Below are 72,089 nucleotides of genomic sequence, written 5' to 3'. Positions count from 1 at the left end.
TCTCCATGATACGACTCAACAACATTTACTAGAAGGCCATTCAAGTCTAAGATTACAACTCTTTGTGCTTTGAGGGAGAGGCATCAATACCACTTTTGGTGGGGGTGGAGGTAGGCACAAGAGTCGAGGATATCCATTAAAGTGATGGTTGCCACTCTGGATGGCTTTGTCTCCAGTCTTTCTAATATATCCAAACACCTTCTATAAATTCGATCTCATTTTGCTACTTCCCTCCTTTGTTGCATCTTCGCCACCACCGAGCAATTGATTTTGGGCATGCATTCTTTTCAAGCTTGCTATTGATGTGTATGGCTAGCTGCAATCTTGCTTCCATCTCTTCGATGTGTACTAAATCGGGGACTAGATTTTTTGGTTTAATTATATATGCACTAATTTAAAATATAGGTTTAAATATATATTTAAACATTTTTAAACAAATGTAAATTCAAGGTTAAAATATATTTAAACAAATATGAATAGATTTAAGTAGATCATAATCAGATTTGAAATAAACATATGAGCATATCTAAATAGATCTAAACATATTTCAAAATAGAATTAAAACACACTTAAACAAATCTAAACAGATTAACATGCTTCATATCTTTGGAGACAAGCCAAGATACAAGTTTTATATTGAAGTAGTTGACACTCAACAACCAAGCTACTTGCGTGATCTAGGAAGGTATATTTTCTTGGATTTTTTATAGATTGAAGCAATCACATCCCTCATGTGCTATTATAATAAGACCATGTATCCAGCAAAATGCAATGTTCACACTCACACAAGGGACACATTCACACCCACACATGAAAAGACACCAAATCATTGAGTCCCCAAAGGAGCCACCATAAAAATTCATTAGAGAGAAGACCACTTCAAAGGAGATACCAAGGGCAAAGTAGTCCACTGATTCTCACTCACTCAAAAAACATAATTAAGCCAAGTAGATCTAGATGGATTTAAACAGATTTTATGTGCAACCTCTCGTATCATTTGTGCTCCTATGCAAACAAATCCATAAACTCAATTGCAACACAAAAGAAATATATCTCAAATTGATATTCACTTGAAAATGTACACAATACAATAGTTTTAGTAGTCTTTGATATAGCACAAAAGAGCGTGCCCGCGAAGGGCTCTGAGCACTCTAGCTTACTACAACTTTTTACAAGGCCACTATAACTTCTTATAGGCTCTAGGCTTGAAGTGGGGACTGGATGGGGGAGTTGTGTGGCTTTTGGACTAGTAGCACTACCTCATGTAGGCATCGGTGTGCTCTGCTTTTCTGTTAAGTCATCCACAGGGTTCACACTAAAGCTTGTAGCAACTACAGGACTTCTTTCCTTTTGCTCCCTACTGGTACCTCCACCGCTCCTGGTCTCCAAGGTGCTTCTGCACCCTTCACATGTGAAGTCAGAGTATGTAAAGTTTGGTGCACATGTTCATCTTTCGACTCTAAAATTACTAAAAAACTAAAATTGTCATACCTTTTTCAAATCTTTCCATCTTTTGCTTTTTTACTTTTTAACCACGGATTTCCTACAATAATAGGTCATCCTGATCTGGAGGTTCATCTTGCCTTGTAGGTTCATCAATCAAGGTATATCCCTTGCACTTTGAGTTCAATTGGAGGGGATATCCCTTTCCACTACTTTGCATTTCACTTGCATCCTCCTTCCCCATCTCTGCTTTGTCATCAAAATTGGAAACAGGAGACAAAGCTCACACTCTGACCGCTTGTGTGATGAAGCCACATGAGACATTTGATACGCTGCAAGTAATAACAGACTTAAATCTAAGAAATATGCTGCAAGTAGTGCTACTACTAGTTATTGATAATGAGAGTTAAAGGTAATAGTATTTGGTTCTAGTGCTTGTTAGTGCTAGTAGTAAGGCTAGTGATGCTATTTAATTCTAGTACTAGTAGTAAGGCTAGTGATGGTTATCACAAGTGCAACTTAGAGAATGTTAGTGCTAGTCCTATGTGGTGTTAGCGCTAGTGCAAGGTAGTGCTAGTTAGTGTTGTACTTATGATAATTAGTACTCTAATAGTGCTGGTTAGAGTTTTGCTAGTACTTGCTAGAGTACTACTGCTTGTTAGTGCTCTAATAGTGCTATTGCTTGTTACTAGTGCTTGTTAGGTGCTAGTAGTAAAGCTAGTGCATGTTAATGCTAGTGCTAGGTATTGTGTGCTAGTGCAAGGTAGTGCTACTTAGTGATGTACTTATGCTTGTTAGTGTAAATCTAATAGAGCTAGACAGAGCTATGCTCGTACTTGTTAGAGTACTACTGCTTGTTAGTGCTAGTATAGTGCTACTACTTGTTAGTGCTAGTAGTAAAGCTAGTGCATGTTAGTGCTAGTGCTAGGAGTGTGTGCTAGTGCAAGGTAGTGCTACTTAGTGCTGTACTTATGCTTGTTAGTGTAGCTCTGATAGTGCTAGTCAGAGCTGTGCTAGTACATGTTAGAGTACTACTACTTGGTTAGTGCTCTAATAGTGCTACTGATTTATTGTTACTAGTGCTTGCTCTAATAGTGTTTGGTGCTTGTTGGTGCTCTATTAGTGCTCCAATAGTCCTAGTTAGTGTTGTGCTTATGCTTGTTAGTGCTCTAATAGTCCTAGTTAGTGTTGTGCTTATGCTTGTTAGTGCTCTAGTAGTGTTGGTCAGAGATGTGCTAGGACTTGTGCTAGGACTTGTTAGCATTCTAGTGCTTGTTAGTCCTCTAATAGGGCCAATACTTATTAGTACTATAATAGTGCTAGTGCTTATTAGCTATGGTAGTGAATGTTGGTGTTCTAATAGTGTCTATTAGTGTGGTCAGTATTGTGCTTCTTGTTATGATCCAGAATATGATTCAATGAAAAGATCTGGAAATGGCCTTATAGGCTCCCTCATCGTGGAGGCCAAGGCCACATCCAACACAAGAACCATCTACCACCAAAAGGATGGATTCCCTATTGCCTTGCAACTTTGGCATAGGGGGCAACAATGTTGTTGAGGCTCTACTCCATACATGTTGGAGCATATGCCAAGCAAAGTCTACATGCACCTCAGCTTTCCTCAATTCCACATCCCTTTGGTGCAATTCTTTCTAAAACATGTTTTGTTGGAAATCGTCTCCCATTTGTTTGTAAAATTCAAAGTCTTGTAAGCACCAATGTTTGGGCATATGAGAGAAACATACCTCTGCAACATCCATGACAACCTAAACATTGTTGGTGCTATCATCCTCCATGTAGGAAAGCATGGATCTCAAAGTTTCTATTTTGACATGCAACTTCAACTTTTCTAATTCATGAACTGTAGTCTCATATGCCTCCATGGCCCTAGCCATTTCCATCTTCACCTTCTATGCTACTATGCTTATGCCTTGAGTTTCATGCAACTGGCATTTTGCCTTTTCAAGCAACACTATTGCCTTGTCAAATTTGTCCCTCACTGCCATAGCTAGCTTCTCTTGTCTATCTTGCAATAGTGACTCTGCAGATTTTAAATTTTTGGACCTGCTGTCATATTTATTGAGTTTCATGCAACTGGCATTTTTCCTTTTCAAGCGACACTATTGCCTTATCGTATTTAACCCTCACCACCATAGCTAGCTTCTCTTATCTATCTTGCAATAGTGATCCTGCAGATTTTAAATTCTTGGACCTGCCATCTTTAGTGCTCGGGGTTGGCAACCTCCACCAAGAAAATAAGCACTTGCTTGGGAAGCTATAGGGTTTGCAGATTTTTTGTCGCTATCTTCCTTCATATTCCTACTCACCCACTTTCCATCTTTTGTTGGAGCTTGTTTTGATGTTGAAATAGGGAAATTATGCTCTCATCAAATTTTTCCCATGTAATCAAGCCTTGGTTTGTACAACCACCCTATCCATACTCAAAAGCAAATTCTCTTACAAATGAGAGGGACAACTCCATGTTGATTGGAGGTCCTTGATAAACCTTAAAATGGACTTCTAGTAGCTAGGGGTAAACCTGGGATCTAACATGCCGACACTTTATTTTATCTTTCCCCTACCTGAGTTGGACAAAGACAGTCAGCCAATACCTATCTGGAACATCAGTTTTCATCAATTGGTATGGGTTTAGGCCCACCAAGCTTAGGCCATACTCCAAGTGGAAGTCCTCCTTGGTCTTGCAAAGCACCTTCAGGCAAGAAGTCTCAATGTGGGTTGCTTGCCACCTTGACGACATTGCACAAAAAAATGAAATGAATCCTATTACTGAAAAAATAACAAATATAGTTCAAAAACACACACAGTTACAGACACAGTTAGAGAGACATATAATACAAATATAGATACTCTAAAAATAGACATAATAGGTAGAAATGTTCATGCTTTTAATATGAGATATGGGGCTGAACTAAATTTTCATAGACTCTCGGTCACGTTTTTTACTTATGCTTTCCTTCTTTTATTTATAGCAACCTTGTTGGAAGAGTGTTCCATTCTTCTGGTCTTTACTTCATGCTTAGCAATCCAAAAGCTAGATTTGTCTTCTCACCAATGTGGTTTTAACAATGCAAAAACTTAGAATGCAACAAAGCAATGCATGATCAAATGGAAGACGAAGAGTTGTAGGTACAGGTAGCCTTTGAGTAGACCCAAACAAAATCCATGGGCAAAAACCTATTACTAGCTCTCACTTGACATAATTTATAGGCAATGATGTCTCAGGAAGTTGAAGGCATCTTGTACCAGCTCACGATTTCCAAGGACTGAGGAAAGAGATCACACACAGAGAAAGTTGACAACAGGTTGCACTAGCTCATGATTGATAGTGAGGGAGATGAAGCTTATTTAGTAGCCATAGCTCGCACCAGCTCATGACTTGTAGGGAGGACTAATAAGGAAAGATCTTATGCACAGATCGGGTCACACCACCTCACAATTCGAAGGGAGTGGTCTTGGAAGAAAAAGGTTATGCATAGTATTCATTTGGTGTGTGTGTGTGTGTGTGAGTGAAAATTGACAGTGAGGGAGACAATGTTCATCGAGTAGCCAGTCATCTGGATCATACACAGGCCATTACATTGAGTTGGTTGTTGGTACACTAGTCACTTATAAATGATTTCAATTACACACTTTAAAAAAATTGTTCACCCCTCTAAAAATTGCTAAGGTTGTACTAGTGGGGCACTATTTAGCATATGCCTACCACCCTGGAGTACTTTGTTTAGAGATGTACATGCTCATTGTATAAAATGTGATACTTGTTAGTGAATAGGTGAATTACTTCCATAACATCATATGCCATTTCAACCAAGCCTACCATGGCAAGCATTCTAGAAATGGGGCCAATATAGTGGCAGGCATTCTAGAAATGGGGCTTGGACTATATTGGCCCATTCAAGAATGCCACTTAGTATATATAGAATAAGTGCATTCATATTAACATAGATTATGCTACAAAGTGGGCAGAGGCTAAGCACTCTAGGATAACTCATATCATAGCATAGCCAAATTCCTTTTTTAGATCATCATTTGTAGGTATAGATGCCCCATTGAATTTATCAGTGAGATCAAGGAACACACTTTATGAATGATGTTTTCCAATCTTTGACAAAGGAATTCATGGTGATGCAGTGGGTTGCCATGACTTATTACCCTTAGTGCAATGGCCAAGCCAAGTATACTAATAAATACTCTTAAGGCTATTCTCACCAAAATAGTCAGTACACATTGCCAAGATTAGGACACCAAGCTCCATGTTGTTTTATGGGTTCTTCAAAATGATACAAGATAACCACAAACTTGACTCTTTTTGGCCATTCGATTCTACGTAGTGGTTCCTTTCAAATTTTAGGTTTTGAGTCTTCGAGTAACAACCGAGCATCACATTGGGAAGCATCGAGGCAATCAAGGGACGATTGCATTGCCCGCCTAGATGAGCTACGTATTTGAGCAGCATGGTCACAACAAGTAATATTGAGGAGATGAAAGGTGTGGCATATGACAGGCGCATCATCTCAAAGAACTTGAAGAAAGGCATGCTCATTCTATTGTATAATACCAATCTAGGACCTCTCAAGCCTAATCTAAATCGTGATGTGGTACTTTGACCCTTGATGATGTGGCCATGAAAGTCCTATTGAGCTAAAAACATGGATAAATGACCATCTTTTATGGTGCCATATGACAATCCATCACATTGATGACGATGTAGATTGATAGTCAAGCTTTGACTTCTTAGAGTATGTGAGGTTTTTGATAGGATCGATGCTACTATTGATGTTGAATCCAAAGTCAAAGATTTGTAAAGGGATGGAGCTGAGGACAAGATGTCTTTGTTGCACGATCATGCATCTTTATGTTTGATCCACAAGCTCCCTACTCTAGGATAGCTCTATAGAAGCATAAAATGCTGACAATAGGGTGGATCCATGCCACTTGAAACCTAGGATTGCTCCATGTTCCAAGCACAAGTGGGGAGGGGCTCTATGAGACTTTTGAATCTTATGTCACTCCAAATTTAGGACTCAAGCTTGAAGAACATCTATAAGGGTGCTCCACGAGAAATCAGAAGGTGATGCAAGTGACATTAGGACCATGGCCAGTTGAGGGTTTTTCTAGGTGTTAATCATTGTAGAGATGTGGATGAAGGTAGAGCTACTAAGGCTCCATCAATGAAGACTTGATAATCACATGGCATGCAAAGTGTTGCTCACCAAAGTTGGTCACTGAAATTGAATGTCAAGCTAGTCATCAATTTTAGCCATTAATTTTCTGACATTGAATTCGACTATCAAAATTTGTCATCAATTTGGTAGTCAATTTGATCATGAATTTAGTTGTCTAGAATGCTATTGAAGCTAGTCCATCAATTGAGTGGTTGATATGCCATCAAATCTAGTAATCAATCTGGCTATCATAATTGTCACTCAAGTCTAGGACATCAATTGAACATATAATGATGAAATCAACCCTAGGAAAAACTAATGCCAAAACCCAACTCTTGATGGTGACTTGCATCTTCAATCAAATCATCCTTACCATAGAACAAAACCTTGGAAAAGAGATGACTGAAGGTCTCCAAGCTACCTATACATAGGAGATAATCTAGATTTACATGAAGGAACTTTGCTTCCAAACGTGACCTTTTAGAAATACCATTCATGTGCATATGAAGTTGCTACATTGGATCCGCATTTAAGACTAGTACAAGAACCAATTGATCCACTTTCAGCAGAGCCAAAGCCAAATCTAGTTATCAAGTTAGAGGCATGAATTCGCGCAAGTTTACAATCCAATGCTAGATGTAACATGCATCCAAAAATAGACCAAATAAACTTTGAGAGACACATCATCTTGCCTCCTTTGCTTGATCCCATAGAATCCTAGCTCTCTTAATTGATAGTAACAGAGTGCAAAATCATAAGACCTATCCCAAAGATCACATTGGTATTGTGCCTCCTTTGCTTGATCCCATAGAATCCTAGCTCTCTTAATTGATAGTAACAGAGTGCAAAATCATAAGACCTGTCCCAAAGATCACATGGCAAAGGAACCAAAGTGGAAAATACAAAAATGCCAAGGAGAATGAGGGAGTTCAAGAGTAGCACCATAGAGTCCTTGAAGGCCATTAGCTTATGACATACCCCGTCAAGGAAAGGTGGAGTTCAACAAACTATCTCTCAATGTGTCCAAAAGAGGGCAATTGACTAGAAAAGAGCAAATAAACCATGTAAAAAGAAATTATAATAGATTGTATTTTACTAACTCTAGAGGAATATCGATAATTATTAAATGTTTTTTAAAGGTTACTCCTGTGCTTAACTCATAGAGCTTCCCTTGCCAAAAATCAAGCACCAAAAGTTTGAGCAACTCCTCCTAATGTCTTTGAGTGTAAGATGCTACTCTTCATGATGTGTAACAATAATAACACCTCACACACAAAAGGAATGAAAGGAAGGGCCACAATCTCTAAAGGACTAGCTACATCCTATAGAATCATTCTTGAATCTTCCATATGAGTTCAAGAAGGATAGGCCTAGTCCTTCTTCTACACTACACATACTCCTACTACCCCATCTCTCCAATCGGTGCCCTCTCCACTTGCCCCCCCTTGTGCTGTTTCAAATTTTATCCTCCTTTTTGTAGCACTATGGATCTAATGTTTGAGACAACAAAGTCTTTCCCAAAGAGAAAAATCACCTTTACAAGTTTCCAAAACTACCATTGATGGAGGTTTGGGATGCAATAGTGCCAATGACATGAAGGAGAGCTATTACATAGTGGATCATAGCTTATATTTTGATGATCAATATGCTCCCTTGACATGGGGTTGTATCAAGATGTGTATCATCTTCCCCAAGGTCTTAAATTCTATGCTTCCTAGCAATGAGTGTTGCAATTAATTCTTTAGCTAGGAAGGGTATTTGATAAGTAAGATAGTAGAGGTGAAGCTACATCCATTTTTTAAATTTCTTCTAAATTTATAGGGTTAAAGAAAAGCCTTGGCAATATTCCTTGATCCTAGATTGCCTTGGCTATAGCTACAACATGCCGCCAAAGATCAAGCCCATTGCAATCTTGGACCTCAATTGTGCATGATGTGCTATTGACTCACCTCTAAATAGCTCTCATGGCCTATTCTTCCAACCCAAGTATTTGCTTTCCCCCTTCCAACTGGTCCCTTGCCAACTATGTCAATTCTCCAAGTAGCATGACTTTGAAACTGCTTCTACTTCTCATCCTCAAATAATTCCCCAATCTACTTTTATTTTTGGCTCTTAGCCTCCTCTTCTTGACCCATTCATGATGGAAACACTGATCTACAAAGGACCAAGTACCAGCCAGCCAACCCCAAGATGTCACCTAAGCCCTTTGCCATTCCATACTCCTTCCCACAGTAGAGTCCTTGCATGAGGGAGACCAAGAAGACAAAGGTGAGAAGGAAGTTAAATCCATGTGCTAGTGTAAAGATCCCACTGCCACCTTCGGATAGTAAGATAAAAACAAAAGGCATGCTACCTTGGAGCAACATGGAGAGAAGGCACCCAATTCTGGAGCACAACTTGAAAGAGCAAGCTGTGTCTAAGTAGCTAGCTCAAGATGATGGAGTTGTTTCAAAAAATCCTTTGGTCAAAGATAAGGACAAGGCCATCTTTGAGGCCCTTGGTAGATAGCATGCAAGCAAAGAGTCCTCATGGCCTGAGTCTCAACCCCCAGCAATCCCCAAAATTTGATCTATTCTTGCCACCTAGTGGTCTAGAATGGGTGGGAGTCCTAGATCACTAAGTCTAAATCACTATATCAAATCTTTTTTTGACAGAATTTTAGCTATCCTTACCCCCCAACAAACTATCTTTCAAGCTCAAGATATTACAGCAAAACTTTATCTTGCTAATCTCCACACACAATGATCTTATCTTTGTTGCTCTAGACTATGCTTTTGGCCCTTGATGCCATAGGGTTAACAACTCGCCTAGACCAATTTAATTACCCATTCTTGGGTTCTTCTTGATTTTGCAGTTGCTGTTACCCAATCGTTTTGGTAAAGTTGTTGTCAATGGTAGATTGGTTGTGCTTGCTATCAATCTTTTCCTTGTAATTCTCAAACTCCATAGTGTGTTTACTCTGTATCTAAGAAGATGGTATCAATGTTTTCCTTGTAATCCTCAAACTCCATAGTGTTGTTGATGGTGGATTGGTCGTGCTTGCTATCAATATTTTCCTTGTAATTCTCAAACTCCATAGTGTGTTTGCTCTGTATCTAAGAAGCTAGAGTCAATATTTGAATAGACAAACATATCATCCATCAATTGGTATGGCTTGTTGAAAGAGATGACTGGTAGTTTGAGCATATATTTGTTCATTCAGATTGAAGCTATGCATGGGAAGATGTTGATCAATGGTGAGGGACACTTCTAGGATTATTGCTAGGGCTACAATATATTTGGCACTATCCTTGAGTGTTTTGTCATGCCTACCTCGCATTCATGATGCATGTTTGTCTCAAATTTTATGCGTATATCTTCGAATGCCCATTTCACCTTGGAGTATTTAATTATTAGAAGCCAATAAGGAGGAGCATTTCCCTTGTCTGGGATCATGTTTACTGGCATCCCTGTGTGCAATCACCATGGCCCACCTTACCATCGTAGAGGAAGATGGTGCTTTTAGATATTCAAGGAGGTATTTCTATGAGTAGAATTGGTCTCCTCCATGGAGGTTGTAGATCCAATAATGTCTTGAGTGACTTTCCCTCGGCAAAAGTGCATGGAAATCCCTAAGAGGTCCCATCCTCCTCTTGACTACTTGTCTGAATATTTTCTCCAAAAGTCTCCTATGAGATTAGTAGGCATTGGAATTTTAACTGTGTACTATGTATACTAATCCAACTCTCATGTGGGTGTTCATTTTGGATTATCCTTATTGTGAAGCTCATGGCTGGAATCATTGATTGCACCTTCCATTGGAAATTCAATGGGTGTCTCAAAAAATTAGTGACATTGTTAACTTATGTTTTTTGTCTAGATGCACTATTTGATGTTAAATTACACGGCACAGCGGAGCAAAAACTGAATAAAGAATAGAGAGTACACAGCAAACTAGAGATGGAGATGATCCATTTTGTTGCTGTGAGAATTTGTGGAATGAGTAATTTAAGTTGTGATTGAAAGAGACTTTTCACTCGTGTGCAATAAAAATCATGAATTTTACATGAAACATGTTTCCCTTCATTAGTAAACAACAATTTGGCTCAAGGATTGCGGGTGGTTAGATCGCCTCTTAAGTGCTAGCCTTCACGTGACCGAGTCTATTGTATTTGTCTTGCAAGATTGGTGATAAAGGACTTCAGTGGAAAAAATATACTATTAAGGATGGCTACCTAATCTACAAGGGAAGAGTATGTGTCCCGGATAATAATGACATAGATGAACAAAATTTTCCTTCAATACTGATGTAGTACAGATGATGGCCCCATCCACCCGTATGCTCCCACAGTGGAGCATAGATGGCGATCTAGACAGATACTAGGTGAAGAGCTACTAGCTAGAAGATCTCTACTGGAAGATCTAATCTAATCTGATTTGATACAATGGACTGGGAAGGTCGCCTCTTTAGCTATGAGGGCGGTGGTTGAATCAATGTAGTCGGTGGAGCCGACCAGTCAACCTAGTTGGTGGAACTGACTAGTCGTCCATGGAATATTCAAGGAATATTTCCTATACCTTTGCCTTGGGGGTTTTCACCCTGGAACCCCCACCAAGGGGGCCACTGGCCCCTTGGGACCCCCTAGACCTAGCAAGAGCAAGGGGCCCCCACACAATCAAGACACTGTGCCTCATTGTGCTACCAACTTACCTACCCTACCTAGCCCATAGGCTAGACTCACATAGATCACCTTTCTACCATCAACGGTCTCATTGATAGACCTCATCTGACATGTACTTGTCAAGATCCATCCAGTGTCTTGGGCTTACACATGGCTTCTCCTCATATGGGGGCCTTACAACTTGAGCATCTTGGACCACTTGTGGTTACCAGGAGGGCGGGGCATTGAGCATATCTAACATTGATACACTAGTGAAGTCTATGTGAGACAACATGGATGCCTCCTATATTTGTTCCCTTGAGTCAATCTGCAATGGCTATTCTAGTAGCAATTCTAAAGTGAGTTGCAACATTTTTTTACAGAGCTCCTCATTGTCAACTTCATTAGTTTGTATCTGCTTTGATTGACTACCTTCCATGTCATTCTCATTGAGGGTGGGTGGGGCCTCTATTTCCCATATAGGAGATAATAATAAGGCTTCAAAGTCCTCTATTTCTTGTGGGTGAGATTGGTGTTGAGGCTTCCTCTTAATACAACTCAAATTTAATGATGGTAACCAATAGATGAGGAATGTAGCTCTTACCATTGTGGGTGACTACTGATTCTAGTTGGCTTAGCAACAACGTGGATATGTGAGTAGCCCAATATTGTACCTTTTGCTTACTGAGGAGTATCAAGGTTTTTACATGTATGAATTGTTTTTGTACTCCCTTGTTGTTTAATACTTCTGTTATGAACCTAGCTACCTTTTTGCGTATATAATCTAAAAGCATATCATATCGCATTTCGAGGCATTTTTGACTTTGTGCCAAATGGAAAACAATTTGAGATATTAGAGTTTTTACATTTAGTTATTTTAAAGAATAAGAGTTGAAACGCTAAGGCTTCATGCATTTTTTAAGTACTAAGGTAGATATGAATAGGATTCCCATCGTGAGTGAGTGTACCATATTTATCCTACTATGATTCTCTTCTTTGATGTGACATGATGAATTTAGTGACATAGTCAATCATTTTTTGTGTAGGTGTAATGCCCTAAGTAGAAGACACTACAGGATACACTGAACACATACTCACACACATGCAAAAATACACAAAGACACAAGAATGTGGAAAGAGACACATCTCTATGATATCCAAATACGTGAATAGATGCATAGAATAATTAAAAGCATTGGTCTAAAGGATATGCAATGTGTGGTTACAACCACTAACCAAAAGCTTGCGGGTACTTGCATCTCTAGGAATCTACGTTAACTCTGTAATATTCACGCACTATTAAGGGTGGTGTATGCATGTTTGGCTAGACTAAAAAGTAGTGTCCATGGACAATGCTTTTTGAGTGCCTATAAAAGCACGTTGCAAGTGTAGATTTGCAAGTGGTAAGTGATAAAAAACTAACTTCCCATGTCCCACGTCTTAGCTCATAATGACCTTGTAATGGCCTCTTCTCCCTCAACCATGATCTTTGTCTACTCTGCTCTCCCTTGATTGTGTCTCTTTGCTTTGTCTTATGCCTTTTGGCCTGCAAGCTAACTCTTGTCTCTCCTGGCCTGGCTGTCTCTTCCACTACTGCAAGCTCTCTCTCTCTCTCTCTCTCTCTCTCTCTCTCTCTATCTATCTATCTATCTATCTATCTATCTCTGCATTGTCTTTTCTTACAAGCTCTGCATTTCTTGTACTTCTTTCTTTGTCAACAAAATGGTAGGTGCTTGTGCTACAAGAAATACATTGGCTTTTCTATTCTTGATTGATCTTTCAAAATGAAACTAATGATCTAGGTAGTGATCTTTTATGTTTCTTTTTTGCAAGTGCATCTAGCGTATTTGCCTTCTGCAGGAAATGCATATTTTCTCATTTTCGAGCATACATTTTGTACAATTGTCAAAAAATCATGAATGGGCATGTTATACCATACATGTACATATGGTATGGTTAGAAAATTTGTAGAGATCTTAAAATTAGTATGGATTATATTCTTGAAAAGTCTTATAATTTTAACACATCATTTGTATGGTGGGACATGCACATTTTTCCATTTTTAGCCATAGAAGATGCATTACAATTAAGCTTATAGCATGCCGCTATGTATGTGATGGTCACAAAACTTTACAAGGACCTTTGAATGAGTAAGGCTCTTAGATTGAAAAATATTCATAATGATCATACATCATTTGTATGGTTGTGCATGCACATTTCTTAATTTTCAACCATCGGATGATGCATTAGAAATTTGAATAAAAATACATCAAATTTATGGTGGGACACCCACATTTTCTCAATTTTGACCACTCATTCTATGCAATTGTCAAAAAATCGTGAATCGGCATGCTTATACCATACATGTATCTATGGTATTGTCAAGAAACTTGCGAAGACATTTGAAATAAATATGCAACTTATACTTGCAAAGATTCATAAGGTCCATACATCATTATTATAGTAGAACAAGCACATATAGTCAGTTTTAAACATTCATGGTATGTTATTGCAAAAAATTATGCATTGTACGCATATACCATAGGAGTATTTTTTTGATGGTCACAAAACTTTATAGAGACCTTTCAGTAAGTGCCTTATACTTGCAAGGTTTCATAAGGATCATACATTATTTGTGTGATGTTTTATGCACATTTTCTCATTTTTGACCATGGATGATGCCTTACTATGAAAAAATTATGCATCGTTATGCTTATACTATTTCTAGAAACTTTAAAAAGACCTTTCAATGAGTATTAACTATTTAAACATTATTTTTATAGTGCAACTTGCGCATATAAGTGTATAATTGCCAAAGCATTATTACGCTTAATATACCATAGGTGTATGTTGCCAATGGTCACTAGTAGACTTTTCAAAGACCTTTCAATGATTAATTCCCTTATACTGACAAATATTCATGATGATCACACATAATTTCTTTGGTGGGACTTGCACATCTTCTCATTTTCAACCATGCCTAGTGTGCGCAAGTGCCCACAAATTATTTATCCATATGCATATATCATAGGTGTATATTTTTTTTATCATGAAACTTTTCAAAGGCCTTTGAACATGAGTAAGTCCATTATACTCACAAATATTCATAATGGTCGAACATCATTTACATGGTAGGACATGTACATTTTCTCATCTTTGAGCACACCTTGTATATAATTGTCAAGAAATTGTGAATCATCATCCTTATACCATACATGTATGTATGTTATTATATACAATTGTTAAGAAATTGTGAATCGACATGCATATACCATACACATATGTATGGTATGGTCATGAAATTTGCAAAGACATTTAAAGGAGTAATTACCTTATAATCTCAAAGTTTCATAAGCTGATCACATCATATTTATAGTGGGACATGCACATGTTCTCATTTCAAAAATGGAATTACTTTTTAAGAACTGTCATCAGTATGCTTATACCATACCTCTATGTATCCACTAGTCACAAAACTTTGCAAAGACCTTTTAATGAAAATGTCTCTTATACTCACAAATATTTGTAAAGATAATATGTCATTTTTATGATGGGAAATTCACATTTTCTCATTTGCAAGGATGCATTTTGTGCAATTATAAAAAAATCATGAATTGGCATGCTTGTGCCATTTTATATATGTATCGTTATGAAACTTTGCAAAGACCTTTCATTGAATCTACAATTTTTAGTTTCAAAGTTTCATAAGTACCAAAAATAATTTATATATGTATGTAACATCATTTATATATGTATGCAACATCTTTCATATATGTATGGTTATGAAACTTTCCAAATACCTTTCAATGAGTATACCATTTTTAGTTTCAAAGTTTCATAAGTTCCAAACATCATTTATATGGTAGAACATGCATGCTTTCTCATTTTTAGACATGCACGATGTGGAATTGTAAAAAAATGTTCATCAATATAGTTATTGTCGATGGTCATGAAACTTTGTAGAAACCATTCTATAAGTAATGCCTTTGTACTTGAAGAGTTTCATAAGTATCTCACATCATTTGTATGGTACCTAATGGTCTTGGAACTTTTGAAATACCTTTCAATGATTTAGGAACTTATATTTAAAGTACTCATAATGATTTGTATGGTGGAACATGTACATTTCCTCATTTTTAACTAGGGATGATGCATTACTATCAAATAGTTGTGCATTAGTATGCTTATACCATATCTAGACATATCAAATAGCCTTGAAAATTTGCAAAGATATTTAAATGAGCATTTAGTAAGCTCTCAATGTATTCAATGATTCATAATGATCTAACATCACTTTTTTTGTGGGACATGCACATTTTTTCCATTTTGATCATGCATTATGTGCAATTGTCAAGAAATCATGAATCGGCATGCTTATACCATTATGGAATCATCCATGAAAATTTGCAAAGACCTTTCAATGAGTATGAAATTTATACTTGCAAGGTTTCATAAGGTCTTAAAATAATTTTTATGGTGGGACATGCACATTTTCTCATTTTCAAACATGCCTAGTGTGTAATTGCCAAAAGTTGTGCATCCATACACTTATAAATAGGTGTATGTTGTTTGATGGTCACAAAGCTTTATTTTGAAAAATTAATAATTACTACCCTTATACTTGAAAATTTCCACAAGGATTGCAACATAATTTGTGTGGTGACCTGATTCTTTACCATGGATGATGCATTACAGTAAACAATGGTGCATTGGTCATGAAACTTTGCAAATAACATTTCAATGATTAATTCTCCTTATACTTTTAAAAATTAATAATGATCAAACATTATTTGTATGGTGGTACATTCACATTTTCTTTTTCTAAACCATGGATGATGGATGGATTACTCTCAAAAATTTGTGCGTTTGTATGCTTATACAATACCTATATATATTTGATGGCCATGAAAATTTACAAATACCTTTCAATGAGTAATTTATTTATACCCTCAAATATTGATAATTATTTGACATAAATTGTGCTGGGACATGCACATTCTTTTATTTTCAACCACGTATTTGTGGGGGTTAAAGGTCACTGTGCCTTTACCCTGGTTATGTACGGTACTCAAACACATATATAAATGAATGAAAAAGAAGATTAGGGTGGTTCTGCACCCACCAAAACTTGTGTGGCTCTTTGTTTCTCTCTCTCCCTCTTCCGTTCTTGCTTCTATTGAGAGCACTCTCAACTGGTATCAGAGCCCGGGTGATCTAGCTGAGCGTGTGTGAATGCTTGAAGCTCAGAAGCTCTGTGGGAGGAAGGAGAAGCTCTGTGGGAAGCTTTGTGGGTGACTTTACTTGCATCCGAGCATGCATAGACATTGGAGGACCTTTGGAAAAGTCACTTTGGCTTTGCGAAGTGGTTTTGAGAGCCTGTTAAGTGGTTTCAAAGAAAAAGTCGTTTTTTGAGCTTTTCCCTGTTCCATTCGATGACAGAGACTCCATATTGACTTGTAGAGGCAACTATTGCTTGCTTTTAGTATCCACTTCACTTCAGGAGCTTGGAAACACCTTCATTCTTGAATCTGGGGTCATTTCATTGGATTTTTGACTCACTGTGTCAGTTCCTACGTTTTTCTACCTGGGTGTTGGAACTCAAGTTTGAAGCAACTATTTGCAGATCTGTCAGTTCCGGTGGACTCAGGAAGTCCTAAAACTTCTATGTTGCTCATCATTCACACTCCGGTGGAGTTTACAAATAGCTATGTTTCCAAAAACGTTTTTGAGTCCGTGTGTTGGACCCAGTGATTGAGACCGCGGTTTTCAAAACCGTTTGTCCCATTGCATTCCAGACGCCCAAAAACCCCTACCTGTCAGTTCTTACGTGATTCGGTGAAGGATTTTCAGAGTTATAGATCTCTATGTATTCGATTTCGTCTCTCTGTTATGCATTTTTCATTCTAAGGTTTTGAAACCTTAGATTTATGCCACATGGCAGTGGATAAGTGTTGACTCCCATTTCTCACTCATCGGTTGGGATTTTCGAGTTTCGGCAAAAGAGAGATATTTGCAGATTTTCTTGCTAAGTCCGATTATGCAATGGCGCCCATGTTTTTAGGCAACTCAGGTTCTATTTTCAATAGCAGTCTTTTCCGTGGGACCATGATTTCTTGAGCATACCTTATGCAGATCACTGTGGTTGCAGTTTGAGCCGTGTGTGCTCATTCGTGGTGTGCATTGGGTTGCAGTGGATGATTTATAGGCCATTTGGATGTATTGTGGTCCTTATTGGATGCGTTGATAGGCCCGAATTGCCTTGTGGGATGCTATTTTTATGGACACTTTGCACATGGATGCTATTTTATGCTGAGGGACAGCTTTAACACGTTGCAGGTGATGCACTGATAGTGCTATGCTCTCTTGGATGAGATATTATTAATGCATATGCTAGTGGACGGTGTTTATGCTTGAGTCATTTGGCACTTATTGGCATTTTGGATTGCCATTGCAGTTGGCATTTTCTTTTGGGCCAGATTTGCTCATATGGATGCATAGTATATGCACATGAGTCAGATGCTTTGAGACATAAGTTTTGGTGATATTTTAGTCTATTGTGGCATACTTTTTTTAGGTGCACTTGGTATTTGGTGTGATTCTCTCTAGCAGGCACTAGCATTTGGGATTTTGCTTTATTTGCATTATGGCATCCTCTTCCATGTCTGAAAATGATTTTTTCAACATTAAAAAGTTTGATGGGACAAACTTTTCTTTGTGGAAAGAACAGATAAGGTATGTGCTTATTGAAGAGAAGCAGATTAAACCCTTGGCACGGATTGAAGCTAAGCCTGCAAATATGTCTGAGGATGATTGGAATGAGTTAGATGCATTAGCAAAGTCTACTATTAGACTTCATCTTTCAAAGTCAGTTTATTTCACAATAGTAAATGAGCAGATTACGGAAGATTTGTGGAAGAAACTTTGTGCTGCTTATGAAAAGGAAACTGCCTCTAATAAAGTTTACCTCATGAAGAGGTTGTTTGAGCTGCAGATGAAGGAAGCGGTCTCCATTGCTTCTCACTTGAATGAATTCAATATTATTTTCAGCCAGCTTCAGGCTTAGAAGATGAATTTTGATGCGGAGACTAAGGCAATATTTCTCTTATGTTCATTGCCATCCTCATGGGATACCTTCCGTACAGCTGTCAGTAACTCTGCACCTAGTGGAGTACTGAAATTCGATGATGTTGTGGGTAGCTTGTTGGCCGAGGAGATTAGACGGAAGTCTATGGACGGCAACAAGTAGGATGCAGCCTTAAATGTGCAAAGGGACAGATTACAGTTCAGGGGGAAGTCCCAAGAAAGAGGGAAGTCTCGTAGCAAATCCAGGGCACGGAACATTGAGTGTTACCACTGTGGCAAGAAGGGCCATATGAAAAAGGATTGCTACAAGCTAAAAAGAGAGCAAAAGGATAAGAAAAATAATGCAAATTGGGGTGCAAATCAAAAGGAAGAGAGTCCAAGGGAGGACAAAGGAAAAGTGAAGATCGAGGAGATCAATGCAGTCACACATGATAGTGACAATGACGTTCTCTTCATGTCTAGTTTATCTACAGAGTTGCTTACCACTTCAGATGATGCATATTCCCAGGATTGGATTTTGGATTCTGGTACTTCATTCCATGTTACTCCCCATAGGGAATGGTTCTCCACTTATGACAGTGGAAAGACAGGTTGTGTGCATCTTGGAAATGACTATGCATGTGACATAGTGGGAGTAGGTGACATAAAGTTTTCGTTTGCAAATGGGTCTGCATTTATTTTGAAACATGTGAGACATGTGCCTAAGTTGACCAAGAGTCTTATTTGAGTGGGTCAGCTAGATGATGCTGGTTTTCACACCACTTTTGGCTTTCAGAGTTGGAAAATTCAAAAGGGCTCTATGCTTTTGGCTAGGGGTGCTAAGTGTGGGACTTTGTATCCCTTACATGTATCAAGGGTATTTGATCATGTTGTTGCGATAACCGAGCAGCCAAGCACTTCTTTGTGGCATTGCAGGTTGAGGCACGAGCCAGAATGGAATGAAACTCTTATGCCATTTGGGTTATGCACCGCATTTGAGTTTTGTGAGCACTGTCTCTATGGGAAGCAGACTAAATCAGCCCATAAAAGAAGGGGAAAGAAAGAGTTTGAAAAGCTTGATTTGGTGCATTCAGACGTACGTGGTCCCATGCCTACACGGTCATTAGGCGGGGCTGAATACTATGTGACATTCATTGATGATGCAACTAGGAAAGTGTGGGCTTATGCTATAGCTCGGAAGAGTGATGTGTTCCAAGTATTTCAGAAATGGCTGGCCTGAGAATCAATCAGGTAGAATGCTTAAATGCCTACAGACTGACAATGGTGGAGAGTATCTCTCTCATGGCTTTCAGCATTTCTATGATACACGTGGGATTAAGAGGGAGCTCACATCCCCTCATACTCCAAAGCAAAATCCACTTGCAAAAAAGATGAATCATGCCATTCAAGAAAGGTTGCAATGCATGCTTTCCAATGCAAGTCTTTCTGGTGGTTTTTGGGCTGAGGCAATGAAGACTGCAGTGCATGTGATCAATCGATCACCTAGTAAGAGTTTGGATGGTGGTATTCCTGAAGAGGCATGGAGTGGCAAGAAGCCCTCTTACTCTCATTTGTGTATATTTGGGTGTGAGGCATATGCACATGTGCCAAAAGAGCTTCGAAAGAAGCTAGATCCTAAGTCTAGGAAATGCATCTTTCTGGGTTATGGTGAAAGTGGAGAGATGGGCTATCGTCTCTGGGATCCAGAAGCAAAGAAGATCATACGTAGCCATGATGTAGTCTTCAATGAGAAGAAGATGCATAAGGCACCCATGAGGGATGTGAAAATGAGGAGAATCACTTTCCAGGATGTGAATCCACCTGCATATGTTGATAGACAACAAGCTGTCCATGCACCAAATGTGCAAGAAATGGTACCACCAAGTACTCCCACAGGTATACAATAGATGATGGATCATCTATTGGTGGAAATGATGAGCCAAATGTGGTTGATATGCAAGTGGGGCAGCAAGCTGAAATGCCCTTGAGAAGATCATCTAGAGTGTCTAGACCCCCCGATAGGTTTGTTCCAGGGGTAGACTATGTGATGCTTACTGATTGCAGGGAGCCTTCTTGCTACAGAGAGGCTATGATGCGTGAGGATCAATGCAAGTGGGCTATGAAATTAGAGATGAGTTCACTTATGAAGAATAAGACTTGGGACTTGGTTTCTTTGCCACATGGAAAGAAAGCATTGCCATGTAAATGGGTCTACAAAATGAAGGTCACAGGTGATGATATGCCTAGGTACAAGGCCCGTTTGGTCGCGAAAGGGTTCAAGCAAGAGAAGGGTGTGGACTTTGATGAGATATTCTCTCCGGTTGTGAAGATGACCACACTTAGATGCATGCTTGGACTAGTGGCATCAGAGGATATGGAGCTTATGCAGATGGATGTCAAGACAGCTTTCTTGCATGGGGATTTGCATGAGGATATTGTCATGGTGCAGCCGGAAGGCTTTGAAGAAAAGGGCAAAGAGCATTTAGTTTGCAAGCTAAAGAAGAGTCTTTATGGTCTTAAGCAAGCACCTAGAGAATGGTATCAGAAGTTTGATGCTTTCATTCGGTCCCAGGGTTTTAGAAGGAGTGAAATTGATCACTGCCTCTACACTAAAAGAGCTAAGGATAATAGCCTGATAATCTTAGCACTATATGTGGATGATATGCTATTGGCTAGCAAGAATACTTATGAGCTACATGCATTAAAGGCCAAGTTGCATGAGGCCTTTGATATGAAGGATTTGGGATTTGCAGGTCATATTCTTGGTATGCACATCATGCGTGATCGGAGTAGGAAACTCCTTTGGCTTTCACAAAAAGAGTATGTTACAAAAGTATTGCAGCATTTCAATATGGAGGGGGGGAAGGCAGTGAGTACTCCATTGCCTCCATATGTGAAACTGAGTCATACAGATAGTCCCAAATTAGATGAGGAAAGGGCCATGATGGCCAAGGTTCCTTATGCATCAGCAGTTGGGAGTCTTATGTCTGCTATGATAGCTACTAGACCAGACATTGCATTTGCAGTGGGAGTTGTTAGCCGGTATATGGCTAATCCAAGAAAGAGGCATTGGGAGGCAGTTAAGTGCATCATGAGGTACATGAAGGGTACCAAGGAGATGTGCATCTGCTTTGGTAGAGGAGACATGCGTGTACTTGGGTACATAGATTCAGACTATGCAGGGCATGTGGATAGTAGGAGATCCACTTCTGGTTATGTGTTCACCTTTGCAGGTGGTGCAGTGTCATGGATGTCTCGCACACAGAAGTGCGTAGCTTTGTCTACCACAGAGGCTGAGTATGTAGGCTGAGTATGTTGCAGCCACAGAGGGTTGCAAGGAGGCTATATGGCTTGATCGGCTAGTGGAGATTTGGGGATTCATACAGGTATACCGACATTGCATAGTGATTCCATGAGTGCTATTCAGCTAGCACGAAATCCAAACTTTCATGCAAAGACCAAACACATTGAGGTCAGGTACCATTTCATCAGGGAGGTACTTGAGGACAAGCGCATAGAGCTTGTCTACCTAGTCAGCGGTTTGAGTATTGTCGTGTATTAATGGGCATTGGATAGTATGCTCACTGGTTGTTCTCCCTTAAAGGCACATTGTCCTTTAAGTGGGAGGTTGTGGGGGTTAAAGGTCACTGTGCCTATACCCCAGTTATGTACAATACTCAAACACATATATAAATGAATGAAAAAGAAGATTAGGGTGGTTCTGCACCCACTAAAACTTGTGTGGCTCTCTGTTTCTCTCTCTCCCTCTTCCGTTCTTGCTTCCGTTGAGAGCACTCTCAGTATTATGCACAATTGTGAGAAAATTTATTATAGTTGGCAATGCTTATACCATACATGTATATATGGTATCATCATGGAACTTTGTAGAGACCATTACATGAGTAATTTCCTTACACTCTCAAATTCTCATGAGGACTTTATAGTATTTGTACCATGGGACATACAAATTTTCTCATTTTCGACCATGAATGATGCATTATTATCAAAAATTGTGCATCGATATGCTTGTACCATATATCTCTATGTATTTGGTGATCATGAAACTTTTTAAATAATTTTAGATGAGTAAATTTCCCTATACCGACAAGTATTTCTGGTGATCAGACATGATTTGTATGACCTCATTTTCGACAATGGATGATTTATTATTGTAAAAAGTCTATGCATCGATATGCTCATACATACCTCTATGTCAAAACTTTGTAAATTTAGTCACTTATACTCGCAAAGGTTCATAATGATTAGAAACCATTTGTATGACATGCCAATTTTATTATTATTGACGACTCATTATGCACAATTATTAAGAACTTTTAAATCGGCATGCTTATACCATACATGTAGATATGATATTGTTGTGAAACTTTGCAAAGAAGTTTTAATGACTAAGACCTCTAGATGACTAATTCCCTTACATTCGCAAAGTTTCATAAGAACCTCATATCATTTGTATCATGGGACAAGCAAATGTCCTCATTTTGGACCATGAATGATGCATTATTGTCAAAAAATTGTGCATCGGTATGCTTTCACCATATCTCTATGTATTTGATGGTCATGAAATTTTTCCAATACTTTTCAATAATTATATTTCCTTATACTCACAAGTATCCATAGTGCGCGGACATGATTTGTATGGTGCAACATGTACATTTCCTCATTTTCGACCATGGATGATTTATTATTGTAAAAAGTCTATGCATCAGTATGCTTATGCCATACCTCTACGGTCACAAAACTTTGTAAATACATTTAAATAATCAAATCCCTTATACTCACAAAGATTCATAAAAGATTGGACACCATTTGTATGATATGTACATTTTCTCATTTTTGACGATGCATTATGCACAATTGCTATGAAATTTTAAATTGGCATGCTTATGCCATACCTGTATGTATAATATGGTCATGAAAATTTGCAAAGACCTTTCAATGACAGGCTCTTATGGTTTTATAAGGCTCATACAAATGGTGGAGACCTTATACTTCCTCAAAAGGCATGGTGGTTTGGGGATTGAAGAGGTAGAAAGTAGGGCTTCATAGAGCCCCTTTTTCCCACCAATTACCCCTTCCTAATATGGAACAAGCTACTCGTTCCTATAGCTACAAGTTTGCATACAAGATGAATTTTATTCATGTGGCCGGCCCGAGAGAGAGAGAGAGAGAAGAGGGGGGGGGAGGAGAGAAAGTAGAGAAAAAGATGGAGGAAAGAAATAGAAAGTGAAGAAAAAGGTGGAAGATTCCAAGGGAAAGAAATAGAAAGTGGGGAGGTGGACCAATCATAAAATTTAAACTTTCACAAAAATAAATCTCTGAATTTTGGCTTTCATGGCACACACACCAGTCACTATACCCTTCCCCCCTGGGGCAGGCCAATAAGAAAGTCCCTTGGATGCTGAAAATTATACAAACAAGAACCACCACCGCCCGGCCCGCCCTTTAGCCTCGTCTCCTCCCTTCCCCCTTCCATGATTGTAGCCACTATCCATCCCTCTCTCCTTCCTTGGCCATGGCATCAAGCCATGCCCCCTAGGGTCTATATGCTACCCTTCCAACCCCTCTTAACCATGGACGGGGAAGGGAGCAGAGGTGGAGAGGGGCTGAAAGGGTAGATTATAGAGTAAGGGGGTTTGTTTTGTGGCCATGGCCACAAAAGGGGAAGGGAGGAGAGGGGAAGAGGGGATGGAAGGAGGGATTGGTTTGCGGCAATGGTCGTAAAAGGGGAAGGGTGAAGAGGGGGAGAGGGGATGGAAGGTAGAGTAATTGGGATTGGTTTGTGGTCACTGCCATGGAGGGGAGGAGAAGAGGGGGAGTGGAGAGTGATAAGGGGAAGTGGAAAATATTCTAGGTCAAAATAAGTCTCCAAAATTAATGTTAAACAACTTGAACACTCGCCTAGCAATTTGTTAATGGCTACCACACTATTGGGCTACCTACTTTTAAAAAAGTGACTTGCTATTTTCAATAATGCTAGCATGACCATCAATAGTCCGTCGCCACTACTGAGAAAATGCACTTGCCTAACTCCAATCAGGTTGACAAGACATTGACCGTCCAAATCCACATTGAACTACCCATTCCCCACCCGCAAAAATGAAATACCCACACATGGGACAACCATCACCACTTGCCTAATCCCCAGCAATCCGCACCAACACATGCCACAATAACCCTGCACCCGCGAAACATACCAATTAAAAATAGCCACGTGTCAAATATTGTTGTTGTCACTTTCGACAATCGAAAATCAACAACGGTCACTTGTCAGTAGTTAAAAACCCAGGAAACCAGAACCGGCCTAACAATCACTCACTAGTTTCACAGGTTTCATCCCAACAACCATCTCCCACCACCAATTCCCTACTCCATCAACCGACCACCCATCAAAAACATGACTTGAGAAACAATCATTTGAATGGTTCCATACCTCATACTTGTCATTAACCTTGATCTCTTCGTGAATAGTTTGGCGGGCACATTCCTTCATGGAGGCCTTGTCAACCTTGTGTATTTGGTTCTCCGCAACAAGAGTATTCGAACAAATCCCACTTCTCTCCAAAACATGCTCTCTGGAAGCATCTTGACCGAGTTGACTGATTGCAAGAACCTAGATATTGGAGAATAAGCTCACTAGCAATATTTTGCCTCAACTTGGCACCCTTTTCAATTTGATGGCCTTATTGCTACACAGCAAACTCAGCAATCGCATTCTTGCATCGCTAGGGAGATTGGAGAAAGTCCTTGGGAGTTGATGAGGTGCATCCTTCGTCCATCTTCACCAGTTCTTTCTCTACAACCACAACCTTTCGAGGCCTATTCGTTTCAAATTGGGAGCTCCTTTATCAATGCAGCAATTTAATTTCATCAAAAAACACCTCTTGTTTTATATCTTTGCCATTTGGCCAATTGAAAGCTTTAAACTTCTTCCATTTGAAGCAAAATTATTCGTCGGAGAAATCCCTCCCTCATTGGGAAACTGCAGCAGTCTGCAAACATTAGATTTTGCAACCAACTCATTAAGGGAAATATATCGAGCATGCTAGGTCCACTAGATTCATTATTACTCTACATCAATCTTTCAAGGGTGTCGATTCCTTAAGAAATTGAAATGCAATGTTCTCCTGCACCTGATCCTTGGCAATAATCCCTTGTCAAGAACCATTCCTACATGCCTTGATAAATTGCCTGTCTTAGCAAGGCTTGACCTTTCGTCTCACAAGGAGCTTACTGGTAGCCTCCCTCCAAAGTTGGCGAGTCTAGATCTTTGACAACTGAGTGGAAACTACCTTATCGGATCGATTCCTGTAAAAATGGTGGCTTTGTCCTATTTAACGACTCTGGATTTGAAAGATAATAAATTTAAAGAGACAATAACGATAGTTTGAATAAGCTTTTAGAACTCAATGTGTCTGGAAACTCTTTCTAGCCAAATTTGTGTAAAATCAAGTAGGTTATTGAGCCTATAGGTTGTTATAGATCTCACTTATAACATACTATCGAGCCCCATTCCTTCTGCGCTTGGAAGTCTTTGCATTTTGCATTTTGCAGGGGTTGAATTTGTCAAACAATCAATTTACAAGTAACATTTCGGATGTCATATATTGCTTTGCTCCTTAGTTTGATAATTCTCAATGTGGCCAAGAACAGCCTCTCTGGCCCAATACCAATGCAATTTCCAAGTTTCCAATCGATTCTTTCACTATCAAAAATTGAAGCATGGGAGTTGACGATTTGTACATTTATAGCAGCCATGAGTTTGAGAAAACCAACATTTAAATTCAAAGAAGAACGACCAATTAAAAACAAAATTTACCTTCTTTAACAAAAGCTTGATGTCACCCAATCCGAGTTCTTATTGTTGATGTATCAATTTTGGCAGGGCTCACATTGATAGTTTTTAAGCAACTGGAGAGGAAGTAAACATAATCTTCAACTGAGCCAGCATGCTGCTACTTCTCAAATACTGAAACCATTAAGAAGCAACAATGCTGCTAGTAGTAGAAATTGATAGACATGGCAGTGAGAATATGATTTCCACTTATGTCAAAAATAATAGTGGGCCTGGCCAGATAATATAGGCACATGCTAGATTACCCCACCCTACTCATTTCATTCGAGCTTATGTAAATAGCAAACCCTATCACAATTTTGCTGGCTTGGGATGTGCATTGGAAGCACAGTTACGCTGAAACGCGTTTCAGAGCCCAACCAGACCTGAAACGCCATTTCAGAGAAGCCCCGTTTCCTGAAACGTTTCAGGACCCTGACGTTTCAGCCAATCTGAAACGCGTTTTAAAGCCCTGAAACGTGCTGTTTCAGACAACACACGCTACTAGGTCTCCAAAATCACGCGAAATCCGCCGCCAACCCCGTTTTTTGTCTCTTTGCTTTCGATTTTGGCCTCCTTCCACTCCTTCAGCCTCATACTCTCTCCATCCTCAAGGTTTTCCAGCCCTCCTTCAGCCCCATTCACTCCTTTCCTCTCCTCTCTCTCCTGCAGCCTGCTTCAGCCCTCCATCATCATCTACTCCCCTCCCTTGCTGACGTGGCGTTTCCCCGTTTCAGCCCTCCCAAAAATCCCGAAACGTTTCCGTTTCCATTTCCATTTCCGTCCCCCGTTTCCCCGTTTCCGTTTCCCCTAACTATGATTGGAAGAGAGTTTCAAGCAGATTTCTGGTTTACCACCTTGCCCTGCTCTTCCACTCTAAACTATCAAAAATAGCATACGGAACAAATGAATTTGCGATTTGGAAATTTCATGGTGGATACAGCAAAGACCAGATCCAAATACACATTCAATATTAACAAGCACCATCCATTGATGTTGCATGCGGAACAAATGAATTTAGAAATTTCATGGATACAGCAACGATCAGATCGAAATACACATTCAACATCAACCCGACAAGCACCATCAATTGATGTTGTTGGGGTAACCTACAGTAAGAACTCATCTAGCTTTTGAAGATATACATTCCAACCCTCCCATGAATGGCTGAAGCACTTTGGGAAGAGACACTGAACCATCTTCTTGTTGGAAATTTTCCAGTATTGTAACTATCAAACGAGGCACAGCGCAAGCAGTAGCATTGAGTGTATGTGGAAATCGAAGAGGTGGGCCTTTTCCCTTTTTGGGCTTACTAGACTGCTCTTCTGCTGGACGATAACGTATATTAAGACGGCGACTTTGATAGTCTGTACAGTTTGATGCACTTGATATCTGCATTTCAAATCTTGCCAGTAAGCTACAATTCAAAGCCTTAGACAAGTACTGAGCCATTTCTTTCTCTCATAGTTCTGCAACCGATCATAAACTTGCATGCTACCATACATCTATCCCTTACCTCACCATATCGATCAAGACCAGGCATCCAAGCCTCCACATCAAATTTCCTGTAGGCAGGTGCTCCAAGGTCCTCGGAAGACATGTTTAAGGTCCTGCGAAACACAGAGAACGATAAAATTGCCGAACACTACAAGCAGGGAGTTTTCCTTCAGCTCTTGCAAGAAATTCTCACTTGAAATGAAGTCCAAGGGAAGTGTAAAGGTCCTCCTCAATCGATATCAACTCTTCATGGAAAGTCTCACTATCCTCTGGCCTACAGATTATGAACATCTCCAGTTTGCTGAACTGATGCACTCGATACAGACCCCTGCCCAAGCCACAGAATTGGCCCTGCAAACCAACTATCAGTTGAGGCCAAATAGAATGACCTACCACATTATGTGCTCACGAACAGAAGGAAGACTTCAAGAAGCCATCGCACAATCTGTCACTGATTTCCTTTTGCCTTTTAAAATAAGATTAGGGGACACTGTAGAAATTTGACCTTGTTGCAGCACCTGCTGCACCAGCTTCTGTGCGAAAACAATGGGAAAAAGCAACTAATTTCTGGGGCAGCATACTCTCGGTCAATATGCGATCCATATACATTCCTCCCACTGGAATCTCTGCTGTACCTGCAAGGCACAGATCTGTACCCTCCACAGAGTAAACCTGTGAAATAGAAGCCATGGTTGTTATTTCAGTTTACATTTTGCATCATATCCTTCAAAAGCATTCAAAAGAGTTCTCGTTAAATTACTTTACAAACCAACAGCATATATAGACTTGGAATTGGCGATATCTTTGACAATTCCTCAGATGTCAACCTGGGTATTCTGCCCTCGAGGCTGAAATCCACACTTCTCAACAACAGAGGAGCGCACAAGATCTGGAGTGCTAAGAGGCACAAAGCCCCTCTTTACTAGCTTTGACAGTGACCAGTTTATAAGCCCCATCTCCAGCAACATCGCCTCGTTCTTTAAATAATAAAACTTATTTCCACTGACCTGCACTTGCACAGACGAGAGATCAAAATGACTAAAGGCAGAAGCATAGGAATCTGCAAAGATTGTTCCAAATGCCAAGGTAAAGCACGAAATCATGAGATGATTTTTCCAATTTATTGCGTCATTTACACATTCTGAAGCTGTGTTTGCTTTCTATTCTACTTCTGCATGCATTTCGAAGTTATATACACTCTGCTGCACATTTTATTGCAGATTGAACTCTCTACCACTGCACCTATTTTAAGTAACATTTTCATGATAATTCAACTGCTGCACGCACTGGTGAGCTGTACTTGCACTCATTCCTAAAGTTCTATATCTGCAGCTGCACATATTTGAAGCTGTTCATCTGCCCACCAAAAATGGGTTTTACCATCTTGTGTAAAATTCGCTTTATATCTTCAGGATTGCAATAAGAGCAGTGCGACCACTATTGCCACTAAGGAGTACCAGCTGTACGCCAGCACATGCAGTTATATAAAATGCAACCTGAAGTGTCAAGTGTGAGGAATGTTGCTATCAGAATAGATACTCAAATGGATGAGGAAAGGACCACACACAAAACACGACCATGCTAAGTGCTATTTGGTATCAATGCAATTGTATAAGAAATCCAGACCATTTCCAAGGGTTGACAATGAGCCATCTTGCGGCTGCCAAGCATCAGACAAAAGTCCAGCCACTCAATGGCTGCACTTGGCATTTCAGCCCAGTAGTTGGACTTCTCTCTAGCAGATCTGTTTCCGGATGTGTCATTACAATTGCTGGTAGTATGCCTGACATATGGTGATCCTTGGATCAGCCAGGTTTCCTTGGATCCTCTCCTGACATGGTCATTACAATTTGTGTCTAATATGGGGGCCCTGCAGACTGAGCACCTAAAGAATAATCTAGAATCCAGAGTTAGGAGCATTGGGATACAACAGACTTTCATAAGCATATTTTGTCTTTTAGGCATCAGATCATGTAAACTTTTACTTGTGAGCCCCAATTCTTGAGGTTCTCTTTGAGCCTCATAAGTGCATCCCATAATGAGTGCCATTAGACACTATCAAAGTCCTCATCATCTCCCTCTTTACTGAATACCATATCTATGGTCCTGGCATTACAGTTCACATAACATTCCCATTCCCTTGTGAAACCTTGGAACAAGATTTAGAAACCTCTTTTGGATATTCCTTATTTTCTCCCAACTTGAACTTTCTCCTGGTCTAACTTTCCATTTAACCTCTTTCTCTTTTCTTGTTCATCTTTTTCTTTTTTTTTTCATGTGATAAAGAAGATAGTCCAATAAGTTCAACAAGGACTTCACCTACTAAATTCAAATCATCATCCAATTCTCTTTTAAGCCTACTTACATTAAAAACTAGATATACTCTACATCCTTCTACTAGAGCTCGTTTGTAAGCAAGTTCTCCAATTCTCTTAGGTCCAAGGTATGGCCCACAATACCCAGGAGATAACTTTGAATGTTTACGATTCCTCAAGATTCTAGCACTTTAAGATTAAATTTCTCACGCTCTATAAATTCCACCTTTGTAGGTGTGGATTTGCATAACTTCTTGCTTTAACTTCTCCATGACTTCTTGCTACTTTTGTGAGAGAATTCACCATGTATGTGATGCACAAAGCTAGAGCAATCTTTCACTAAGAACAGTTCATGAGAGAGATAAAGAAAGAAAGATATATTAACGTCCGTGGGAGGCCTCGTGGGCCTATGGGACAAAGTGTGGAAAACACCAAAAAGGGAAAAAACGCATACAAGCCACAAAGGGCGCGCTAAGGCCCATGCTGAGTACTATACTATGCTGAAATAAAAGGGCTCAAAAGCTCAAGCAAAAATCGAAAACAAAACATGTCGTATCATATCATGTCATGTCATGTCATGTCATATCATGTGCTATCTAAAGTGGGAAGAAGAGAGCTGGAACTGGAACTCAAAATCCAAAACCCGGCACAGTGGTGGCTTGTCTATGAGCGGCGAAGATGTCTCGGATCTACATCTATCTGGCCGTCTAACAGACGGATGGTGGCAGAGGAGGGCGTGGTCTCCTCAATCTCTGAACCTGCTGAGCTATGTTCAGAGTGCACCCTCGTCTCGAGCAATCTCCTCTAAGGAAAGCTATGATAGGTCGGACCTCAATCAAGTGTGCTCTAGTCGCTCTCCATGTCACGAGTAACCTTTGCAATCCTCTCTCAGCAATCCATACCGCCCGCATATCAGCTAGCTCCTTCTCCTCCACCCCACTTGTGTGGTCTAGTCCCCTCCAGATGCTCCCTCGTCTATCGTAGCAAAGTCTCCCTGTAGCGGCACATCTCAAGTAGATAAAGCCCAATGTAGACCTGGTCATGGAAGTGGATCAATCACGATAGTGGGCCGAACCCACTCCCACCTTGATAAAAACAGCAATATCACCCCGGGATCTCGTAGTAGGCTAGACAGGCGCAGAGAAAATGCTCCTATGTCTCAATCTCTCCTAGTGTGCATAACATGCAGATCTGATGCTCTCTCGATATACGTGTTGCTCTCTTGTCTCAATCCCCAACTGATGGGATGAAACCCGCATCTACCTAATGGCAATCCTTAGTACGTGTGAGACTCCCCTGTCCTCGAGATACTAGGGTCTGATGATAAATCCCTCTCCGAGACTCTTAGGAAGTGGTTGTGGTAGAACTGGGTCTTGGTGGGGAGCTCCTGATCTCCCTCCCAAGCCCGAGATATATGGAGCTAGAGGAGGTCTAACTGTATGATGCGGTTAATCTCCTCTCGTGGAATCGACTCAGGGGATGCATCCATACTGTATTGAAAGGGAGGGAGCATGTCCATTTGAATCTCGTGTGGATGTACGTGCCTACCATGTGTCCGCCCTACTCTCAGCTAGTCGTCTAGATGACTCCAGAGCCAACCCCGGTAGTCTCCACTCGAGTAAGTCCTAGACTCTGTGAAAGAAATTCACTGTTTGGAAGATGGCATCAGTCTGTAGTGGTGTCATGGCGAACTCTGCCTGTACTATCTCATGCGGGACTGAGGGCTTGCTCTGAATCATCCTAGATCCCATAGTCACCTGTAGCCACTCAAATCTCCTCCACTCTACTATCGGTAGGTCACATCCCCAGAAGGGTGTTGCGTACATGGCAGCCAGCTGCACTAGCGTATCGAAGAGCGAACACTTCATCGATGGATCCTGAAAGTGTGCCTGGAAGCACCGTCTCTCCAATTGGGCTAGAGCACCTCGTCCCCATGTGAGCCGTGCATAGGCTGCATGTGTCCTAGTGAAAAGGGGTCCTGTGAAGACTGCTCCTAAATAGGTGTAAGACTGCACTATCTCCACTAGCTTGTCTCGATAAGTGAAGCTGAGTCGATGGAGCACTATATGTGAGGTGTTAAAGACCATAACCTTGGTCTTCCCAAGGTTGACTGTCAGGTCTCTCTCTCAGCAGGACACCTCTAGGGCCTCCAAGTGTCTCAGCAGCCCCTCTGCTAAGGATGAGATAAAGACTATTTCATCAGCATATAGCAATATCTGTATCATGATATCGGCCAGTAGTGATCCTTCGTCCCCCAAGCGGTCCATGAAGGACGTGTCTCATCAATGTAAAGCCCAAAGAGGATCAGTGAGGGGAGGCAGCCCTGCTTCACTCCGATCGAGCTCTCGACCCAATCCGATAGACCACCTAGGGCGTGAACCCTGCCTCTGACTGACTCATACAAGCTCATCATTCCCCATATCAGTGTCTTTGGAATTTGTAGCTCCTGTAATCTCATGATCATGCGGGACCATGGGACAATGTCAAAAGCCTTTCGAAAGTCTACAAAGCATGTGTAGACCTTCTGGTGTCTGTATCCCACCTCCTCAATGATAGCCCTCAGAGTGAAAATGTGGTCTGAGGTAGAGTGATGCCTCTGGAATCCTGCCTACCCTAGTGCCCACCGTCCCTAAGCCTTCATGTGGCTACTGAGCTCCCTCTCTAAGACTAATCCATAAATCTTGGCCAAAGTATGGCCGATCGTGAGGATACAATAGTCCTAGTTTCCATAGGGTCTCCGACTTTGTGTATCAGTACAATAGTGGTAGTGCTCCAAGTAGGTGGAAAACCGTGGCATGCAACCAGATTGAACATCTATGCTAGGACCGGAGCCAGGACCTCCTGTCCATGTGCAAAGTGCTCGGTCCATAGGCCCTCATGGTGCTGCGCTCTCCGATTGTGTGATTTGCGTAGTGTTGCCCGTACATTCTTTGTGGTGAACAAGTGGCAAGTAGTGGGCCTGGGCATAGAGGACATATCCGGTGGTGTCTGCATCTGGGCATCATAGAGGGAACATGCATACGTGTGCCACACATCTGGATCGGTGATGGGAATAGGTGGCTTCCCCTCTGATAGAAACCCCCATCCAGTGGTTGGGTCTCCTCCTCGAAAAGATCTTACAATCTCGTCCATCCTATGTGTGAGGAAGGCCCGCCCTTATGACGTGTCAATCGTCGAAAGATCCTCTGTGTCTCGGGTGGTGTCAGATGACCCAGAGCCCGCTCTTGTTTCAAGTAGGCTCTCGCCTCTCTGCACTCGCCATCGAACCAGGGGTCTGGGGGCATCTTCCCATCTTGGGGTCATGGGAAATGATCTGGTAGCAACATCATGTACTACAGAGACAAGGGTGTCAGAGGCACTGGCGAGGTCTACATCATCTCCAAGTAGAGCAAGGAGCCCCCTGGCTAAGTGACTCATGCACAATGGGTCAAGGACACAGTCAAAGTGGATCTGAACGCGTGCAGGTGTTTGGGGGGGGGGGGTCTCCCTGTGACTGGCATAGTGGCAAAGATATGCAAGGCCAAGCACGAGTGGTCAGCTCCGAGTGGGGGGGAGGTATGACAAAGTCGTGTATCCGTAAGACAAAATCGAATGGGCCTAGTAGATAGTCCAATGTACTAGATCCACCACCATGTGGACAGCAGGTGAGTTCTCCCAATGATGGCCATCTCTAAAGACCATTATAAATGATCAAGCATGGACTGCCCCTAGCTCAAGCAGCTGTCGTTCATATTATGTCACATGTGGGGCATCTGCAGAGTGTCTCAATATCCTGAGCTCAACTACATCTGGCTCTGTGACTATATATGGGTCTCTGTCATCGGTGAAGTCAAGCAGGCTAACTTGCTTATTTCCGGTTCGTGCATTAAAATCCCCCAACAAGAGGGTGTCTCCCTGTCTGGAGAACTCCGTGATGTCATCATGAATCGTCTCATATGGGCTGTTTGTCAATAGTGACCTCTCATACATATTCAGCTTCCAGATGCTCGACCCATCTTCATTGCATTGTGTTTCTTCCCTCAAGAGAGGGAAGAAACACAATGCAATGAAGATGGGTCGTGCATGCTCCTCTCTCCAGACCACAGATATAAGTGGTCTCAAGTGTGACTTGAAAAGCACAGCCACCCCCCCGGAGCCTCATACTCCGCTATCTCTCCTCAACTCCCTCCTGTGGGCTGACTCCCAAGCATATCTTGTTACTGTGGGTAGCCCTCTCTCAGGGCTCTTATGTGTCTCGGTGCAGAAGATCATATCTCTATTACTGTATGTCTCTAGTGTGCCATTACAATTCCATACTGCTATTTTCGGTCTGGTGTGTGCACACGTCCCCTGGGCTTGACACCGTCATAATACCCCATCTTCTTTCTCCCCTCTGTCTACTCTTTCTCTGATGATCACTTTGCCATCTCTGTAGGCAGCCCACTTTCCTGCTTCTCTTGCTGCCATGTCTCGTACCATTTCCCCCCTCCTGTGTTCCTGCTGTAGGAGAGTAAGGTCATCATCCAAGTACATTTTTGTCCCTTTCAAAGTTGTTCTCATACTCATGAGGGTAGATTTATCCATGGCAGTCCGAAGTTTCAGCACTAAAGGTCTTCTTGGAGTCTCCGCCTTGCCTACCCTCCAGGCTGTCTCACATGTGAGATTGACTCCCATCTTGGTGAACAAAACTTGGGCATCTGCCATTGGAGTATCTCCTACTGTCAAGCCTCTTAAGAACACGCTCAGAGCTTTGCTAGTCCTCCTTTTCTCTTCCTCCAGAGCCTCAGAAATGAATTCTTCTTAGGGGCTGCTGCTCCTTTTTTAACCACAGCTGTCCATTCAAGCATCTCCTCTTTCCCTTTAGTAATCTGTTGTGTAATTTCTGCATGTTTGCCATTCATTGTGGCCTGCATGGCAGCCATCTCTCTCTTGAGGGTTGCATTTTCCACTCTAAGTTCCTCCATGGCTTTGCAGCCCCCTTGTAATGAAGAGGAAAAAGGGCAAGTTCCCCCACGCTCTCCTCATTTGGGGGCTTACAAATGGGCAGGTGACCTTTCCAACAGGCGGCAAGTCCTTCTACATGGACTTCACCTCCTCCCTTAGCTCTTTCACACGCTGACATTCATAGGAGGGAGGCTTGAAGCTTGGACTAATGGCTGCAGCCTGCCATAGCATTGTACACTTGACTGAAGGAAATGCCATGTAGAAACAAGAACCACTGCAAAGCTTGATTGGCATGTTCCCTTGCCTTCAGATCCCAAGTAGTTTCAAGAGTGCCTTGGGGTAGCATGCCCTTCAACCCCTTACAAGAAGAAGTTGCGATCTATAAGGGTGAAATATCTAAATGCATATCAACATCATCTTATCCCATGAACAGTTTGGAAGCTACATTCATAGTAATATCAGGTATAGACAAAAATTATTGCAAGTATCTTACCTCCTGAATCACATCAGTGGCATATCCACATTCTCTTTTGCACACAAATCCTTAGCCTCTAGAGAGGTTGAGGGGTAGGCAAACACTCCTTGTCTCTTGATATGCAATATATGAGCATGGATCCTTTCACGTCTATCTTTAAAACCTTGTCCACAAAAATTGCATTGCACCCATGCCATTCCCAATCCTACAAATTCTTCTAATCCATCCTCACCAAGATCATTCACATATTCCCATTCGAAGCCCTTCACTTTCACCATTGTGTAGAAGTATAGAAATACTAGTACAATCTGTCAACTACTTCGCTCCTTTAAGGACGAGTAATTGAAACATTAACATGTTGCACCGGTTTCTTTCTTTAGACTATCATTGAAGATGTGAATAGAAAACCTTTAATTTTCAAGGAGCTCGTCTACAACTGCATTTAGGTTGTTTTGCTACCTCATGTTCCACATACAATGGGCATATCCTCTATGCAATCACAAGAAATACTTCCTAGAAGAGGTTGAGAAAGAGGGTCCTAAAGGAGCATGGGGACGGCACCTAAAATCCATTAAAAATATGAATGTGGCATTTTTTATATGCAAGCACATAGAACTCATTAGGATCAAGATAAAATCTTTCCAAGACCACAAAGATCCAAAACAATACATTGGATTCACAGTAAATGTATGTTTTAGGGGATATGGCTCTTACAGAAATAAACATGATTTAAAAAAATTTCAAGAATACAAGCATGACTTGAATACACTGTATAAGAAGAATGTGACATCAAAAAACTCGAGATTGGCCAAGTTGAAACAAGGCTTAAAAAATGTTGTTTCTATTCTTCTAAAATGTTTTCTTCTTTGGTACATTTCCATACCCAAAGTGCCCGTAAGCCAGCCAAAATGGCTATGACAACACTACCATTCCCCGGTATTGACAAAATAAGGTTTCAAAAAAAGAGGCCTATAGTTGCATTAGGAACTAGGATGAAGTATAGATGGTGAGACCATGACCTATAGAGAAGTCCAAGGTTTCTACAATGCAGATGTGCTTCCGCATTTTTGTGCATGGTAAAGGCATGTCTCTGCACGTATACCATGCTTGGATAAAATTGCATTCATTAACACCAATCTACAAAGCCTTCAAGTGTTTCATATATATACATCTTTATAAGACGAGAATATATCCAATCTTACAAATTAAAGTTTTTAAATAACCAACAAATAAACAATGAGAGATAGGGAAGACCAAGAGAGAAATAGAGAGAAAGGGAAGAAGGGCCTTTAAAAGAGACATGAAACAAAACTTAAAGTAGTAAAGAAAAAATACATATGAATAAGAAAAGCTTAACAAGCAAGGTATCCTTACCCAAGCATAAGCTTATATTTTGGTTTTAAAAGATACTGGAATCCCTTGGGTAAACCTAGTGCTTACTAAGCAATAAAACCTGACCCACAACAACAATTACAAAAATGCGGAAGAAAAAGTCTTAACAAGCAAGGTATCCTTACCCAAGCATAAGCTTATATTTTGGTCTCGATTCCCTTAAGCAATAAAATCTGACCCACAACAACAATTACAAAAATGCAGAAGAAAAAATAAAAAGAAGAAGAAACGTACGTGAAAAGAGAGAGAGAGAGAGAGAGAGAGAGAGAGAGCGCTTTATTAGCATTTGCAAAAGGTCAAAAAGGGCTATGAGACCAAAACTGAAGTTCGGCATGCTCATATAACCTGCATAGAAAACTAAAAGTGTCTAATATACCTCTATGTTACGTAAAGAAAAAGAAAAAGACTACAGAATGAAAACAGCAATTGTGTCTCAATAATGGAGAGTATGAGGTGTTTAGGCTAAACCCATTCGGATTCCTGGTGTCTCCAGAATATGTTTGATATCTGCATATGCCACCCTCCAATCTACTCTAATGGTCACCCAATGAGCATCATGGGATTAAGAACTTTGATGTATCCCTACAAATGGGTGAGCTCGCCGCTCAGTCCAAAATCAACCATGCATGAGCAAAGACGTAAGTGAGCCTACGAGGGTCCCATCGTGAATCCTAGTGTCTCTTAAACATGTCATAAATTTGCTTTTGTCGATACCTGGCTTGCTTTGTGGGTCTCACTTAGGGGCCCATGAACTTGCTTGGTGCTATGAGGGTGCAATTGTCATGATATGCGTACCCAATATTTTCCAAATTAGTATGCTAATCAATGAGATTAGTCAAGAGAACGATGTTGGGTCAAACATCTCTGTGATCCGAGTCATATTGAGTGAGACAGGGAGGAAAAAGGTTATGTTAAGTTTATGTCATTACCTAAGGGTAAAAAGGGATTAGAATAATTAAAGTGTAGGGCGAGGTGTCAAGGAACATTAGAAACTCTAGTACCTAAGGTCTAAGAATTAACCTAGGTCTTCGAGGGAATTGAAAGGGCACATCTAATGAGGTGTGACCACTTGTCTGGTCACATCCCATTTTCCTCTCCTTTTACTAGAAGGATGCTTCTCTCTCATGCAGGGTAGTACCCAACACTAAGAGAGGAAGCCTAAAGTATAAAACAAGTAGGATAGGGAAAAAAATGCCTGATGAAGAGGTCACGGGGCGCTTACTACAAGATCAAGGCTGTAGGAGGGATGGTAAACAACTGTAGATTCTAGCTTGAGTAGAAATCAAGAATTTGAGAAGAACTGGAGAATCTAGTTCATTACATTTGGTACTAGACCAGCAACAGTCCAGCGAAGGGACAGAAAGAGGAGAGGTTGTTCGTGTGGCGTACGAGAGAGGTTTGAGATAGAACAGAAAGAAGAGAGTGCGACAAAGCAGGCCATACACACATGCCTAAATGTATAAATACATTTAGCACACATGCAAGCAATGGCGACCATAGAGCAAGCAGGCCGTAAGGGCACAGAGCATTGCACACGACCAAGGCAACCAGGGAATAATGGTCGGCAAAGAAGGCAGGCCAATTGTCAAAGCGAAGGCCAGCAAACGCTAAGCAAGAGCAGAATCCGAGCCTGTACAATTTAGCACACGTGCAGGCAATGGCGACCATAGAACAAGCAGGCCATGCGGGCATAGAGCATTGTACATGACCAAGACAACCAGGGAATGATGGTCGGCAAAGAAGGCAGGTCGATTGTCAAAGCAACGGCCCGCAAACGCTAAGCAAGCGCAGAATCCGAGGCTGTAGAAGACAGAAGGCTGACCTTGGTCAAAAATCTGAGTGTTTAGAGAGTTCTCTTCTCTGAAATTTCTGTTTCTGTTTTTGAACGATAAATGGGCGCCCTAATGGGGTGACCCCACGTCGTGTGAATTCACCCTTAAATCATAACAATTTTGGAGAAAAAAGGACACCCGTGTTCTCCCTGACTGAAAGTAGGATCGGAAAAAGATTCTACAGCATAAGACAAGGAAAAAGGACTTATTTCAGCTTGTTTTTTCAACATAAATCAAGAGGGAGTTGGATAAATACCACCAACTTTACAACATTTGACTTTTGTTGTAAAATAAACCTCTGTATTGAGACTACAGCAAAGTCAATTTCCTCTTATTAATAAAAAGGAAGAATGGAAGGGATGCATAATAATGAAGTTGTCAAGTTTCCTCTATTGCCTTAAGGAGAGGGAAAGAACACCATCACCTCCTCTTGAAGAGGATCCATTACGTGAGACCTATACACAGTTTGATTATGTAACCCACGAATAGAATGACCCTTTTCTCCTACAAGAATCTCTTGATAGAGGGTTCTTCTTTGGAAATGAGAGGACAAATGAGTCCACCCAAGAGCCAGACAATGAGTTTACACCTTTAGCCAAAATCCCATGCACATGGATTACAATCCAATTGTGAAGAGAAGAGACGAAGATAAATTAGTTAATCAAGGTTTCCAAAGAGAGAATTCAAGTAGTTGATCACACTAGCGGAAGGCTATGTAGAGATGCATGGTAGACTCTATCTTCAGATGAGTAGATACATCATCAAGTGTTCTAAATTGAAAGAGAAAAAGCAGACTATCGGAAATCCAAAACTAGAGAAAACGATAGTCCTACATACGGAAGCAAGGAATAAGCAATTTAGAGCTGTTAAGCATGCAAGAGGGAGTAGATAGCAAGAACGTAGAATCCAACACGAGGTAAACCTTTAAGAGATGAAAAAGAGAAAAAGCTAGAAAGACAAAAATATACTTCATAGCGGAGCTTGCTTAAATTAAGAAAGAGGATTCTTTGGAAAGTACCAAGAGTAATTGAGAATTTGATGGTACCCAAGTGTAATTGAGGGTTTCCACATTTGGAGGCCATGGTACCAAGAAACAGTGTTATAGTGGCCAATCGACTTTAATCCTTGAAGAAGGTTATATTGGACACCCAAGAGCCTAGTGCTACTATCCCCTTACCACCCTATTGTTAATCTGCTTCAGCTTGGTAAACTAAAACCGAAGGCAATGTATTCCTCAATGCATTACTCTAAAATATCAAGAGGTATGCTACTATAGAAGAGTAGATCCAAGCTGGTCACTTGGGACTAGACCATTTGTTTATTAGAGAAGAGTAGTTTGTCACTTGGGAGACAATTTGTTTATTTTAAAGGAGAAGTTTCATGAGGTGCACAAAAAAGATAACAGGGACAACTACATGCCACTAACAAAGCTAAGTATTTTTACCCTTCCTTTTTATTATTATTTTACTAAAAGGAATGAATGAGATAAAATCAACCTAAGGGATTAGGTTTGCATTAGAAGCTTGAGGGTGAGTGGTAAGATAGCAAAGAGAAGAGAGAAGGGTTACCATAGAATTCTAGGAAACTTCTATTGACTATATCAGCATGTAGAAGACAATTCCACCTTTGCTTCCAGCATCATAACTATCAATGAAGATTTCAAATTACAAAAGTAGCCTGTCTAGCATATCCTCCTATACCAGATCGTATGTAGTTTTAGCCAGACTGAATCTCTTCTTTTCGTTTTTTCATGGGGCCAGACTGAAAATCTTACAGCACAACTCTTCTGAATATTATGTTAAAAATTTTACTCTTTCATACATTAGAAAAGGATTTGTGATCCTATCCTGTCATACAAATATCATAACAAAACTATGCTTGATGATAAGGAGGTTCTTGCAGGAAATTGTAAAGCATACAAATGATAAGGATGATAAGGAGGTTCTTGCAGGAAATTGTTAAGTGTGCAAATGATAACAAGCAGCCACTGGCTTTCAGAAATTGACAGGGCCAGAAAGTCCACAACAAGAGCAAACTGACCAAGTTGACCAGATGAATTGTCTTTTACAATCACAGCAACCAAAATTTGCAACAAGATAGCTGATTGAGCACATTCAGTTTGCAAAAAACTATTCTCTAAATCCCATGCAGCTGAAAGCATACCTCTGCTGCCGACTCAAAATCCAAAAGTTCAAGCGCTTCACCCAGCTCTACATGATTTCTCACGGGAAAGTTGAAATTTCGCTTGTCTCCCACCTGCCAATGTCTACTCAGCCCATCCAAAACTGGGAAGTTTCAAAATACAATCGCACATATCTGAAACTCATACCACTTTTCGAACAGTTGCTGCATCTTCAGATCCTAATGGTACACTTGGATGGGTCATGTTGGGTATCCGTTGCCCTTCCCGCTGAAGATGTTCCAACAATGCCGCGAGTTCAGCTTCAAGTCCCACTAGAACCTCCTTCAATCGCTTGCCTGTCCAGCTCAACATAATCAATCATAATATGTTCCCAAAATACAAATGCCATCAAATTTAAATCCAGAAAAGGATACATACCTTCTTCAACAAGTTCACTTCTCCTTTCAGGGTCTAATTTCCCCTTCATCATGTTTGCAACCGCATTTCTCTCCGTTCGTAGTTTCTCTACTTCCTGTATATTGCAAGTAAAAATCTCTCTCTCTCTCTCTCTCTCTCTCTCTCTCTCTCTCTCTCACTCATAATACCTATCTCCGCCCTCCTCAGAGGGGACCACCTGAGGCAGGAGTCACTCTTGACATAGCCCATCGGATACAAAGGTCGAGGAAACCACACCCTCCGCCACAGAGCAAGACAGCCTGACAGATGCAAATCCAAGAGATCTTTGCAGCCCACCAGAGAGCCACCACGGTGCCGGGCTTTGGTTTTTGATTCAGCTCCAGTTGTGTTTGAGCCTTTGAGTTTTTGAGATCTATATATCTAGATGAATCCAGAAACATGCCCAAACTCATTCTCTAAAAACACAACATAGTGCAGTTTCAATCTCATGATAGTCACTCATAAGGTTGAAAACCATAAACTCTGTCATGCATAGCAGGGACTAGCTACAATGACATCCCCACTGACATCATCAGCGCCCAACAGTGGGTGTAAACCATAGTATAAACATATGCTCTCACACATACAAATTCACACACCCACACATACTTGAGCATCAATTTATACAAAGTCTTCGTTCTGAGTTTCTATCGGCAGTGGGCACTAGGGAGGTGAAGGGCAAACTCAGCCATGAAGAAGGCTAGCACTAAAGGAGATGGCTAATCAAAAAGTGGTCCAAAATCTCTTCATTCAAGCTACAGCTGCTTGTGACGACTAAACGATTTCATTTTAGTCTCTCCCAGACGAGCATCTAAATCTAGCTGATAGGGCAACGCACCACTTAAGATAGAAAGAATTATCGCAATACTAGTAGGCCACAACAAACTTCACAAGGTGAAATTGGAGATATATAGCTTAGTTTAGCATAGCATTCTGCAAGGGCCCTAGCATGCCGTTTGCTTCAACGCTTTGAGGCTTATATGAGTTTCCATTCTCTTTGGTATACTTTGTCCCATAGGCCTACGAGGCCTCCTGTAGATCTATCTATCTATGTGTGTGTGTGTGTGTGTGTAACATGCAACAGTAATCTGATCGTGTAATTCACAGCAAGACCTTCTTTAAACCTTTAGCGAGGAATTAGCGTTGTACACCTTAGAGAGGGAAAGGAGATGAGGGTAGAGAGAGAGTAGAGTCGACAACCGATTGGGTCCTTGTACCCACTGAGGGCCCCCTCCCCCAATCAGGGGAGAATTTGCTTTATACTTAGAGAATTGAGAAATACAAAGAACAATCTTCGAGAGAGCACGGAACGCGCTTCTGAAGAGCTCACTATGCACACGTAGAGCAGACCCAAAGACCTGAGAGACAATGCCGACCAATACAGAGACCTTGATGCTGTCCACACTAACGATGTAGGACGCTTCTGCAAGGCAAGGAAGAGGCTTGTGCTGTCCACCGGAATGCAAGGTTTTATGAGAGCTGAGAGATGACTGAAATAAAGAGCCAAGAATGAGCTGTGTAAAACTGTAAAAGATAACTGAAAAGAGCTGCTGAAACAGACCCCAAACCTTACTCCGTTCGCTGTCCCGACTCCCCGTCTGATGCGCTGTGTGAACACCTTCCCCGAGGGCTGAACTAATGCCAAAGGCTGAGGCTGGTCAAAGGGCCACTGTAGGTGAGTGTGGCTGTTCAAAGGGGGCTGAGGAGGAGCTGTAGGAAACAGTTGTCGATGTAGCCAGTGTGTTACTTTGCACCCAAGTGCAGGGGTGCATGTGACTCTGTGTGTGTGTGTGTGTGTGTGTGTGTGTTGTGTGTACAGTCAGTGCAATGGCGAGCTCAACCCCTCCCTCACCCGTCCCTGTACCTTGCCCGCAACCTACTACTGCTACTACGCCTGCATCCGTACCCCATTTGTCAGCCCATGTACATCTTCCGTCTGCACTTGCCCCTTCCTTTGCCCCTGCGCAGGCCACACCTGCTGTACGGTTGTCTACAAGCTCCCCCCTCCATACAGGTTTCTTTACCGATTCTTTTTCCTTCTTCTGTACATGCTCCCATGTCCGTACAGCCAGATTCCGTACCAAATTCGTCTTCCCCTCTGTCTCTGCAGCCTTTTGCTCTTCTCACGCCGGGTCTTGTACAGTCTTTTCCTAATGTCTCTTCCTCCCCTCTTCCTGCTGCTCGACAGATGGCTCTTTCGTTTTCTTTGCTTCAGCCCCCCCTTCTGCCTCTGCTCCTCCTGCACGTGTCTTCTTTCAGCGGAAGCGTGCTGGTTTGCCTCCTTCCACCTTGGTTAAATCGGCAAAGTTGGATATCGCGGATGGTCCTTTGTCTTCCCTTCAACTAGACCTTCGCCATATGTGTTTTGCTTCTATCATAGATGTTCCTTCATCGGGTTCACAACTTGTTTGTTCTTTGGGCTCTGCCCTTCTGGTTTCCGGTCTTCGACAGGCTCAGCAGTTTGGGATCTGTCTCTACTTTATGGGCAAGGTTTTATCTGCAGCTCAACTTCATCGTTGGGCAGAAGTTACAGTGGGTCAGGATTGCCTTTCCTCCTTTGTCTTTCTGGGCAAAAGTTTTTATTATGCCCACTTCTCTTCGACTGATGTGGTGGAGTGACTTGTCAGTCGTGCTGGTATTCATGGGGCCGGTTTCTTTGCTTATGTGATGCCCTGGGATCCACTATTTGATCCATCTGCCTCTCTTCTGACTCACTGTCCGGTCTGGATGACCCTCAAAGCGTGTGCCTCTGCCTCTTCTTCAGCATCTTCCTACTCTTGCAACTTTTTTGGGGAGGCATCTACATGTTCCAAGACAGGAGTTTTTGCAAGCTACTCGCGATGTTCGCCTTTGTTGCAACCCGTGCCCTCTACTCTGGATCTTGATTTGGGATTTGCTCATCCGATGCGCATCAGGCTGCATTTTGCCTCTTTTCCTACAGCATGTTATTGGTGCCGGAAGGTTGGTCATTTTGCACGAGCTTGCCCTTCGGCTTCCATGACCACTCCTTCTTCAATAGTAAAGTTTACTCTTCCTTCTCCTCCGGTTTCTGCTAAGGCTTTACTGGATAAGTCTTTTTTTACTGCTCCAAAGCATTACTGGAGGAAGGTAGAAAAATCACAGGTTAATCTTTCTCTTGTTGAAGAAGTTCAGGATCTGGACTCCCGTTGAGCATCATCAGCCTCCTCCTCCTCTAGATATGGATGTACCCCTTGCAGAGGGGATCATACAAGATGCTGCACATGCTCTTTCTCAGGTTGATCCTCGAAGTGAAGCTGAAATGCCGAGCCCTGCTTTATCAAATGTAGCTCTTTCGTCGGAGGATACAAATGTTGATCTAGCTCCTTTACCTCTAATGCCTGTGCCCGAGTCTTCTGTTCGGGATGCAGAAGTGCCTTTTTTACTGGAATCTTTTCATCATGTTACAACAGGTTTTTGACCCTGTGATTCAGAAATTTCGGATACCAACCTATATCAAGAAGAATCACAAGGGCAAAAAACAGCTGGTTCTTATTGATGGTGTGGTTCCATCACTGCATCAATTTTTACAAAGCAATAATTTGAAGCTCGAGGATGTTGTGTTTGATCCTCCTCCAGCTTGATATGTAACTTTTTACTTGGCTGCCTCATGACTTTTGCTCTAAGGCTTTACTTGTGTAAAAAAAAATTCTTGTAGTTATTTGGAAAGTTTTTACCTCTTTTGAGGTTTCCCACACAGAAATATAAGATTTCACTATTAAAAAAAAGTGTGTGTGTGTGTGTGTGTGTGCTAGTTGAGGCTCTCTGTTTTTTGAGACCCTCATGTAAATTTTGCTGATAATATAATCATGGATTTACCAAAAAAAAAAAAGTGTGTGTGTGTGTGTGTGTGTGTGTGTGTGAGAGAGAGAGAGAGAGAGAGAGCTTCTGATGCATTCGAGGCACCTTGATTGCTGCATCACTACGCTAGGCTGCTTCACAATGCCACGCATGTGCCCCATAGAGTCGAGTAGGGAGCAACAATAGCAAATTTCAAACGTGTTTCATTGGCGCAAAGACTCAATGGGACCCTAATCAGGTCCACGCAAAGCTCAAATTATTCATGAATGACACAGGACAGGAATAACTTAGATTACTCATGAATGACATAGGACAAAAATAACTCCAGAGACATGAAGTGTAATTCTCTTTCTAGATTCAGTTTCAGTTTTGGTTTCGAGACTAGACTGTTCACTAGCACCTCTATTTCCCCTCTAATAGGGGTGGGGTATTTTTATATATGATGTACTTCAGTCTAATCTCCCTTCCTGAAACACTTGATCATAGACTTCTTCTTCACCACACTCGGGGGATGCAAATCGGTACGTGATCGTAAGCCCACTTTTCAGAAACGCACCAAGACAACTAGGAAGTTAGCCACAAGATCAACAAGCTTTGTCCCATTTGAAGCACCCTAATTGCAATCTAGGATACCTCAGGGTGCCCACGTGCTCGTTATTCAAGGCGGAGCAAGGGGATACCAATACCGATCTTCAGAAACACCATGATTTTTGGTGGGACCCTAATCAGGCCTGCATAAAGCTGAGACCACTCAACAGAGTCTCATAGACAATCACAGTGAGTATTGGTTTTTATCTCTCTTCTCTCTCTCTCTGCTCAGGTTGTTGTCGCTCTACTTTGATAGTCGTCACTCATCATTGATCATTGTTGATCCATGATCGTTGTTGGTCGTCACGCACTCTCCTCAAGTTGTCGTTGCTCTGCTTCAGCCTCTACTCGTCTCATTTCTGCACTGTATGATATCGTCAGCAATCTCCCTCAATGTTTGTGCCCCCCCCTTCCATGACACAGTCAAAACAGTGCGGGATATCCTTAAAGACTGCTTGTGGACATGCATGTAACAGATGGACTGCCTAGAGCAGATACTAGATGCCGTTAAGACTGAGAATGAAGGCCTAAAAACGATAGTATAGGATCTGGCCTCAAGCCTCAAGGCCCTTCAGCAGGTCACATGCATGACACAGCTGGACAGACTAGAATAAGGTTTGAAGCGAGAATGCAGACTTGAAGAAAATGGTTGAAGACCAAGCCTGAAGCTGCTTGAACAACAGCTTACATGCAACAAAACAGTGGATTTGCTGCTCAAGGATCAGAATGCAGTACTTAAGTTTCTTTGGAAGAGCTCAGAGCCAACCACGGACAAGCCTTGGAGGAATCCAAATAAAATGAAGACCAAAATGACAGTAAAATGAGAGGAGCATACCAAGACAACCCAATAATGGTCCCAAGTGGCTAAGGGGCAGCGGCCTATGAAAGTGATCCAAGAAACACTCAAGGAGGATACTAAGAGAACAACGCGAATATTTCACTATGCGTGCCAAAGGAAATGTGACAACCTCACCCTTAGATTATGACAGCCTTAACAAACGCTATGGCTTTGCCTTTGGCATGCCAAAAAACAAGGCACTAATCTCAACATGGTCGGGAAAGGTGAGGATACGGTCAGCTCACTGGAAACAGCCAGAAACTTCATGCATGCCACTTTTGGGGTGGACAAAAAACAGATTGTGAATGCATGGAGAGTGCAGAAAGATGAGACAAGAGAAACCATTGATTGTCAAATTCAAGGTCGGCCTTCTTGGTCATTCATTTCATCCTCCATTCAGGGCTCTTCGAGGGCAGAAGTCCCTCAGCCAACAGTACAGGATCAGAGGGCCAGCAGCATATCTGTCCCTCATCCACGATCTCCACAAGGATCATTTACAGACCGGTTCAGTCTGGATTACAGCAGCAGCTAGGGTCTGCATCCCGCAGCCCTCAGTACACAGATCTACAGCGAGGGTTCAGCTCCCTCCCTAAAGTACTTCTACTTCCTTTTGCACTGAAGGTTGAGTCCCTTCATACAGTACTTAGTCTTTCAGTTATTACAGTTGTATTCAGTCCTATTGGGCAGACATTATTCCTTCCTCTTCGGAGGCCCCTTATATTCCGCCCTCAGATTCTTACACTCACTCCACAGTTCCACTTGTGTATGCGTGCATTATTCTTTCCGTTCAGCTTCCAGTGAGTAGGAGAGAGAGTGAGTGGGGCATTCTCCCTGCTACGGGCCCCATCGTCCCCCTAAATAGGAACACACAACCTGCGGGACAACTAGTGCTTGGTCTTTTGCATTTTATAATGGGAATGGGAATTTGTGGTCTTCCCTAGGCAACCTTGCGGAGAACTTCTAGGAGAAGGATCTCATAATGTACACCGAGACACTAGAGCCCTGAGAGAGGACTACCAAATACTCATGGCATTGCACATACAGGTCAAAGACCGCACAAATGAAGGAGTACGTGGGTCAGGAGTAGAGGTAGTTCTCTTTCGCTCCCATCTACAGACACATATCACAATCACTTACAGATTAGCATGCCCATAACCACATACATCAGATTATGATATGATGGCCTCAACAAGAGGAAGGAGGTCTTGTTTCTTGGTACTTTATGAGGACATTCAAAGATAGATACAGACGATTGGGCAAGGTCCTGCTCATCAGGGACTAGGACCAGAGACACACAAGATCCTAGATTTTCAAGGAGATGCCATCTCACTACAAGGCCTCCAGCTTCGAGAGTTCATGCGCAGGTAGCAGGACACACACACACTGGATCCTGCATCAAGCAGTATGGGAGAACCTTGCTACATATGTGCACCAATCATGAGCTACTCATTTAAATGATGGGTCACAAAGGTGGCCATGCTCAAAGAGATATATGTGTAGCCCACAAGATGGCAATCACAGTGTGGTCTACTACATCATGGGATCTCTTGCTTTCACGTCATAGATCTCTGAGCTTTTACTACACCCACTTATGACAGAAGCTGACCACTCACACTTATCCTTTGACCTGACCCTCCCACAACCCATACAGGACACCCATCAACCTACCTCTTCCACATACTACCAGTACGACTTTGACCATTCATTAGGTCACTTCATGGCAGCTATTTTTAGAAATATGAATCTCTAAGGCCACTGGCTCATGTAATAAGGGGCTAGCTAACCTCAGTTATATGTTCAGTTTGTGGGTGAGTGAGCCACCACACATGTTTTGATTGTCACGAGATGGTATTCAGAAATAAAAGAGAAAACAATTTCCACTCTGGTTAAAAGAGTTTTGACTTCAGTCAAGGAGCGTTGACTTTGGTCAACAAGAGAGAAGTTGTTTATGTTTATCAATGTGCATCTTTAGGACACCCCAAAGGACTAGAATTAATCCAAAGAATTAGAATGCATGCATTGGCTAACCCCTAACGGTTTAAAGTGTGTTGAATATTGTTTTATTAGTGGTAGGACCTCGGAGAGTACAAAAAGTCCAAAGTTTTAAGGGAGAAAGCACAAAAAGCAGGTCCCACAAGAGAAGCAGATATGGAACGCCCAACTTTTGGGAACAAAAGCCACGGAAACGGGGGTGACCAACCTAAAAGAGGATCCACAGGGATAAAAGCAAGGAGATTGCCTATTCGGAGAAGAAAGCTATTGCTTTCTAGAAAAAGTAGTCCTATTTTGGTTAAAAGCAAGCCCCAGCCTTTTGAAAAAGCCTAGCTTTTTGGATGTGTGCCAAGCTTATACATTAGAGAGCAATCCTACTCTTTCTATTCATGTGAATTCAATAGCTCCCTATGTGAGCCAGCTTTGTATCAAGCTTCCTTCATTGAAATGAAGATCTCTAGCGGCCGGGGGGGGCTTATTCCTGGCCCCTAGTGCGTGTGCCTTGTCCTCTCTCTCTCTCTCTCTCTCTCTCTCTCTCTCTCTCTCCAAGATTCCATTGCTTGAATTCCAGCTTCAACTATAGTGGAGAGTTTAAGAGAACTTTAAGGCCAAACCTCAGTAAAGAGGGGTGTTCACCGAGTCCAGCTGATTTCAAAATCAGTGTTTACACAGCTATATGTTCCGAATCATATTATCTCAGTTCTGGTGAGTTTTAGTTATAATATCCGAGTTATATTGTTTCTATTATGGAGCCAGTCTCTTTCAATCTATCTGATCAAGATTATGGGTCTACAATTTTGCCATTGCAAAAGAGTACAAATGTCCCTTACGGAGTTTGGGGAATATAAAGGGGATTTATATACTCCATGGTCCAAAAATTGGTCTCACAATTAAGTCCAAAGCAGTTAGTTTATATGACTTAAAGTGGTACAGGTCATGAAGAGTGAAAATCAGTCTTTCTCAACCCTAACCACAAGCTCTATAAGCAAAGAAAGCTCCATACTGAGCTGTTTGTGGACAGTTTTCCCAGATTTTTCCCAAAGCATGTTAAACCTGTTCTATGGTGGACATATCAGCTCGACAAAGCGAATTCAGGGATGTTATAGACAGTTTTGGGACCAGAGTCGTTCTCTTTACTCAGAGCGACTTATTACAACACAAGGATAACTTTTGCCCTATACTAATAAAATTTCCATCATTAAAGTTCGATGGTCATATAATATTATTCCACCACCAGCATAATTGCATGAGTCGGGGCTTCTGTAAGCCAAAGAAGAAGCAGTCAACTCCAAAGGAAAGAAAAGGGGCACGGATATGCCAAGGAAGAAAGGCGTGTATACAACGATATCAAATCGTAGAAAGAAACGTCTTTGAATTGTATCCACTAACAACTATCGTGTTTCTCAAACGCAGAGGGGGAATATCATGAGCATCCCAAGGATCTGAAAAGAGTGGATTTTGGACCCAGATAATCAGGAGCAGGTATCTTTACATCCTAAGAAATTAAAGAGAACAATTTTGACTCCTGTCAAAGAGCGTCGACTTTGGTCAACCAGAGAAAAGCTGCTTATGTTTATCCATGTGCATTTTCAGAAATGAACCAGACAGAGGGTATCTCGTAGCGGAACAATGATAGAGCGTCCCAACAATTCATGCGGAAGTGTTTAACCACAAAATTCAAAAACTTCTTTACTTACGTGTACTCAACAAACGTGTGTGTAGACCAATAAATAGACAATGCTCCAAGAGAAATATACAACCAAAAAAGATATATTTCCGTCCTCAACAGACACAATACAAAAGAGTTCAGAGTCCCACTAAACCGTGGTCCTCTATCCTTACCAAAAGTTGTCCTACTACCTCCTTGGCACTTCTAGATTCCTGAACCCGCGTGCTCCCCAATGAGCTTCTGCAGGCTTGGTCAATTGTGCCAACAAACACACCTCCAAGCTATCCTTCCAGACAATCACCTGTGAGGCAGTGAATGCCTGGAAGACTTGACATCCTTGCTGCCCTGATGTGCAGCCCATGGTAAGGCCTGAGCTTCTTCTGATCCATGTACCTTGCTGTCCTGGATGAAAGCCAAGGGTGCAACCCTTCCCAGAGCTTTTTGCCTGCAAGTCCTTGCCACCTTCCTTGGTCATGTAGAAGCCCTTCTGACTAGCTGTGTACTGCTCCAATCTGCTCCCTGAAAGCTGTCACACTGGATGATTTATGAGCCCTTATGGCTCTCCTTATATAGAACCAAAGGGCTTTGAAAACAACCGACCCAACAGCCTCCTATTGGCCAACCCGCTGCCTCAAAGTGGCCGACCCATGCAATCTGCCCCACCAACCCAGGTTTCCTGAGGTATGGCTGGACCTGCCTGGACATGTGGCAGGCTGCCACTTGCCCTAGGCAGTCCTGCCCATACCCGACCTGATTTAGACCCTATACCAGGCCCAAAGCCACCTCCAAACAGGTGCCCGCTTGCTGTTACTGTTCCTTGACCTGTTCCAGGCCCGCACGACCTGCTGCAGCTACGTACACTGTGCTGGATGCTTCCATACAGTCACATACCATGGTGCCACCTGTCCCGGGCCAGATCGAGGCCCATAAACAGGGCATACACCTGCTGTACTTCCTCCTGGACATGCCACGTGGCATCACGGCATTCTTTGGCAGGATTCCATGCACCCATGCATCCCCGAATCTGCTCCAGGATCTTCTAAACAGCCAGGTACCCTTCTGAGGAATGCTGTCCACATGGCAACCCGTGTGCTGCCCATGTGGCAGCCCTAACCCTAAGTCTACCTCCCTTACGCTCTCCTCATATAGCTTACAGAGTAACATTGGCTTCCATTTCCAACACATGGTATCAGAAAACGCTGCCCTTGCCCCTCAGCACCTCTCCCACACCCATGGACCATTTCAGCCGCGATAACAAAAGTCAGGAAGAGAGTTTGCAAGCAGCTCGTTTTTGGACAGCTACACCTCAGGAGACCTCCAGGCACTGCTCCTCAGCTAAGCGACTGATTCTACATCAGTTTCGTCTGTTCCAAGTGGATTCTCTGAGCTGGTCGAAACTTTTTTGGCAGTTTTCACCTCCTGCGCAGACCTTCTACAGCTTCTAGAGCAGTTTTGTCACATTTCGAAGCAGACTTTTAAGTAAAAATAGAAGTTGGTCGTCAGTTTCAGGCCTTGTTTTGTCATACCTGCTGCAGGTCATATCCTGCTGCAAGTCTAGGCCAAGGCGCCTGCTGCTGTGCACTCCTCCAAGCGGACGACCTGTTTTTTTGCTAGTTTTGAGCTCTCCAGACAGCTGCGAATCAGTTTTATGCTGTTCTGGAGCTTTGCAGCCAGCTTCTCTTGCAGGTCGAAGCTGTTTTGCATCTGCTACACGTGGTTTGAGGTCATTTTTGAGACTGTTTGCTGTTTACCAACTGGTTGACTCTTTCGGGGACTGTTATCAAGTTTTAGGAGCTGTGTACTTGCCAAGGTTTGAGTGAGAGAAAGAGTTGTGCTTCAATTGGAGCAATTTTCAGTCACTGTTTGCACTGTTTTCGGAGGTGTTTTGCAGCCCATTCTTAGTACATACAGTTTTCAGTGGGTATATGCTTTGTTGAGCCAAGCATTGGCTAGTTTGGGTAGAGATTCCGAGTTTTTTGTGTAGTGTGTTCGCAACAGGTGAACTTGACAGAGTTTGTTGCCTGTGTGCACTTGTTCGAGATGGCACAGAATCCGAATGATATTTCTAGTGTGCTTGCCACGAGGATAAGTTGGATGGCACCAACTATTCTCCCTAGAGTTTTATGGTCAAAAATCTTTTAGTTGCCAAGAGACGTAGGGACTACATCACTGTAATGAAGCCTGTCCCTGTCCCTTGCACCAGCCACTTCTCCGCAACAAGGCAGAGGGTCATGAGCAGCAAGCACAAGCACTTGCAGATAGCACTCCTGAGCAAAGGAGATGGGATACACGTGATGCACAGGCCTTAACCTTAATCTCAATTTCAGTGAAGACGTCGATTATACCTCACATTTGGTCTTGCCGGACATTGAAGTGTCCTTGGAAGTTGTTGGAAGCTATGTATCAAGCTCATAATCATTTTTGTGAAGAGAGCTTGATTCTATGCACATGACTGAAGAAGATCCTGTGGCAGATCGTGTCATGAAGATTCAGAACTTGCGTGCACAACTCCTGAATATTGACAAAGTCATTCTAGATTCACAGCTTGTCTCCACTACAATGATCTGCCTACCGGAGCCATCTTTCATTTCATACGTCCCTTAACTTGTCTTAAAGGAAAATTGCAACCGCTCACCTTTCAGGAGTTGGTGGGGCTTTTATTGCAAGGAGAGCAAACGAGAAGGAATATGTCATTGCATGCACATGGTGGAGAGCAAGCTTTTGCTGCGAAAGATAAGGGCAAAGCCAAACATCAGCCCAAATATGATGCAGTTCATACTTCTTGACATGCTTGTGGTAAGGATAAAAAGGATAGGCCCAAGTATGATGCAGGTGATACTTCTAAAGATGCTTGAGGTAAGGATAAAAAGAATGCTGGAAAGCCTAAGAAGAAAGGAAAATGCCATTATTGCAAAAAGCCAAGTCATCAAGACCCAAGAGGATTGCAAAGGAGATGAGAAAAGAGTTTGGTATGGTTGTTTTAGGCTCTTCATCCACTAATCTAGGAAAAGATTATGCCTCAGCTAATCTTATAGAGCATGATTGGGCCTTTTTCACTTCCTGCTATATGCCTCTTGGGTGTCACGCACATTCAGTGTAAATGAAACTTCAAACATGTGGTATTTTAATAGTGGTGCAATCAGACATATCCCAACCAAGGACATGTTTGACATGTTGTCATTTGCTCTTGTTAGCAAGAAGGTGTCATGTGCCAAGAATTCTTCTTATCCTATTATAGGATTGGAGAGATTTTGCTCACAGTTGTTGCTGGCTCAGATCTCTGCATCCATGATGCTTGTACGTCCCTGGGACAAATAAGAATTTACTTTCAGTGTCATCTTTCACAAGAAGAGGGTTTCAGGTCATCTTTGAGAATTATAGATGTATGGTTCATGACAGAGAGAGTGACTATGCTTTGGCATTGACATGCACACTTTGTCACCGTTTATTTTAGCTTGATGCATATGACAATAAGATGCTATCATAATTGCCTTATCATGGTTAACCTATTAAAATATATCATGCTCCATGGATGCGGACTGATCATAGAACAATACTAACCCAAGATGTACTACATATAGGCATGAATGTGACTAGCCTATTTACATCCCAAGTGAGTACCAAAAAGGGGCTGATCTGCTGTTGCAAGTGCTCTCTCCTACAAGTCACACTAGATCTTACAGATTACGTAGTAAAATAGGACGTTAGCAAACCACAAGATGACCTCCTTCAATCACCAACCACACTTGCACATGCTGCAACTCCACTTCAATCGAGATTAGCAACATCGCTACTTGCCTGCACCGCCCAGGAGGACATCCACGGTATTGCAGCTCTCCTCTCACCACCGGAATGGATGATAAGCTCACTATCTTCATTGTCGAGATTCCAGACAGATGAAAACAACTTGCCGCACCAAGACAAACACCACACCTCACAGCACACCCTTGCATGGGTAATCCCACATGTACCATTTCTCATTGGATAAGGATTTTTGGTCCTTAACCAATGTTTTGGATGAAAGATCAGTCATTACCTATTGTATAGTCGAATAGGCCAAATGATAATATATCATCTCCCTTGTCTTGCTGTCTGCCCTTGTCAAGGGAGAGCCAGCCCATGTGCCCTATAAGGCCCCTCATAGCGTCATTTGCTGGGCCTTCCAGCCCATGTGGCTGGGTTACCTTGGCAGCCCATGTGGCAGCTAGATCTGGATTGACCCACTCCCATATGGCTGTCTGGGGTGCTGTTGCATATGCAGCCCATGTTGCCACCAATTGGCAGCCAGTGACAGCCCACAAATGTCTAAATAATGAGCCACCTTTGTGGCAGCCCAAACTAACCTTTTGCAGGCATATGGGAGGGGACTTAGCCAACTACTTTGACACCTCCTCTCAATGACCTAATGTGAGCACACCCACTAGTCAAATGAGATGCTCCATTAGCTCCCGTAGGAGAGCACTCAGTAACAAGTTGAAGGCATCCTCAAGTATCGGTTGGCACACTTGCATAATGTGGCACAAAACCTCCACATGCTCCAACCAATAATGAAACACCCGGTCCATTGGAAATCTCCCCATCTCATCCATGAACGCTATGATCATTTACTTGGAAAGTTGTGTGTGTGTGTGTGTGTGTCTGAGATGCACTTAAATCAACATGCTATACATTTTACAAAACATATAGACATGCTGAGAATGGCCAGGAAAAGGCAGCAAGAGTCGGCCACGTGAAGGCTAGCACTTAAGAGGCGATCTAACCACCCGCAGTCCTTGACGTAAGTGGAAGGTCTCTTCCCATCACAACTGAAAGTACCATCTCTCTCCCGCCCAATGATCCCCATGCCCACAAATTTTCACAGCAACATATGGATCGTCTCCGTCGTACCTGGCCTAGGGTGATAGATTTTTCATAAAGTTGGACGACCAACTCCACGTCAGCACTTGCATTTCTGTTTCGAATGTTCTCGGCAACGGCGTCTTTGTTGTCGCGAATCCATTTGAAGTCCAGGCTTGCCCGCCAGGTCGGGCTCTGGGCCTGGTGTTCGCTGTTCTCTGAATGGAAATTCCATAAAAATTTTACTTTACGAGTGGAAAACGTGAAGGCGAACAAAGGCAAGGCAGAGAACTCACCCGGGACAGCTGGAGAGGAGACAAATGAGGTTCCAGGATTCTCGGTTACGACACTGCTGCTAACAACTGCCGTTCCGAAGCTCCTGCAGGAAGCTGGGGTCGTGGGGGGGTGGTCTGGATGGCTTCTCTTCTCGAATGATTTTGAAGGTAGAGCGACTAGGACAAGGTGTTTGATGGGTAGAGTGGAGTAAGGGAGGGATCGGAGGAGGGAGGAGGAATGGGGAAGTGAAGCGGCGGAGTGTTGGAAGCTCCTGATGATGTGCTGCAAAGAAGCCATAGCCATGATTGCTTGCAAGCTCTTGGATTTGGAGATGTATCGACTCGAGAGTATCTTTTATTTGAATTTCGTAATTTTAGCATAGTTTTGATTTTAGAAAATTAAATTTTGCACACATTAATTTAAATATGGCACTTACCACTTTGCATTGCCAGCATGACCCATCTACGACGGGCTAGAGACTTGCTCCGCTGCGTCTCTACTTACATATGCTAGTACAAACTTATTGTGGTCTCGGATTGGATACTTCTTTGGCCATTTGTGGTGCTTAACGTCACCTTAATACCTCTCAAGGTTGGCACCACTTGGTTAAGGGGGCTAAGATTGAGGCCACTGATCTTGCAGTGAATGAAGTCAAGAATCTTGTAGAAGAGAATAGCAAAGAGGTCAAGGTTGAGGGACAGACCTTGTGGATTTTCTCTTGGAGAAGCGATTCATGTAGGCAGTGCCTCTTCCATCCATTCATGTCGGAGACATCAATGCAAAAGACTGATGGCCACTTTAAAAAATACATCTGCTCGCAACCTCCTTCAAAATTGGAAGGGAGGGGGAGGGGGGGGGGGTGTTGGGCAAGGCATGCCAAGAGAGGGTGCCACATGGCACATTTCCTAGCTCCCCCTCCACTGCGGCTCCTCCTGCCACATGGCACCTCTTTCTTAAGAAATAGAATAAAAGCATCATGACTCTTGCACCTTGCATGGGAAGATAATGCATCTCATGTATTGTAAGAAGCATGCCTTCATGTAGAGCTCAATGCCTATGTGTCCATTATGATAATGGAGAGATTTGAGATAGGCATAACACAAAGGTCGACATGTCAAATGGGGTTGTGTCATGAAAGGCCACATGAAGGTTTTCTCTCATGATATTGCATGGGATGGTTAGATGCGAGACATTGCAAGTTATGTGGCTGGAAGATTTGTGAACGAGTCCGCTCACATGAAACCCTCCTCTTGTAATACAGAACACAAATTAGATATAGAAGATAGATAGATGTCATCTATGTGTGTGTGTGTGTGTGTGTGTGTGTGTGTGTGTGTGCACGACACGAATGCATGCTTGTACATTAAAGAGAGAGAGAGAGAGAGAGAGATGATAAGCTCAATACCTATTGCACCCAATAGGGGCCCCTAACGTTCACAAAAATTAAAATTGATTAATTAGTGTGGGTGGGAGAGCTAGAGTGAGTGGGAGTGGCCGAACGAATTTTCGAAGGCAGAGCCAGCCATTAAGAGCTAGGAATTTTTGAAGGCACTATATATATATGTTGTATTATATAATATAATATAATAATATATATTAAATAAATTATATATTATATATTATATATTATATATGTTCTCTCTCTCTCTCTCTCTCTCTCTCTCTCTCTCTCCTATCCTACACACACACACACACAAGTATATATATTTGTGTGTGTGTGTGCATTAAAGCGTGCGCGCGCGAGAGAGAGAGAGAGAGAGAGAGAGAGAGAGAGAGAGCTAATAAGCTTAATACCTATTGCACCCATTATGGTCATGGAGAGAGGCACTATAACACACACACACACACACATATAATACAATCATATGCCTGTCAAGTATGGGCCATAAACTTTGCCTTAATCTTTAAAACTTATTCGTGATGTACACCCATGTCATACCAAGAATCAATTGTACATCATGAAGAAAAAACCATCAAGGTCCATTAAAGATAGTCTCGCCAACCCAAATCATGATAAAGAGTGTTGCCATATTTCTTATCTATACAAAAGACATGAAAGAAAACACACTAATATACCTAAGTGATTGATAGTTCACATTAGAAAAACATAAATAAATAAAAAATAAATCCACCCTATTGCCTTGTTCTCTCTCTCTCTCTCTCTCTATCTATCTATCTATCTATCTATCTATCTATGTGTGTGTGTGTGTGTGTGTGTGTGATTGCTTCCATAGTTATTTTTGCAAATAGGGAAATGTATTTTCTAGAAAGGTTTCCCATAAAGTTGTCCTTCAAAAAAATGGGCACTTTTTTTGAATTTTCCCTTCTTGATATGGATATCCAAAAGTTTCCCCTTTTATGTTGAACACCAACTAAATGTGTCCATAAAACAATCCTTTGTATGCATGTAGATCATTGACCCATATCACAAAGACAATAATGGAATCTTCGTAACCTTTAAATACTTAGGATTCAATCCTTGATTTCACTAACTCATTACAATTTAACATATAAGACTAAAACCTTGACTAAGATCCGTTATATACACACGTGATCTCATAGATGATCAATTTACATACACACACACATACACACACCCCTTTTTTTTTTTGGGTGAAACACACACACACACATGCTTTAACTAAGATATCTATTACACACACCACAACAAATGCCACAAAGAAGAGCCAAGATCAGCTCGATACACCAATTAATTCTCTAATACCATAATGAAATAAGATATTGTAGTGGACCAACAAACAATAATAACATTCTGTGTAAGTGGTACTACACTCTCATTATTAGAGGTGCTATAATGATGACTAAGAGACATGAAAGTGGAATGTAATGTAACACTCTCCCTCTATCGCGTTGTCCCTCTATTGCACTGCCCACTTTTCCTCTCTCAACATTGCTTTTGAAGCCTTCAACTATTTGATGACAATGTGATGTTTCCCAATTGTAGAGTAGTCTTAGGAGACTTGCCCTTTGGAGAATGTTTGTGAGAGGGGTGTTTTGAGGTTGACAAAAAGACTTTAGATATACAACCTCATCCATACATTCAAGAGCCCATGCAATTCTAAGAATCTTTTTAGATGTAAATGCCACCAAAACGAAGCAAACGTGAAAATGTAATGAAGATATCAAATTCTACGAATGTTTTTTTCTTGGACAATGTTTCTAGTCAAATACCTCATACATGGGTAACAATATGTGTTAAGCATCAATCATAAGATATTTGCAAAGACGTAATTCACGAAGCAAATCAACAAAGGATTAGTTATGAAATGAACATTTGAACCCCTCCCTCTATGAACAATATATATGCCCCAATGGAGATGATGATAACAACCATATTCACAACAATTGTGAGGGTCATGCGACATTGACTATGTCAAGCCTCACCTCCCCTTTTATACTTGGATTTCACTATGATTAGGGCAAAGAGACAAAGTGAATGCATGAGGCACCAAGAAAAGGCATGTTACCAACCCCACCACACGGAGAGTAGAATTGGGTGCAGAAAATGTTTCTCTATCTAGCATGTAGTGTATCTGACTCACAACCTCTACATCTCCAATGCTTCTACCTTCATACAAAAACCCCCCAAAGACCACCCGTGAATACAAAGGACCCTACCCTCAAATAAAAATGGACTACTAATTTGTGTGAGACTCCAACTTTCCATGTTGTTGATTTTATGTAGTAGAAGTGAAAGATCCAAACATATTTACAAAAGAATCATAAAAAACATAGCTTGCAAAAACCCAAAAATGGTTTTGGTCCAAAAAACAAAGTGAAAGAAAACCAAAGATGTGTGGCCTCCCACACTTTACCCAAACACATTTTCAAAGAATAATAAATAACCTAATGAGATTTTTGCAAAACACAAAAAAAGTTTTAGTCGTGCCATAAGACAAAGATGCAAATTAAAAAAGTGAAAGAAAATCAAATATATGTGGCCTCCCACTATTTACCCTATGGAGTACCTACTTGCAACTTGATAATCACAACATTGCCCCAACATACCTCTTTAATTTCCTTTATTTAGTTGACACCTAGCCCTATTCATGTCCTCCTCCTCCTGATTCTTATCCTCTTGCAAACTCAACCTCACCTCTCTTGCTTCACTAAAGTCACAAAAAACCCCTTCCAAGGTGCAAACCATCAGAGGTCTAGAGATGAGAATCCTAGGAATGATGCACGGAAGGCAAAATTGAACGGATCTACAACAAATTGGGCACCAAAATTGAGAGGGTATACAATATTACAAAGTGATGGCATGTGGGGTAAGGAGGGCAAGGTGTCTCTTCTTAACATGTTGGGCAAGATAGGGCTAGGGCAAGGAGCGAACATTGCATGGCACTACCCTCTCGATGCCAAGTGGCACCTCGGAGGAAGGCTGAGTGATGCTGTTGGGAAGTCGCCAGGGTGACTACAAATAGGGACGACCGGTTTTGGAAGGGTTTCCTGGCTGCTGTTCTTGCAATCAAAGAGACGAGAGGAGGGCAGTGTAGCTTAACGAGAGAGAGAGAGAGAGAGAGAGAGAGAGAGAGAGAGAGAGAGAGAGAGAGAGAGAGAGAGAGAGAGAGAGAGGGAGAGAGAGAGAGAGAGAGAGAGAGAGAGAGAGTAGAAAATATAGAGCAAGCATGAACCATCTCTTATCCACCAGTGTCTAGGATAATGGACTGGAGTCTCACTAAAGCAACACTATGAGCCATAGTGACAACCTTTATTTTAAGTTGATCCAATGGTTGAGTACAAATGCACACAAATGTAGATGCAATGAGTTCCAATTGGGCACCACATTGTCACATAAAAATGCTACCATGAACTCACCATGTGGTTGAAGTCTATTCAATGCAAGCTCTATTTCAAACTATAATCCCTTTTGACCCTTGGGCCATTGGAAGGATCCTTTGATTTTGACTTAAGGCTACCTTTGGCATGTTGATGATTATTCATCTTCTTCTCTTCATTCCCTAACAACATTATCATTAAAAAAACATATGATATAAGTTCTAATATCTCTTCAAAATCTACTTGGAGTTGTTCAAGGAACTTCATTATCTATTTTGATCAATCATCCCCTACTACGGCTTATTCTTTAAACATGTGATTGTGCTCCAGTTTGGAAATGGCCTTCCTCAGCATCCTCTCCCCTCACTGGACCACTTTTTAGAAGGGATGAATGGGGAGTATGTTGTTAGGAATCTCCATTGGGTAGCAATGTACAGTCTAGCCAAGGATTGTTGCCACCAGCAAATCCACATCCCTTATTTTTTCCACAATATTGCACATTTCTTATTGCAAAGGTGCAATGTGGCTAGAAGCAGAGGTTAACACATGGTTAAAGGAAGAGAGCCCTTTAAGCATGCAAGTGTGTTCTCAAGGAGGCGGCCTCCTCCTTGAATGCCTATTCTAACCCCGCCCTCCCTCTCCCCTGTATACCTTTCCTTGCAATGACCTTGTGCATAGGACAATCGGAAGGTTCAAAAAAGCACACACTCGAGAATAAAAATTTTGAAAACAAAGTGAGGTTCTTGAAATCTTCTCGTAAAGTACATAGTACACTTTTTTGGAGGGCATTCCAAAGGCATGATGATGAAGTGGAAGGTCTTCAAACTTGAGTTTTTCTATTGAGAGTGGGAGCATAGAAGGCCTTCAAGAGCTCTCGTAGGTGCTCCAAATCAGAAGGCAACTCACTGGCAAAGAGACTCAAGCAAAAGTGTGGCTGCAACCTGACCATCTGATGTGTTAGGAATTTCCATGGGTTTACCTTTTGGTAGAGTTTTTGACATGAAACATGTTTAGTGTTGTAGCTGATCAACAATCCCAATCCCTTGGATCATAGCAAAAAGGAACATATAATTCTATAGAATTTTGTTAGTGAATCTCCCTTTAATGTTTTATAGAGATGTCCCAAATTTCAACCAATCTAGGTGAAGATTAAATTATAGTTTGAGAGCGCTCAAGTTCCCCTCAAAGAAGGCAATGCACACTACTTAGCACAATCCCTTACAAATCAGTAGAGCAGTAGCAATTTGACATGTATGGAAAATTAGAAATGGCTTAGTTTTCAATGGGCTTGGCCCGCATATAGTGTGGTTCACTTGCATCGGCTTGCTTCTTGCAAATGATTCTTGGCATAAAGTCTACCTTTTATAAATCAAGGATGGCTCTTCAAATAGAAAAGATATAGTGGTTACATTGATGTCCCAAATGGGGTAGGAGTTGATCTCTACACTCAAAAATATTGGACCCAACTAGTACTTTACAATGGGGAGAGCTTTCTACTCACAAAAGCTTATGCATAAGGTCTCCCACAACGTATCATGAGTCTCTTAAAGATAACCTTATTGCAATATTTCATACATTGAACAACTAACACCCATATTAAGTACCCAGTCTGCCACACAAAGTCATTCATCTTCCCCTTGTTACCCAAAAGAGCTTGTTTCTAGGATAATCAAAGGCCAAAGTCTGCTCTGTCAAACCATTTAGAGACTTTCAACCAAACTTTCCAAATTTCATCACACAATCCCAAAATAAGTGAATGAGATTCTTTCCTAACTTTATAGAGAGGACATAAAGGAGAAACAGTTAGGAGTATAACTCCAAACTCATTTCATTCTACCTTTCCACACATTCCCATTGTCTTGAAAAACATGAGGAATCCAAAGGTACCAATTAGTAAGTACAATCCAAGGAACTGAATAATCCTTCAAATCCAAAAAAGTCAACAATTATGGAGTTTCCCATTATTGAATGCAAGGGCTTCAAAATCTTCTATATCCCTAAATACATAACTGGTATGCTTAATTGTCTCTAATTCATTTCAAATTCCCTGTAAAAATCTCTACTCACCAAAAGATACATGGTTGTTGTTGTGGATGCCTACGGAAGTAGTTCCCTTTGTTATAGCTGCTATGGATTGGCTTTCAAGATTGATGCTAATGCAACTATAGTGCCAATATCCAAGCCCAAAGAGGGAGACCCTCAAGCCTCTTGTGGTGTCAATTGTCACAGGATTTGTGATCTGGTTCATTCCGTCCCCTAATTCTAGAATCTCAAAAAATGCATGGTAGCTCATCGCCATATTTTGGCCACCATCATGGGAATCATCACTCAACCTCTACCTCTTGGAGCTAATGCCTTGATGGTTCTTGGAGCATCTTTCCTCATGAAAACCTTGGCCTTTGGCAAACCCATTTTGTGGCTCATCACCCTCACCCTTTTCTTCACTCGGGGGCTGGATAATAGTGTTGCCTACCAATTTGTCTCTTAGCTATTTGAGAAAAATTATTTGTAATTGGGTTTCAAAATTGTGGCTAACATCTAATGAACTCTCTATATTATCCCTTGGAGCATCCCAAAATTGTGAAAACCGATGGTGGTTGAGGCGGAGGAGTAGTGGGCACTGGTAATGGGAGAAAGAGTAGAGGTCCAAGAGAAGCTGCAAGATGATTATTACATAAGCAAAGAAGGGTCTCAGGTAGGTAGATGGCGATGTGTTATGCCAATCATTGCACCACACTCAATACATAGCCTACTGCTTGCAATCCTAAAACCAATGCTTGAAAATTGCTTCTAGATTGTAGGTAGCAAAGCTGGCTATATTTCGGTACTAGCCCTAACATTAATAGCACCTTCCTCTCTTGTATAGTGAAGATCTTTTGTCTCCCTCCAGAATTTGATTCTGAAGGTTGGGTAGAGAGGAACTATGCAAGTTGTATCAAACGATCTATGCTCAGTGAAGGAAAGAAGATTGAAGTAAGCAGTAAGAAGAAAGGGGAGAGGGAGAATCAAAGAGACACTTAATCCTCAGCAAGGCATCACAAAGAGACAAACATTTTATGTGTCATGAAAGCAAAGGGCTCAAAAAGAAGCTTGAGGCAAATGTATCCACCCGTCTTCGTCTGGCAGTAGTAGCTCTGAAGAGATGCTCGGTGTCCCTGGCTACATGCCTTCAAGGAGCTGTACTCTGTCTCCTCCTCCATGAATCACTCAAGAAATCTAAATTGGGAACTTGTTTGCCAAAAATCTCTGCTCCAATTAGATGGTTTCTCCTTTGATCAAAAGCTCTAGTCCAATTGACAATTTCTCCTTTGATGTTCTACCTTGAACCTGATGACAATGAAGCTCATTGATGTGGATTGTTCTTAAGCATAGGGGAAAACTGGAAGAAACCACCGGGCTATCATGAGTAAGTATAGTACCTTCGGATGTCCAAGTTGTGAACTCATTTGATAGATATATTCTCCACTCCAATCAAACAGTTTCTTCTCTAATCAAAATCTCTACTCCAATCAACAGTTTCTTTTCTTCTAATGTCTTGCCTTGAAGAACCTAAGGATCACGAAGATCAATGCAAACTTTTTCTCAAGCATATAAAAAAATTCAATATCAGCCTAGAATGGGATTGCATAGAGCTCATGCCCCTCGTCCATGAGTTCCAAGTCACCGGGCTTGAGCTCGAAGACTCATTGTTTTGGTGATAGGAGGAAAGCCCAAACCCAAAGGAGCTTCCAAGGAGACTAACGTTTGCTTGATCGGTGCTAGATATTCCTCCTCCTTGCCTCTAAGCAACCCTCCCATCCCTGAGCCCCAATTTGATTATGGTACCAAAAACGGTTTGTAGTGATCAAACAATCAAAGGCTAAGTATGAAAACCTCCAAAAAATAACATACTTCTGCTAAAACCTTGTTAAGCATTAACCTTGACCTTGCATCGTAGATTGAGAGGAGGATCTCCTAGCATGTAGCATCCAATGCATGAGGAGATTTGCCAAGACGTAGAGCCTAAAGATTACAGAGCTTGCATGCGACACACACACACACAAACACACACAGAATCTTGAAGGGATGTGAGCTTACCAGATGAATTAGTGAGAGAGAGATGAATGAGGGAGGGAGAGAGTCTTTGCGGGAAAGGCACCTCGGATTCAAAATGAGCATGCAAAAATGCACTACCTTCAAGTCTTTCCCATCTTCTAGCCTCTCCTCCACTACATGGCACTTGGTGTCTCTTTTCATGACACGTGGCAAGGACTTGCTCCCTTTCTCCTTAATAGATAGTGAGATAGTAAGATAAGAAGATAGCACTTTGCATTATGCACATTGTCCTTTGCATTTAGCACATAACCACATATTTTTATGGGGGAAGAGTTGGCACAGTTTCTCTCCAAAGTCATAAGACCAAGGAGTGCTCCCTTTCTTAAGGTTCATTTCAATTTGCATTTGGCACAAAGCAATTTGAATTTTCCAATACTGATTTGAATTTGGTAGATAGTACTTCGCATTTGGATTATAGTATGTCATTGCATTTAGCACATAACCAACACATTTGTGTGGGGGGAGAGTTGGCACATTTCCTCTCCAAAAATTATGACCAAGGAACATGCCCTTCCTTGGAATCTGTTTAATTTGCAATTAGCACAAAGTAATTTGAATTTGGCACACAACACCTTTGCATTTGGCTAATAGTACTTTGCATTTAGCACATAACCACATAGTTGTGTGGGGGGAGAGTTGGCACTTCCTTTCCAAAAATTATAAGACCAAGGAATGTGGCCTTCCTTGGGTTTCATATAGATTTGCATCGAACACATAGCAATTTGAATTTGGCACATAGCACTTTACAGTTGGCAAATTAGCATAGATAATTTCGCATTTGCATTTAACATATAGCACTTTGCATTCATAGTATAAGGAATTGGCTAGTCTACTCAATTAAAAGAAAAACCATCACAATGTAATTGTCAACATAGCAAAGGACAATAAGTGAGAACTAATGGCTCCTAAGTCTCTCAATCCCTTCGTGTAATGGTGCTACTCTTGAGCTACATTTTACAAGTCCTTCATTAGATTCCCTTGCTCATAAATGGCTTACAATGTATCTTAGATGCCTTTTAGTACCTAACAGCCACGCTTCACAACATCGGTGTGTTGCACATTAGAATTTGGGTCGTGCAAGCAAATCAATGCTCTTACTCCATTTCTCAATCATATGTAAAGAAAGCTTGCAATTCCTTTTGCTGCTTTGAGTTGCTCCAGAGATTGAAAATTTTCTAAACAAAACTGTGTGAGGAATCGCGTTTAATATGTTTGAGCAAGTGAAGTGAGGGACATACATTCTCTTGAACTACATCAAGCACTAACACAAAAGAAAACAAATACATGCAAACACAGGAAATTGTAGCGAAGTAAGGGACCTACATTCTCTTGACATCAAGCACTAACGTAAAAGAAAACAGAAACATGTAGACAAAAGGTATTGTAGGGAATTATGCTCTAAAATTGCAGTTTTGCCAACATGAAATGGAAAAATCAAAAGAGGTTGAAATTATGGATGGATAAAGCTTTCTAGAAGCAACCTGCACGATGATGATAATTGAATGCTTAGTCCTTGTGGTCTCTCATTGAAGAAATAAGCTTCACGAACAGGGCAATCATGCTATTCCAAAGCAGAGCTTCCCAATCAACTTGTTAAAATCTTTCAACACAGGCAACTCCATGAAACAAAATCAAGCACCATCTTCTAGGATCCATTCCATCACTCCTCCCCCATGAAGTAGTGCTTCCACAATGAACTTGCTTCTGAATTTTGTGACAAAATTAAAATACACAAGCACACACGAGATCAAACCCTTTCTTTGCTCATCCATTCCATAGCCAAAAAATCATGTATCATTCCTACTCGACTCCACAACCCTCCCCTTTTAAATAGATTGTTTGCAACGAGTCTGGTAGCGAAGTTTTTGTAACGCAATCTTGAATGGGCAGAAGCAAATCAAGCAAGCAAAGGATTCGTAGGCATACAATGTGGGAGCAATTCACCAATTACAATATCAAGGTAAGCCGCTCAATATAAAGGCTTCCCCCCAGAGAGCTTTGTCATGAAGTGTGCATACCTCTCTGATCCTCAAGTGATAGATTCTTGGATTCATTTCAACTGGCACTAGCCTCAAAGCAGTTTTGATTTTTGACCTAGCAATTTTAATATTACACATAGCACTTTGCATAGTACATTGCATTTAGTACATAACCACACATATAGTGTGGGGGAGAGTTGGCACACTTCCTCTCCAAAAATTATATGACCAAGGGGCGTGCCCTTCCTTGGGATCATATCTATTTGCATTTAGCATATAGCATGTAGCAATTTGAATTTAGCATATAGCACTTTGCATTTAGTACATAGTATCTTTCATTTAGGTCTAAGGTTTATTCAAACCGCATTCTAAATTTGAATTTAGTACATAGGAATTTAAATTTAGCATTTGCATGTGGCACATAGTCTTTTTCATTTTGCATATAAACACACATTTATGTGGGAGGAACTAGTGCAATTCCTCTCTTAATTTATTACCAATACTCAAGAATTTGAAAACAACTAGCTCAGATGGAACATGCCAACTTAGAAAGGGAGGAGCCACCTGTCATTGTGGTAAAAGGGAAGAAGATGATTGAAGTGATAACGAAGAACTAGTAAGCTAGCTTTTCCAATAACAGGACAAAAGAAACTAGTCTGTTAGGGAGAGAGAAATGGAGGATGTTGCGAGGCTTTGTGATCTCTCTGCAGCACAGTATGGTAACTTTCAAGAACAAGAGAAACAAAAACATTACCCACCAATAATGCAAAGTATCATGCAAGAAAAATTTTCTTTCTTAATTATTAACATCCAAGGACTGATGAATGAGCTAGAAGCCCTAGTTTTCAAGAGGTGGCTGAGAGGGAAAGGCCTTAGAGTAGACTTTATTGCCCTCCAAGAAGTTACAGTGGGAGGAGGAAAATTGAGATGGCATTTAAAACAAATAGATGATAAAAGAATTTCATTCACTACAAATCATGACAAGGGTAGTGGTGGAGAAACTTTAGGAGTGGTTGAGCATTTGATCCAATCAACTGGCAAGGTTTTATTGATTTTTGGGAGTAATGGGATTGGGATTGAATCTAATCATGATTTTTTTGTTTGTCAGATTCTCTCTTTATACACCCCAAACTCAACCAGAGATAGAACCTTATGGTCGGATAACAAAGTGGTACATGCAAACTCGATTGTCCTAGGGGATTTTAACATGCTGGAATTTTGAAGAGACAGATGGCAAGGGCTTGACAATAATATTAGGGGAAGAAAGATGGTCACTTGGAATGAACTAAAAAGAGTCTGTAGAGTTTGTGGATGTTTGAGAAGATACATACTTCACTTGGACCAATATGTAGATCGGTCAAAATCATAAAAAACCTAGAATTGAAAATGCATATATGTCAATAGCAGTTCTAGATGAGGCTCTATGTTGTAAAATCAATGCTTTGATGGCTTTTCCCTTTTCTGACCACAAGCCCAGCACATTCTGTAGTTTGGATTCCATCTAGTTTTCAATAATCTAGAGTGACTGATAACTAAGGGATGCCTGTCTAAAAGGAGCTATTAGACTTAATAAAAAAGGCATCAGAGTATGGGGGGCCCTATGGAATAAGGAGCTAGGTAGTGGACAAAAAATTAGAGCCTTTAGGTGTTAAACAAATTTGACCTAATGTTAATATGAGAAAGAAGCAATCTCTGGGAGAGAGAAGTTTCCCTAGATGGAAGGCCATCTACAACCCTCCCTCAAGGAATTTAGGTGGGTAGGTAGGAGTAAAATTTTCCCCTATACCCACCTAAATGATGGGCAAGAAGATTTAGTGGGACAACTCAATCAGAAGTGGCACAAGAGAGACTCTGAGAAGATGTGGGTTAGGAGGGTTGAGTCTAGGACAGAGAGATTCCTGAGAAACCATCTTGTCTACTGTGGCTAATTTTATATAAGGTAGTGTGGTCTATGAGCAAGGCAAGAAGGATAGGATAGGGAGATGGGTCGTGCAAGAGGTGTCACAAAGGATATCCCACATATTTTTTAAAATTGTTCCTTCTCTAGATCAATTTGGGACACAATTAAAGAACACGTAGCCCCTATAGCACTCAAAGTTGCATGCGTGTTTCTTGGAGACTCTCCTTTGTGGGTGCTCCCAAATTGGAACATTATTTGGAGTTACATGATGTCAAGGATCTAGAATCAAAGATGTGCTAAAGTTTTAGTGATGAAAGGTTAGATGCTGATGCAATATTTTTAAATTGGTGGTTGAATATAGGGTCACGGAGACTCTATAGCTCTTAGAACAACTCTCCGAGAAGATCCAAAATTGTGTTGAAAACTCAAGGGATTCACTCTTCATTAAAGAGGGACGTCACCTATGTGCATGAACTTCAAGAAAACCCCCTATTTAAGATCCATGTAGGATGATAAAACACCCCTATTTAAGCTTATAAGATGCCACCAAAATTCTATTATGTCCCCCCCTATTGTATACTCACATGATATCATAAGTTTCCCCCAGTGAATCCCTCGGGGTTAAAAAAGATGAGGACTATGCTAAAAAACAAGTGGATTTCCTTGCTCAAGCATGCTCCTTCCTTGAAGCAATGGATGAAGAATAACTTGCACAAGTTGAGAATGAGGGTGAAGCTATGAGGTTGGGTTCAAAAAGTCCCCTTGCCCAAAAAAGGGATAAAAAGATATTAATCAATAGATGGTGGACTCCAGAACTAAAACTCTGACCCCTACTACAATGATCCATCAAGAGAGCAGAGCCCCTACCTTTTCTCTCCCAGTGGCTCTCGTTTGGCTACCACGTGCTACACCTACAACTTTACCTACATCTCCTGAAGGTATCAAGCCTCAAGCTCACTACAAAAGACATGTCCCCAGTAGAGACCTAGCCAGTGCATTGTACAATGTGTGGCTTGAAGCACAAAAGTCAATCCCAAACTCTGGGCCATCCTAAAACCCAAAGGGAGTGATCAATCTGCCTTCTACATCAACTACTATCCCACAAGATCCTGGTCAAGCAAGGGGTAAACAAAACCTTAGGCTCCAAAATCTTAAAGGGTCCATAGGATTTATGGGCAAGCTTGATCATAGAATGGGTCTCAATACTCTTGAGTCGGTGCTTCTCAATACATAGCATCACCTTCAGTGCATAAAACTCTCTATCTACCCTTTTTCGGTTGTGTAGTGTAGATAGCTGTGCTACATGTTCTTATGTATAGTAGTCAAAATGCTAGAAAAATTTTCAATGACTCGGTCGACAACGTCTACTCAATACCTAAGACGAGTCAACAGAGTAGGAATGGTCTTGCCATAGACAATTCAAAATGGAGATTTGCCTATAGTTGAGTGCTTGGTGTTGTAGGCAAATTGCAAAATGTGTAAATATTTTCCCATTTGCTTGGCTAAATAGACATGTAAGCACATAACATGTCACAAATAGAATTTTTTGGCCTCGAGATGAAAGCAATGAAGAAGTATAATTAACTTCATACCAAGGTTGTCATGGACCATTAAAAATCTTGAACTATAGTCTAATACATGATAGGGACCCCTTATGCCCCATGTAGGGTGTGGCTAATGCACCTCTTCTAATACCAAGTGATGAAATCGTGCAGTGATGCACAAGCTCTTTTCGTAGAATAGGTAGTTATCATGAATGGAATAGGAGGTCATATGGTTACCATTGGCTCACTTAAATTTATGCTAGATTCCTTAAAAGTTTCAATGAGTGGCATAGGCCTCCTTCAGAGGCCTGAAAGGGTTGCCCTCAATGATCAAGATATTATGTATGCTAGGCCATTGGCTTAGTGCATCAGCAACCACATTGTTTTTGCTTGGTTGATACTAGATCATTGGTTTAAAGCTATCAATAAAGGTAGGCCATTTAATGCATTGATTCGAGATCACAGGTTGAGTAAGGTGATGTCTAATACTTTGATGATCAGTCTTAATCAACATCTCGAAACCCATAGGATAGTGCTTCCAGAGTTTAAGTTACCACAATGGCTAATTCTTTGTCATACTTGAAATAGTTTAGCCCCATTGGTTGCAACTTACATGACTCGAGTCCAATTGGATGGTTGTCTCACATGAGACACATCCATTGACCAAACTCCTACATAAGTGATACCATTGTGACGAGAATCACTCGCAGATTTTGCAAATCCTTGAAAACATAGTGAACACACTATATAGATGGGCAAGATTGCCCACCCACGTCCAACCCATGGCCTAAATGCATTCAATGCACCATGGGTGGACATGGGTGGCTCCAATGTATAAACACACATGATGGTAGATAAAAGTGACTTTCCACATTCATGAAAAGTTCACTCTTCAATAAGAAGCCCCCTTCTACTTGTCAATATAGGCTACAGGCTAGTTGTGCCCCTCCTAGATGGCCATATATGTGTGCATGGATGTGTGAGTGGGGCAGCCTGGGGGGGAGGGGTGTGTGGGAAAGTCTCAATATGGAAAGTTCAGCATTCACGGAGAAGTTTTATGTTTATACACAAAGAAGCCTTCCACTTTTCGCATATGTTTTTTCTATGAACTTTTCAGACTTTAAGGCCAAAATATAACGAAAATATGAAAATATTTAGAAATTACAAAGATATTGAAAACTTGAAGTTTCCCTGTACATAGTGTGCAAATCTTTTGTGAACACTAGAGAAGTTTGCCCTTCGACCACCAACCGTTTTTTCCATACTACAATTTCTTTTTTTTGCAACATGGATCTTGTATGAAATTTTTGCTCGATTCTTTCAATCAATCTAAAATCAAATACATAGGAGGTGGGAGGAGGGCACCACTCCTTTGCGGGGATATTGCACCCAAGATGCTTGTCAAGTCTCTTCCATTTGTGAGTTTTAAAAGCTCATGCGTATATTTGTGGTCATGTTGTGCTAGTCTATAAGTGGGCCTCCCACACTGTTGCTAGTGGGGATGGCTGAGCAGTGGCATTGCTGAGCCTGTCACAACTTTTTTGCATCCCTACATTAGGATCCCAAGGTCTAGACAATTAAATGTAGGGCTTGAAGTCAATCTGAATTGTTGAATGAAGACCCTCTGCTTTGTTTTCATTGGCTAGAAATAGACAAAACATTCTATCGGCTCATCGTTGGGCTAGAATGAAAAATACAGGATGTTTGAGCTAGTGCTACAATGCCAGACTAGCTGTGCTAGCAAACCATGGGGACATAACAAGAGCTTATTGCTAGCACTGATTTAGAGCTACCACACAATGCTAGACTAGCAGTGCTAGCAAACCATGGGGACATTGCAAGAGCTTATTGCTATCACTAATTTAGAGCTAGCCTACCTTCATGGGAAGCACTCTAATACCATAGTGGAGGAAATAGAATTAGAGGACCATGTTGCGGTTGGAGGAGTTGGTCATGAAGGAATGGGGGTCTTCATGTGTCAAACACAGATCTTTTGTGTCATTGTCTTGCCCGTCCACTCTATTGGGCCAGAGCCCTTTACACCACCTTTTGGAGGATGGCGGGTGGGTGGTGTGAACTTGACAGCCTAAGCGACTTCAGTGCCACTTTGGTGCTCAAACTAGCACCTCCATTTTAGAGAAGGAAGATTTCTGTACTGGAGCACCATCTCTCCATGAGCCAATCACAAGCTACCATTTGGACATGGCAATGCCATACAATGCTCCTCTAGTAATCTAGAGTTCTCAAGCTGCTCTACCCAGCCAGTCACAAAGCTCCATGTACACATTCTACCACTCACAAGGGCTCCGCTGCAACTGGTCAGATGGCCACTTACAAATTTAGTCCCTCAATCAAAACCTTTGTTAGATTTTTGAATACCCACCATTTTAGTTCACGCGCTTAATTTGACGTTGGGTTTCAAGGTTCCACCAATTGAGCATTTTATTACCGTGTGTATCAGCTTTAATTTATGTCACCAACACATGATTAATGTAGTGGTTGGAGATGGAATATGCCAATCATGTAGTAGTTGGAGGAGTTGGCCATGGAGTGGATGG

General features: G+C 41.4%; 1 protein-coding gene across 3 annotated transcripts; it reads right to left on the bottom strand.

Moving 5' to 3' along the window:
* Positions 1 to 27,022: 27,022 nt before the first annotated feature.
* SRS (Seryl-tRNA synthetase) lies at positions 27,023 to 55,541 on the bottom strand. 3 transcript variants are annotated; one of them, XM_087380268.1, is made up of 11 exons: positions 55,234 to 55,541; positions 54,989 to 55,155; positions 41,178 to 41,271; positions 40,947 to 41,095; positions 40,781 to 40,873; positions 28,508 to 28,687; positions 28,186 to 28,352; positions 27,874 to 28,008; positions 27,700 to 27,793; positions 27,306 to 27,575; positions 27,023 to 27,057 (listed from the first exon to the last, which is right to left on the bottom strand). In XM_087380268.1, the coding sequence occupies exons 1-10, from the start codon at positions 55,514 to 55,516 to the stop codon at positions 27,306 to 27,308; spliced, it is 1,632 nt and encodes a 543-aa protein (XP_087236394.1). In that variant the 5' UTR covers positions 55,517 to 55,541; the 3' UTR covers positions 27,023 to 27,057. The 3 variants fall into 3 exon arrangements, with proteins under 3 accessions (XP_087236394.1, XP_087236393.1, XP_087236395.1); XM_087380267.1 differs by lacking the exon at positions 27,023 to 27,057 and having other exon boundaries at positions 27,205 to 27,575; XM_087380269.1 differs by lacking the exon at positions 27,023 to 27,057 and having other exon boundaries at positions 27,205 to 27,575; positions 40,781 to 40,861.
* Between the last annotated feature and the right edge of the window lie 16,548 nt (positions 55,542 to 72,089).

The sequence above is a fragment of the Dipteris shenzhenensis genome, chromosome 10, assembly GCF_047967505.1.
Source record: "Dipteris shenzhenensis isolate YYH24624 ecotype China chromosome 10, Dip_SZ_1.0, whole genome shotgun sequence".
In the NCBI taxonomy this organism is placed as follows: domain Eukaryota; kingdom Viridiplantae; phylum Streptophyta; class Polypodiopsida; order Gleicheniales; family Dipteridaceae; genus Dipteris; species Dipteris shenzhenensis.
The sequence above is the reverse complement of the archived record's forward strand: the minus strand, read 5'-3'. Positions and strand labels throughout refer to the sequence as shown.

Excerpts from the sequence above, each read along its gene's own strand:
- SRS (XM_087380268.1), bottom strand. The coding sequence starts at position 55,516 with ATGGCTATGGCTTCTTTGCAGCACATCATCAGGAGCTTCCAACACTCC. Across the intron at positions 40,874-40,946 it reads CAGCAACTGTTCGAAAAGTG|GTGGGAGACAAGCGAAATTT; the intron begins GTATGAGTTTCA and ends AGACATTGGCAG. Across the intron at positions 27,576-27,699 it reads GTCTTGATCGATATGGTGAG|ATATCAAGTGCATCAAACTG; the intron begins GTAAGGGATAGA and ends TTTGAAATGCAG.